Consider the following 72,089-nt stretch of genomic DNA (forward strand, 5'->3'; position numbering starts at 1 on the left):
CTGTAAACTCACACAGCACAGAAACAGGCTCTTCAGCCCACCAAATCCCTGCTGACCATCAAGCACCCAGTTACACTAATCCCATTCTATTCTCCCCACATTCCTATCAACTTCACCCACATGCCACCACTCACCTATGCACCAGGGGCAACTTACAATGGTCAAATAACCTACTGACCTGCACGCCTTTGGGATATGGGAGGAAACCAGAGCACCCAGAGGAAACCCATGAGGTCACAGGGAGAACATGCAAACTCCACACAGATAGCGCTGGAGATCAGGATTGAACCCAGGTTGTGAGGCAGCAGCTCTCCCAGGGTCTGGGGATTCTACACCTTTACACTAACTAAAATGAGATTTATATGGAAAACAGCCAGATTCTCATGTCAACTTAAATGGAAGCAATCTGCAAGAGGCAGCTCTGGGTTAAGATTATGACAAGATTTAACAGTCATCTGTCAAATATGCAATCAACTCTCAAAGCACAGACTGCTAACAAGGATAACAAGGAAGTCCAGTATCAGCATCTGACAAGTTCCTCTCACCTACTTATAACGTCATATCTGACTTTATATTCCAGCTATGATGAGCAGATCAGCAGAACTTGTCTTAAGCAAAAGGATTAACAATCCAAATGGAAAATTAAAGTAAGTGCTGTTTATCAGATGAATGACTGTGCAAACCTGGAGACAGCCATCTCCAGCAGAACAATAAATAAATCCACATATTACAATGTAAGCAAAAGCAACCAAAGTTAACCTGTAATTAATGTGAATAAATATTGAGGTGTAATCAAACTACTGAGTCCCTCTGTTCTCAATTCAACTGAGTTGACAATCAGATTTATAAAGTTAATGGATTGGCCCTTCCCATTTGAGTTGCTGGGTTACAGGATCTTATAAGGCACAGCAGGGGTCCAGTTTCTATTTGTAGAGCCCAGAGGAACATCAGCGCAGCCTGGTTGGCAACATGGATGTAACAGGGCTTGATGTTAGTTCTACCTTACCTTTATGAACAATTGGTGAAAGTGGATGCTTATTTTATCTAACGTTGCTGCAACTGAAGCGTGAAACAATGCCGTTTGTCAATTAATATTTGGAATATAAAGGAGAAACAGCCCCTGTGAGGTAATGTCTGGAACGAAGGAGCAACTTGTAGATGTGTAGAGGGCTCCCTGACTTTTAAGTGAAAAACTGATGTACCAAATGGTTCTCACAGCTTCAGAATCTTCTCAATGTTTATATAGTTCCTAACTTGTAATATATCCAAGCTATAAATGTTGACTCTTCATCACCCCCCCCCCCCCACGTCTTTTGTGGATAGTGTGATAGTGTGTGTATTTACAGGAAACAATATCATGTGTCCTGCCATAGTGGTAAAGGTTTAATTTGAATGGTTTGTTACCATTAAAGTAATTGAAATTACCATTTAAATGGTAGACCATGGTGATCCCCAGGAGTAAGTGATTGAACACTCTTCTTACATGTATATTAATAACTTGGACATGGGTGGAAAGGGTAAAATTTACAATTTGCAGATAACACAAAATCAGGGAGGTGGGGTAAACAGTGAAGCTTGATACTTAACTGCACAGGGGCACAGAGACATTAGCAGAACAGGCAAATAAATGGCAGAGAAAATTGAAAAGTGATTCATTTTGGCAGAAAAAAGTTAGACAGATGAAAAAGGCAATTTTTAAAGGGTTTACATATACATAATTCTTCCAAGGTGACAGCACTAAAGCATTGTGGCCAGGTCAAGTCACCACATTTACAGCATTTACCAGCATGCTTCCAGAGATGTGGGCTTTCAGCTGTAAAATTTAGACAGGAGAAGCTGAAGTTGTTCACTCTGGATCAGAGATAGAAAGGATAATTGGTGGTATTAAATCAAATCATAACTGGTTTAGATAGGGTAGAGAAAAGGTGTACGCATAAGTGGAGCCAGAGTCGTGGATTTAAAGAGATGGCCAAAAGCAGTGTGTAAGGAAAAACTTCTTTTGTGCCGAGTGGTTATAATTTGGAACTTATTGCACACAAGGCTGGTGCTTTTATTAATTTGTAGAACTAAAGTGAAACCAGGAATGGAACTGATGGGATTGCACGATTTGATGGGCCAAACAGCCTCCCTCACTATAACAATTCCATGATTCTATCCATGGTTCCATGCTTATCTGAACACAGCTTTCGATTTTTTTTTCTTCTGGCTTTCAATTAAATAATTTTGAAAAATGATTTAGCATTCCAGAAAACCAGGTGCCTTGTCAAGTCTATTTCAGCCAACAGAAAAATAATCATATCACAGTCAAATTGAAGATTCAATTAAAAGCTTGAATGCAGGCAATGACATCATTGATCTTGATATTTTGAAATGTCTTTGTATTTATCTTGTTTTGGCACTTATATTGAACATTAAAAATATCAGTTACAGAGAAAACACACTGAAGGTAAAATGTTTAACATTCATTTATAGGATTTAATGGGGGGGGGGAGGGGGGGGCAGCAGCAGATATGGTACCACCTGGTGGCCAGAGCCTATAATTATAGAATGGCAGAAACCTGTTAGCAGAGACTTTAATATGATAGATGCAAATATGGGAAATTATATTTGAAAATTTACAAATTATTCAATAGCAGAAAGCATATTGCTGGAGACAGGACTTACGCTTAGGCACACAATTCATAGGACACTAGTTCATCTCAATTTGAATACAGATAAACAAAAATAAATTTTAAAAAGTGCAGTTCAAGTCTCACTCCAGGTACAATCTATTACAGGCCAGCTCCAGGTAACAAACAGGTTCTATTTTTACAGATGTCCACAAGTCAGGCATTTTGCAGCCTGTATATGCTTTGTCAGAAATGTCTTTTAGGTTAGATATTAACCCAAAAACCTATTTGGCTAGAAACAAAAACACTATACAAATACCATCATTGAAATATATTTGCTTGTTCAAATTTGAGAGGAGTGGCATATTCCCAACTCTTAAAAAAAAGTTTGATAGCTTTTGATAGAGCTGAAATGATGCACATTAATCCAATTACTTATTTCAAGTAAGAATAATTAGGTCAGGGCACATAGACCTAATAATTTTGATGTGAGATGGAAATAATATAGATAAAAGTGAACTCTGGTTTAGCAACTTGGCAAAAAGCAAAACAAACTTACTTTGGAATTCAACTCATGACCTGGGGGGTGGTTAAATGAAGGTTCAGAGCCACTAAATGGAGAGGGGGTATTTTGAGTAGTGAACTTCAGCTGTTCCAGTACTTGCTAATTGATTAAAATGTTTGAACAATTTTCACAGCTGGGACACAACTCACACAACAGTGAATCTACAGATGCAAGGATTTGAGTGGAAATATTGTAAGGGTCAAAAGTAATACACATTGAGAAAATATTTTGCTTTGAAAACTTTCAGAAAGAAAATTCAGATATTTTGCAATGTCTTTGAGACCATTATATTGCAACTGTGGTTCTTTTATACCTTGAACTCCAGTCATTAATCTTATTAAGGATGCATAGCATAGATCTTGATTTGGCCCTTTGGTTATAAATTCAGATTTACTGTCAAATCTTTTGTCTCCACATCCGCCAGGTATTAGTCAAGTCTGTTGACACAGCTGGAGGCCACAGGAAGTTCACATTCCCTTACCACAGTCAATTAGCCTCAATCAGAGCAGTTTCATTCACCACCAGAGGCCTGCGTAATACTTTGAAGATGGACACCATGACTATTCATTCTATTTAGTTTAGGGACTTATTTTTACCTCCCAGCAATACTTCAGCTCTCACAGCTCTGCACAAACCTGTTGTTCACTTAGCATTGTTTGCCAACATATTTCCTTGCTTTGTCCTGAACAGTTTTTATTGCATTGACAGAACTGTTTCATTTCAACTTTTTTTCTAATGCGATAACTGAAGTCAGCTGCATACCTGCTTTGACAATTATGGCAATATATCTGCACTTTGTGTTTAAATCAAGAACATCACCATGGCAACAAGAACTATTTGTGGACTCCGTCCAAAAACAGTCAGTGTGGTGAATTGTGCAGTGACCCATAATGTGCAACCTGATTTTTTTTTGCAAGTTCATGCACAATTGGAGGATTTAGTTCCACACTAGAGTAGGGTATCATGCAGTCACCGGGTTTCAGAAGGAAAAAACTGAACTGACAGGTAAAATTGTAAATAACGGTTAAAAAAATTGCTTTATGATGTGCTGTTTTATTCACTTATATTTTTAAATCTTTCTCATTAATTAAATATCGCACTTAGCTGATCCCCAGCACAATTCCACTATATAATGCTTAGGCTATTGAACAACTCATCTGATTACTTCTGCAATATACTGCAAATGTCTTAAGCTTACTGATGCGTTATAGCGTTGAGAATAATATTCCGGGCTGGACTCCTTCCTGACCCAACAAAAAGGACAACTTTGCAAAAGCCCTCTTAATTCTTATAAAACATGAACAAATCTGGCATTTTATTTCATCCTCTATCACAAAGGTTTTCTCAGGGATAAAATTAAACCCTGACTACAAGAGAATCCAAACCCAGCCTCAGGACTTGTAATTTGATTTGACAACCAACCCACGTTTGACACAGACAGGTCCTGTTCCATTATAGATGTCCCTGAGACTGCACTTGGAATAGTGTGCACAGTTCTGCTCATCATACTATAGGAAGAATGTGCTTAAGCAGGAGAGAGTGCAGAAAGATTCACAAGGACATTGCCAGGACTTGAGTGGTCGGCTGGGACTGTTTTTCCCTGGAGCGAAAGAGGCTGAGGGGTGACCTTAGAGAGGTTTATAAAATCATGAGGGGAATAGCTAAGAGGGATCATCACAGTCTTACCCCTCCCCCCACACCTCCCCCAAAAGTAGGAGAAAAGTAGGAGAGTCTAAAGTCTAAGTAAAGAGGGCATAGGTTTAAAGTGAGAGGGGAAAGATTTAAAGGGGACCTGAGAGCCAATTTCTTTCCCCCCCCCCCAACACACACAGAGGGTAGTGGGTCTATGGAACGAACTGCCAGAGGTAGTGGAAGAGCCAGGTACATTTACAACATTTAAAAAAACATTTGGGCAGGTACTGTACATAGGTGGGAGAGGTTCAGAGGGATATGGGGCAAAATGCAGGCAGATGGGACTAACTCAGGAGGACACCCTGGTTGGTATGGAGAAGTTGAACTGAAGGGCTCGGTTCCTTGCTGTAAAACTCTCTATGATTATAAATCTATATGTCATTTGCAATTTCCATAATACGTGGATTTTCACACCGTTCTTTCAATAATCTGTTCACCACTAAATTCAATTTACTGTGGTTGAGAATCCAAGGTAAAGTATTCACTATTTAACACAAACAGCGGGATGGTAGCGTAGCGGTTAGCGTGACACTATTACAGCACCAGCGATGGGGTTGAATTCCCGTCGCTGTCCGTAAGGAGTTTGTACATTCTCCCCGTGTATGTGTGGGTTTCCTCCGGGTGCTCTGGTTTCCTCCCACATTCCAAAGACGTACGGGTAGGTTAACACGGGTGTAATTGGGCGGTGCGGACTCATTGGGCCAGAAGGGCCTGTTACCGTGCTGTAAATAAAATAAAGTTTTTACATATTCCTATTTAATCATTCCATTTAAAAAAAAATTTTTGTAGAGAATATATTTGTAAACTCAATGCAGATTAAAGATACAGATACACAATACAGAATGAGATGCTGTGCACTTTTACAGTTTTATGGATGATATCTGCACAAAATTTTGGAGACATCTGCACCATTTTCAGGAAGGTACGACTATTCCAGGCGCTTTTATGTTGATAGTGATATGGAGGGCTATGTGGAGGGAAGAGTTAGATAGATATTAGAGCAGGATAAAATATCAGCAAAACATCATGAGCCCAAGGGCCTGTACTGTGCTGTAATGTTCTATGTTTTCAAGGCAAGAACTGGTGTGCCAATGAAGTGGAACACTTCAGGCAAGCAAAGGCAGCTTCAAGTAATCCTCAGGCAGAGCCAGCAGGTGCTACCTGAAGTTCCAGTCACTTTGCGTCAGCTGTACCTTCAGAAGAGCTGTGCTGGACATGACATTACTCAGGTGGTGTTTCCAGCTCACGTCCTCTTCATCTGGATCTCTTGGCAGACTTCCTTCATCTCTGGGCCTGAACAAACAACCGCAGGAAGTTGGAGGAACCAGAATTCCAGGGAACTTGTAAAAGTGACCAGTGTGGACCTCTGTTTTTTGAGCATACTGTATTATGATGGCTGACTGTTACATAAAAAGTCTAACAGAGAAAAGCAAGGCAGTACAGCCTTAAGAGAACAGTGCCTTCACTTACTTATAATTAGTCTGTTTTAAAGACTGCAAAATAATTCAGTTGAGGTGGTTGGAAGAGGCAACCAAAAATGAGAAGAACCAAGATGAAAAGTAATCTCTCATTTGATTCACTTTAAGACCTAGGTGAATAAACCCCAGTTACTTTAGCCATTAAGCTCCTTTTCAATTTTTCAACTTTTTACATAAACTTTAAAACAAAAGAAGCAAAACAAAACATTTCAATTATGTATATAAGATTGAGAAGCACAGATAGGGTATAGTCAATCTCTTTCCCATGGTAGGCTTATCAAAAACAAAGCAACGCAGGTTTAAGGTGAGAGGTTGGAGGTTTAAAGGGTACTTGACGGGCAAGTTGATTTTTTTTCCCCTACACACAGGGTGGTTGATATCTGGAACTCACTGCCAGTGGAGGTGGTGGAGTCGGATACAATTATTACACTTAAGAGATATTTAGACAGATACTTAAATAGCAAGGCCTAGAAGGATACAGTCCTAATGCAGGCAACTGGGATGAGGGTAGGTGGGCAATAAGGTTGGTATGGATGTGGTGGGCTGAAGGACCCATTTCTGGGCTGTAAAACTCTGAGACAATGTGATTCTCTATGACACTAACAATATGGATTTCTGATATGGTAGCTGGCCCTTAGTCACCACTCAGGAACACAAACCTTTGAAGAAAAATTTGCAAGTATACCTGACCATGTAAAATTTCCCATCTTCAACACTATTCCTACAAAGAAACCATACAACTCAAAGCAAGATTACTTATTTAATGTCAGAATGTTAAACCAGCTGCAAATTAAGGCTGTTCCAGGGCTTTTTTCTCAAAAGTTACTGGAAGGAAACTTAAAAATAGGCTTGAAAACTCTACTTCCAATGATGTGAAAGGCATAGAAGGGCCCAATCTGCAATTTAACTTTCTCATGTCTGTATCTTCTTGATGTCTGGTGTCATCCACCACTTGCTGAGTGGTTTTCCTCAAACCTGGAAGATCTGCAACAATCCGTGTCATGAATCCAGATAGGATTAGCTCAAGCGAGTGACATTGTGACCAGCCACCTCATCCAAGGCGAGTACACTGAAAATGTCATTGAAAAAGCTGGGATGATACTTGCAGGCTCTGGCACAATCAGGGCTATAATTCACCTTGAGGATCTGAGGTTGCATGATTGGTTTCCCTGGAGAACAGATACAAACATTTGTCATGCAGGTTTAAAGAATCAACTTTCCAGTTACATTTTAAGAGATGTCACAAGAATTTTCAAGTTCTGGCAGAATCTATGAAACGTGCTAATTTCTCCCAATTTACTCTCTACCCCTTTGCCCTGTTCCTCCCAAAGACAAAGCCAGCACAGTCTTAGATACCTTACCTAAGTGGCAGACACGACCCTACTTTGTTCTACTTTTAATATCAGGATGTGTGGACAGTGCCTGACACGAACACAAAGGTCACACCAGCTCTCTACCATAGTCAGGCACGGGTTGGCTGGGGTTGGTCAGATGGGAGATAGGAAGTAGGGTGGTGTCAAGCAGTTGAGTGGGGTCTTAAATTCAGGCAAGTGGTGGAGGTGCGACTGAGAACAAATGCCTCTGATGAAAACTGTGGAAATGCAAACCTCAATCCAAATACTTGAGCACTAATGTTAACACTCCATTGCAGTACTGTGGGAACTGTTACCTACCGCATATACAGTGACAGAGGCTCCCATGATGGAAGTAAAACAGAAGTGCTTACAACTACAGGGGAATTCTTCTGCAATGTATTGGCTTTTATTCATCAAAGCACATTAACTGTGATAAGATTTTCTAAAGTATTGTGGGATGTCCTTAAATTGCGAGAGCTGCTAAACAAATGCAAGACCTTATTTATTAACTGCAGGTATTGATCATCCAGCAGTCCATACTGGTATTCAAGACTGATGACAATAAATAAGATATCTTTATTAGTCACATGTATATTGAAACACACAGTGAAATACATCTTTTGCAATAGTGTTCTGGGGACAGCCCGCAAGTGGCGTCAACATAGCATGCCCACAACTTCCTAACCCGTATGTCTTTGGAATGTGGGAGGAAACCAGAGCACCCGGAGGAAACCCATGCAGACATAGGGAGAACGTACAAACTCTTTACAGACAGTGACCGGAATTGAACCCGGGTCGCTGGCACCGTAAAGTGTTATGCTAACTGCTACACTGCTGTGCCTGCCTATTAAGCTGAAGGAAGCACAAGTCCTTTTCAATCAGCCCAGGCAACACAACAAGTTGGTGTTGTAACTGATGGAGTAGGTCTAGCTAAACAACCTGTGGGAAGCAAACCAGCATTCTGTTCAGGTGGACTGCATCGCAGAAGTACAGGCAGTCACATCAAGGGGTTCCTAAGTACAGCTTCTTGACAAACAACAGAAGTCTCTCTATTTTGGTTAAGTAAACCATATTCCAAGAGGGAAAAATTGTGTGTGTTTTGTATTACTGCTCATATCAAGATAGCTTGGGACTGTGGGACTGTGCTGCCTCAGAGCTCCAATAATCTGGCTTCAATCATGAAATTGAGGGCTCTGTGTGGAGCTTGCATGTGCTCTGGTTTCCTCCCACAACCCAAAGGTGTGTGGGTTGCTAGGTTGATTGAACACTGAATTATCCCCAAGGTGCAGGGGATGGTAGAATCCAGGGGGAGTTGATGGGAAATGTGGGAAGAATAAAAGTAGGATTAGTGTGTGGGTGCTAGATGGTTGTGGGGTGAAAGGCCTGTTTCCATGCTGTATGGTTCAGAGGTTTCTCTACCTGAAGGACCAAAGGATGCCTGTCCACATCCTGTTTTTGGCTGTAACAATGAAATCCTCGAAAAAGAACACTTACCGTCACCATCAGTATCCCACTTCAGCATGAGGTCAATAGCATATATCGCTCGGGAGGATGGATAATTGCAGATACCAAAGGGGGCAGGTTTAGCAGTAGCGACTTGAAATAGTTCAACAAATGATTTATATATTTCCTCCTGCAACCAAAAAGTGATAAATGAAACAAACACTACACTAAGAGGAAAAATGAAATAACTCATCTTTAGTTACTATAGCAATGAAATCTTATCAAATCTAGTGGATCTTCTATGACTTTGCTCAGATAATCAGAAACCCTTTCACTGTACAGCTCTGCAACATGCAACACAATGAGTGGAAATTTACTGAGATGGTCTGATATCACGTGCCTGCTTTGAAGATGACCTGTAACTGCACTCAAGTGCAAGCTGATGTGTGGCAAAGATTTTGAGCTCAGTGAACTGGGAAGGGGAGCATTGTATCTGCAATTAAAGGACTGGAAAATCAACAGAGGAAAGACTGAGGTGGGAATTGGGGGGGAGGGGGCAAATTGAAAAGCAATCCGCAATCAGATCGAGAATTAAAAATAAAGATTTGTTTTTGGGGGAGGGGGGGTTTGTGGTTGGGAAGGGAGTACAATTTTATAACTTGGCAAATTTAAAATCTCCATTCATCAGTTCATTGAGGAATGGGAGACCTCATAATTGTTCACTCTCAGTGACCATATTATTAATGGTCCAATTGTTAAAATGTTATATCCTTTATTATTTCACTTTAGAGTCATTGAAGCATACAGCACAGAGAAAGGCCCTTTCAACCCACCTTGTCCATACAGACCATTATGCCTATCTACATACATCCCATTTGCCATATTAGGCCTGCATCCCTCTACACCCTTCCTATCCAAGTGTCTGTCCAAATGTGACTCTGTAATTGTATCTGTCCCCAGTACTTCATCTGGCAGCTGGTTCCAGGAACGCTCTACTCTCTGCATGGAAAAACGTACTCCTCAAATCTCCTTTAAATTTTCCCCTCTCATCTTAACCCTGTGCCCTCTATCTAGTTCTAGACTCCTCCGTGCCAGGAAAATGATTCTGACAATCTATCCTATTTATGCCCCTCATGATCTTATAAACTTCTACAAGGTCACCCCTCAGCTTCCTATGTTCCAGCAAGAATAAACCCAGCCTATCCAATCTCTCCTTATAATTACATAATGCCTGGAATCCCTCCATTCCAGGCATTATTCTGGTGCATCTCCTCTGCACTCTCTATTGATTGCTACCACATTCTTCCCGTAGTGTGACAACCAGAACTCTACACAATACTCCAAATGCGGTTGAACCAGTGTTTTGTACAACTGCAATATGACATCCCAGCTCTCATACTCGATGCCTTGGCCTAAGAAGGCAAGCATAGCAAATGCCTTTATCCACTACCCTATCTACCTGTATCACCACTTTCAGGGAGATGTCAATTTGCACCTCAAGGCCTCTTTGTGTATCAATGCCCCCAAGGTCCCTGTCATTTACCTTTGTGGCCAATTAACATGCAGATGCAGCCATTTCATGAAATGCTCAGGCTAGATGGGACAGAGGTGGGTTTTAAAAGACCCAAGAGAAAATTGGGGATTATCTTTGCATTTAACATCCCATGGTAATTTGCAAGTCAATGTGTCTCCCTTCCTCACTGCAAGTTGCAGCCCATTTTGCTCATGAATAATGTGACATGTCATTAACATGTATTTTTTTAAGCAAATTCCAATCAAATGCATTATATATTCATCAAAAACTGAAGTCTACAGCAAAGGTGATATGACACTAAAGTGAGTTATTTACTTCAGTCTGCCTTGTAACAAAGTGCTTGATTCAGAGTTTGATTAAAATGCTTTTATGGCTTGTCCTCAGACTTACAGCCCTTTTTCCTCCTTGGGAAGGAGGCCAACAATCAAGGTGAATAGCAGCTTCCTGTTATTAAATTGCTCTCTGAAGGTTTCCCCATCCATGACTTGTTAACTGAATACGACAGAGTTAATCAGAAGCAAGAATAACACAGATTTGTGCACTCAGTTAGATACCTCCGGCAGCAGTGATCACAGGGAGCTGGATGTTACCCTGCCAAACTACAAATTAATCAGCCAAAGTGAGGCTATGTCCCTTCAAGGCCACATTAAGCAACTGTAATTAAGCAAATAAATTGCAATCAATTTTAATTAACCACCAATTTAATGAGGAGCGTTTGCTTCTCAAACTAATTGTGCCATCTAGATGAAATTAGTGCTAACTTTCAATGAAATATCTACCTTTTTCAATACAGTGTGTGGCAGATGTTTGATAGGTAAAAGTATCAAGAAATATGGACCAGAAGCACAGAAATGGAGTCCAGGTATAGACCTGAGGTGGCATCAAAGCCCAAAAGGCCAATGTGAACTCCTACCCTGCTCTCTATTCCTTAAGTTTGTGGAATGCTGCCTACAATCATGGATTGAAATAAATGTAGAGCAGATTGGGAGGGGGGGGGGGACAAAATCAAGATTAAACAAAAAAGAAGCAACTGGTAGTCATACAAGAAAACATGAAAGTAAGCTACAGAAGTATGATTAAAAATAAATGAGAAATCAAAGCTGATGTTTCAGTAGGAATGACTAATATTTGAACTAAGTTTCTGGAGGTTAAGAGGGGAGGGGGAGGGGGGGAGGGTGGGAGGGGGGGAGGGGGGAGTGGGGGAGGGGGGAGTGGGGGAGGGGGGAGGAGGGGAGGGGGAGGAGGGGAGGGGGAGGAGGGGAGGGGGAGGAGGGGAGGGGGGGAGGGGGGGAGGAGGGGTGGAGGGGAGGTGGGGGGGAGGGGGGGGGAGGGGGGGAGGAGGGGGGGAGGGGGGGAGGGGGGGAGGGGGGGGAGGAGGGGAGGAGGGGGGGAGGGGGGGAGGAGGGGGGAGGGGGGAGGAGGGGAGGAGGGGGGAGGGTGGGGGGAGGAGGGGGGGAGGGGGGGAGGAGGAGGGGGGAGGGTGGGAGGAGGAGGGGGGGAGGGTGGGAGGAGGAGGGGGGGAGGGTGGGAGGAGGAGGGGGGGAGGGTGGGAGGAGGAGGAGGGGGGGAGGGTGGGAGGAGGGGAGGGTGGGAGGAGGGGGGGAGGGGAGGAGGGGGGGAGGGGAGGAGGGGGGGAGGGGGGAGGAGGGGAGGAGGGGGGGAGGGGAAGGAATTCCATCTTCACAGATGGCAATGATGGGAGAGACCTCAGAATGCACAAAAGATCAGAGATGGAGAAACGGAGTTCTCAGAGGTTTGTAAACTCGAGAACAGAAAGTTATCATGAAGCAACTTAAAAGAAATGAGGAAAGAGGTATTGCAAACTATGGGAAGGAAGATGATGGCAAGTGTCTCCTGGTGTAGAGTAGAATGCAAGTTTTGGTTAAGTTGAATTTCTTGGAAGATAAACAGTCAATCAGAAGAAAACTGCTATCGTCAAATCTGCTTTAAACATGAAGAAAATCACAAGCCAGAAACACCGAAGAAAACTGCTGGGGAGAACAAACAGAAAGGTAGAAAAAGAATAAAGAGGAAGCCATTTGGTCCTTCGCATTTCAATTGGCTCTTTGAAGGAGCTGAACAATTTAGTGCCTTTGCTCACCTTTCTCCCCATTATCCTAAACAAAATTTGCTATCTTCCAATGTGTCCAATCAACTAACTTTTGGAAGTTCTATGGAGCTGAACAGCAAAGAGTGGTGGGGGAAAATGAGGAAAAAAAAGAGGGAGAAGGACTCTGAAAAAGAGATTTAGGGTGAAAGACATCAGGGAGAGTAAAAGAGAGACAAATTGAAGGGGGACTGGAAAATTCAAGAATGGTGTTAGAGAAGGGAGCGAGAGAAGGTTTGGGAATTAGGAACAGTGTGACTGGGTAAGAAACAGAGGAAGAGGAGTGCGTGAGAGGGAAAACAAAAAGCTGAGAAAGAGGACAAGGAACAAGGAAGAAAAGGAAATTAGAGAGAGAGAGAGAGAGGGAGAGAGAGAGATACTATGGGGCAAGAGTAGAAAGAGGTAAAGGGAGGGGGGTAAGCCGGGGAGGGGGGGAGAGAGAGGGCAAGCACAAGCTATTAAAAGGAATAGAAAGCAAAATGTCAATTTAGTGATCTCACATTAATTGTATTTTTGCCAATGTGGCCTCAACTTGAAAAAGGCAGAGAGCATTGATCTGGTGTGTCATACCTCCGGAGAACTTTGTCCTTAACCAATACTGCCAGCACCTTGTCTTTTTTTTCCTTTAATCATCCCTACTGCATTGCATCCCCTGTTATAGCCCCGTAACCCCATGGCAAAATGCTCCTCTAACTTGTCAGCTTTACTTGCAACATCTTACATTAACATCTTGCACGCTGACTTTGCTGCTTTGCAACATTAAATTCCTCCTCCTGCACTTTTCTTTGTGCCTTTGCTGTTTGTCACTCCCAGTTTTCCAACTCAACTCATCCTTCCCCTCTGCTGCTGCATCCAGATGCCCAATTTTCTGGCAAACTGCTCTGAAGCCTCAGCTGCAACCCATCCAGCTTCTATAGATCTCTCTTGGCTCAAACATCCTTTTGGTCTCAGAATCCAAGCTCTCCATCCAGATACAAATTGTTTCTTATCCTATCCAGATGTAACATTCCTTCTGTTGGTAATCAGCAGTTTAAATGGCTTCTACTACAACCAAAACACAATGAATTCATTTCAGAAACTGGGCACTGTGAAAAGACTCATGAAAAGCCTAATTGCTGAAACTTACTTCAATACTTGTCCATGTATACTTGGGGTATTGCTTCTCAAACATTGGAATGAACTCATTGTAGTGAACCTGTGAATAATTAACCAGCACATAGATACAACGAAGAGAAACACATAGATACCATTAAGAAAATCCCGCATTTATATATTCACTTTCACCGAATGAGGGCAATCCCACTAATTTAAAACAGCTCAAATTCTTTGGCATGATGGTAATCTTTGATTGATTTCATGTATTTTCACTGTCTAACATGTCATTTTTGGATGCAGTGTGTCGCAAGCACAGGAAATTTTAACCAACAGGTGATAACTTGCTTGTCCTTTACAAAGCTTTACAATTCCAGTGTTGACAGAGTCATTATCTGATATAAACCCCGAAAATAACAGAAGTACCACACATCACTAACAAAGAATTTAACAAGCTCAGTATAAAGCCCAATCCCAAGCCAAATGGTGTGGGTATATATTGACAAGAGAGTGCAGATGCTGCAATCTAGAACAACAAACAGAATGCTGGGAGAATATTCAAGATTTACTTTATTGTCATTTCTCTGAGTACTTACATACACAAAAAAAAACAAAATACTGTTTCTCACCAGCTCGTATCAGTGCAACAAAAAGAAGTGATAATTATCTAAAATAGTCTATAAAAACATCTCTAAAACAAAATTAAAAACCTATCAACACCACATATTCATATCTGTTAAAGTGCGTTTATGTATTAATAAGTGCTTATTCAGTTCGAGATGAAGTTCAACGTATCAGGTAACTATCAAACTGTTTCTGTATTGATGTGGGTACGTGTGTGGAGGGAGAGCTTGTCGGTGGAGGTGGAAGGGGACACAGTCCATTTATGATCCTGACTGCTTGTGGAAAAAACTGTTCAGCATCCTACTAGATCTAGAGCAGATGCTCCTATACCTCTTCCCCAACAGCAGGAGGGAAAACAGGTCGTGAGAAGGGTGATGAAAGTCCTTAATGATGGGAACTCAGCAGGTCAAACAGCATCTGTGGAGGCAAAAGGAGTAAGCTGACATTTCGGGTTGAGATTCTGCATCAGGACCAACAGGGAGCAGGAAAGCAGGACAGAGCGCAGGTGTTCCGCAAAATGATCACCTATTCTACACTTGGCTTCACCAATGCAGAGGAGGCCACATCATGAGCATCAAATGCAGTAGACTAGGTTGAAAGAGATGCGAGTGAACCTTTGCCTCACCTGTAAGGGCTGTCTAGGTCCCTGGATGGTAGTGAGGTGCAAAGAGAAGGGACAGGAGTGACACCTGCCACAGCTGCAGGGGACAGGTGGAGAGAGATGAGCAGACCAGAGAGTCCTGAAGAGCGCAGTCCCTGCAGAAAGCAGTGACGGGGGGGGGGGGGGGGGGGGGAATGATTGGCTGAAAGGCAAGGACCAAGAGAACCCTATTACTGTTCTGCCCGAGGAAAGTGGGTGGGGTCAGAGCAGACAAATGAAGAAAATATCAGCGAGGGCTCCAGCAACTATGGAAGTGGGGAAGCCACATCTCTAGAAGGAAGAGGACATTTCAGAAGCTCTAGAGCAGAAGGTCTCATCTTGAGAACAGATGCAGTGGAGACAGAGAAATTGAGAAAAAGGGATGGCATCCTTGGAGGAGGCAGGGTAGGTGGAAGTATAGTCCAGGTAGCTGTGGGAGTTGATGGATTTATAGAGATGTCAGGGTATATATTGCTGTTCCATCACTGCTGGCAGTTCAAAATCTCTCCATATCAGCACTGTGGGGCTACATTCACCACAAGGACAGCAGCAGTTAAGACACCTGATTTTCAAGGGTGATTTAACTTCGGGCAATAAATGCTAGCCTTGCCAGTGATATCCACATACCACCAATGAATGCAACCATGGGAAACACTTCAGGGAGCTATGGGTGGGAGGGGTTCTGTGAGCTGGCAGCTGTTAGCAATGGAAAGCCCATTGCTTCAACAGAAAAAGTCATCCACAAAGAGAAGACTCCAAGATTTATTATGATCAAGACTGAACAGAAATTGGAAGCATAGTTAATGAAACTCTCGCGAGAGAGAGCACCCAGTACCACAAATTACCAGTGTAACAAAAAAAATGGAGATATTGAAAGGGCTAAACTGGGAAGAGAACAAGAGCGCTCAACAACAGAAAACACAGGTATATCTGGGGACCTTTTAATCTGAATGGTGAATAGAATTCAAGGAAAGTTCGGGCAGAGGAGGAACGTGGAGTTGGCAAGGAAGAATATTGACAATTGAAGTGCTGTTCAGGGAAGAGGCAGAAGGAAAAAGCCCCGTAAACACCCAAAGCTGCCCTCATGATTCCAGCAAATCTCCGAAACTCAAAAATGGAGCTTTCGCTTGAAAACCTCCAACTTAATATGGAGCTCAGCTGTTGAATTGGATAAATGGGAACCAGTCAGAAAGTAAGTTTGAACCACAGGCTGTTAACTCATCAGGCATTAGGCTTCTAATTCCAACAATAAGCTGTATGTTTAAACATGGCATTCCTTGGTGGTTATAAAACACAGTAGCGTAGTGGTTAGTGCGACGCTATTACAGCGCAAGTGATCGGGGTTCAATTCCCGCCACTGTCTATAAGGAGTTTGTACGTTCTCCCCATGACTGCGTGGGTTTCCTCCGGGTGCCCTGGTTTCCTCCCACATTCCAAAGACATAGGGGTTATTAAGTTAAAATGGGTGTAATTGGGTGGTGCGGGCTCATTGGGTCGGAAGGGCCTGTTATAAATAAAATTTGAAATAAAGTTTTTAAAAGACCGAGGCCCAGACAAAAAAACCAATGGGGAATTACAAACATGTCATATCCCTTTATAATTCTGTGAGGTACCTTGATGGAAAGGCAGGTTGGGCCATAAAATGGAGACCCCCAGTCTGGTGTGCTTGAAATAGGCTACTAAGTCATTCGCTGGGAACCTGCATGCTTATTAGATGTGATTTAGAAAGGAGGAGTGCTATTCTTCTGTGACATACTCTGCTCAAATTAGACTGCTTTTCCTTTACCTCCTTTGGTAGCTGTTAGAAGTAGCAGTCTCTCATGGTGGTTTAAGCAGGAGTAGTCAGTGGCAGTGGGGCGAGTCAAGATTGCACACTCCCAGCTGATTTATTCAATAATCTTCCACTGGAAACAGTAATGAATTTCAAATTAAAATAAATTGGTAAATTGGTTTATTATTGTCACAAGTACTGTGGTACAGTCAAAAACTTTGTTTTGCTTGCTGTCCATACAGATCATTTCATCCCATTAGTACGTTGAGGTAGTACAAGGGAAAAGCAATAACAGAATGCAGAATAAAGTGTTACAAACAAACCCAGATTTTCTTTCGACATTGATCTTGTAGCAACATTTGAAGAAAATTAAAAATCACGGAATGTTTATGGAAAGCAGATAGGATCACATTTTAACTGAAAAGATGACAAAGATCACACTGTTCAGCTGAAGATTTGAGAAGTTTCCCTTGGATTTTTACCCTTTAACCAGTAGTTGTATTTTGTTGAAGAACCCATACAGTAACATTCAAACAATAATGTTAGTTCTAATCCCATTGTAAAATGAACAGGAGAGAGTAAGGCAGAGATGTTTAGTCTTCCTGAACCAAATTAAACTAACACTATCTGCAGACTTTCAACAGGGCAATCCTGCCATCTGCTCCCGTGAGACCCAAGGCTAAGCACATTAGTAGAATTCCTTGATAAGATAATAAACAAAGGGGGATTGACGGTTCTAGTCTCAGTCAGGATAGCTAACGACCGAGGACAATGTGTCTCCACTAAGTCTCAAGATCTATCTTTGGAATGCTAATAAACAGATAATGGCCCAGCCATGAAAAACAGATGGTGCAAGGGTCACAAGTTTGACCCGGCTGGCAAGGCAGGCTGATTGGGCAATGCAAATCGAGTGCATGTTTGTGATTGGATTAAACATTACTCCATAGACTTTGCAGTATAATGAATGTATAAAAAGGGAGTCCTCTACTGCAAAGCCTGTAGAATAATAAGGGAGACTCACTGAGCTGTCAGAAGACCACATGCGGTGTGAGGTGCTCTCAGGGCTGCTGTACGTGGCGCAGGTGTGGCCTGTTCTTCGCTCCTCTGGCTCGAAAATCACCCGTGCCGTCTTCCGGTTCATCTGGGGATCCAAGATTGAGCGGGTCCGACGGGTCACCATGCACAAGTGCCTGGACGATGGGGGTAAAGGTCTCCCCAGTGTTGCCCTCATCCTAATGACCACCTTCATCTGTGGCTGCATCAGGCTGTGTGTGGAACCCAAGTACGTGGGCACCAAGTGTCACTACGTACCGAGGTTCTACCTGTCCCTGCCGTTGCGAAGGATAGTCAGTCAGCTGGACGCTGCCGTGCTACCTGTACTTCGTGGAAGAGTTCTTCCAGACCAACACCTTTGACCACAAGTCCATCAGACAGTGGTCAGCACGGAACATCCTGCAGGCACTGCAGGAGAAAGACTCAATGGATACTGTGGGGTGGTTCCCTGAGCAGACTGTCCAGACCATCTGGCAGAATGCCTCATCGCCAGAACTCACCAACAAGCACCAAGACCTCTCTTGGCTGGCAGTGAGAGGGGCCCTCCCAGTCAGATCCTTCCTGTATGGTCAGAACCTCACTCCCAGCATGCGCTGCCCCAGGGAGGACTGCGCTGGGGACGAGACGGTCGCCCACCTCTTTGCGGGCTGTAGGTTTGCGAGGAGGGTGTGGCAAAAGATGCAAGGGTCCTTATCACGGTTCATCCCCAGCAGCTGTGTAACAGAGGATTCTCTGATCTACGGGGCTGTTCCCGGGGACACACACAGAGACGGACATCATCTGCTGCTGGAAGGTCATCAACTCGGTGAAAGATGCCCTTTGGTTGGCCCGAAACTTGTTGGTCTTCCAGCACTGCGAGATGTCCGTACGGGAATGCTGCCGACTGGCACATTCCAGGTTGTAGGAGTACGTGCTGAGGGACACACTGAAGCTGGGTACAGCCAACGCAAAGGCTTGGTGGGGAAGTTTAGGGTTCTTCTGCCACTGGAGAGGGAGGGGCAGGGTCAGGCGAGGAAGTCCCTAAATATTGTAAATACGGGACTGGGTAGCCCCCAGGGAGCCACACGTGGCATCTGTGCTGTTTTTTTCATATAAGGTAACACTAATGAATGATCTGTACAAGAATGTACATATATAATTGTATATAGTTTGTCTTTTATTATGAATAAAGTTTATTTTAGGATTAAAAAAAGACCACATGCAACCACTGACTGAATGAGGTGGAGAACTTAACAAGGACTCAGTCCACAGCTCTCTGAAAGTGGCAACACAAATAGACAGGGTGGTAAAGAAGGCATATGGCATGTTTGCCTTTATCGGTCAGGGCGTCCAGGGTATAATGTTGGCAAGTCAAGTTGCAGCTGTACAAAACTTTGGTCAGGCCACATTTAGAGTACTGTCTGCAGTTCTGGTCACATTACAGGAAGGATGCGGAGGCTTTGGAAAGGGTACCGAAGAGGTTCACTGGGATGTTGCCTGGATTAAAAAGTAGTAGCTACAAAGGAGAGGGTGGATAAACTTGGAATTGTTTTTTTCTGAAGCGTTGAAGGCTGAGAGGTGACCTGAGAGAAGTATATAAAATTATGAGAGGCAAAGATGGATTGATAGTCTTTTTCCCCAGGGTGGAAATGTCAAACACTGGAGGGCATAGATTGAAGGTGAGAAGGGGAAAGTTTAAAGGAGATGCGCAAGGCAACTTTTTCTTATTACACACAAAGTGGTAGGTGCCTGCAATGCACTGCCGGGGAGGTGGACAAGCATGATGTGTAAGAGGCATTTCGACAGGAACATGAACAGGCCAGGAATGGAAGGATACAGACCACACGCAAGCAGATGGGATTAGTTTAAATCGGCATTGTGGTCAGCATAGACATGATGGGCCGAAAGGCCTGTCCCTGTGTTGTACTGTTCTACGTTCACTCTATTAACTCTAGCTAACACACTGAAATGTGTCAACAGTATTCATACCGTCATCAATACAAATCAACATGGAATAGTTTTGGATTTGGGGGTGATAGGGTTAACGGACACAGCCCCAGCATCTTAGGAGCATCATGAAGCTCCTCACTTGGAGAGAATGAAGTTGAAAAGATGGACAAGTTTATGTATAACTTGTGGGTCAGTGTAAGAAAACAGGTTTGTGAAGAAGGGAGACGGAGAGGGAGAAGGTTTGCTTCTGCTGCCAACTCCCTCCACCATCACCCCACCCCCAAGTCAGAAACGAACAATTTCTCTGCAAGGGAAAAAAGTGGGTGACAGAAATAACAAAAGAAGTTCACTCATTTGCAGCCAGTCACCACAGATGCTATCACTAAAGAGCCACAATGCTAGCAGTGGTAACGAAATTCCAACAAGACATTTCTTTTTAATCAAGCCACAGGTTAAACGTGGATGTTTGCCTAACACAGAAAATTTTGACACAAATTATTCAATGTTATTAAAAACTTTGAAGATTATTACAAACATCCATGATCAAGTACAACTGACAGGTTTTCATGGAGACATTGCACGTACTTAGAGTTAGCATAAGGATGGATTTCCTTAAGTCAGGTCTTCTTGGGAGCCACTGTACCAATTCAGACCAAAAATCTTTTTTTAAATATATATACTTTTTTTTGTGTATATATATATATATATATATATATATATATATATATATATATATATATATAAAGTAAATAATACAAGGATGCAATTGAAGCTGGATTACTGCATTTCCGTAGAATGAGTTCTTTAACAATAGCAGATTTAATTTTACTTTGGCTTGTTGGATTTCCGTAAGTCAGGTCTTCCGGAACCAGAGGAGCCCCTGTACAAGAGACCCATTGGTCATGGTTTCTGCTTGCAATTATTACTTAGCAACCCAGCAAACACTGCAGAAGGCCTGGGGAAGATGTAAGTTAGGACATGGATACAGCTGTGATTCATCAAGAGTCTGCACATGCTGAAGGCTAAGAGGCAAATGTATGGCTGCTTTGACCAAGGTGAATACTGCATCCTGTGTCTGTGGGGCTGTACCTTAATGAGCAGACATCAAAAGGGGAGAAAGATTGCAAAAAACAGAAAACCACACAATTAACAACACTAAAAATCAAAAATAACTTTTCTTACCTGTTTAAGTTGAGTTTCATCAACATAGTTCATAACTGTAAAATGTTTCTGGTAATCATCAAGATGATCCACGGGGAAAGGCCTGGAAAATTAATAAAACATTTTGATATCTCAAAATGAATTTCTCAGTGAAGGAATTGTAAACTGTTTTGGATCATGATACTGCAATACCTATCGATGACCTCCACAAAATGAACTTTCTCAGTTTGTTCACATTAAACATTGAAACACCTTTTGCATATGTACATTTAAATCCCGTAATTTCCACTCCCCTCCCCATATACACACATTCTCAGGCCAATCAATGTGTGATTTTGTTTTGTCCTAATTGTGTTCTTTCTAGTAAAAATTGTGTTCATGTTAAGTTAATGTTTTTCTTGTGAAGACTGCTCACATGATGCTACATGCCTGTGATGCTGCCGGAAGTAAGGTTTTCCTTGCACCTGTGCAAACATGTGCTTGTGCAGATAATAAACTTAACTTTCAATTCTCACTTTCCAATGAGTCTCAGAGCTGTCTCAAAGGCATTTAGCAATTTTTCCATTATAAGCTCCATCACCAAATGTTCACTCCTGCCAACCAACATTCCCTTTTCCAGCTATCAGTTTGACAGGGTTGATTGCTTTTTATGAGAAAGGTCACAGCTTCGGTGCCATTGGTGGATCATGTGATCCCAGCTTCCACTTTAGCTCTATACTAAAAGGGTACCACAGGATTCGTGCCTTCAAGCAAAGACAGTACACAAGAACGCAGAAAGGGCAACTGCTTTGCGAAGCACCTGCATTCAATCTACAGTGGCGATCCTGAACTTTGTTTCCTGTCACTTTAGTCCATTTGTTGTTAAGTGCTCTGGGAGATCCCAAGGCACTACATAAATGCAAGTTTTCACCATCCCTGGTCACCACCAGAATTTGGCTCAATTGTCTGAGCCACTCTTCCTAGCCGATATCACAGGACTGCTGTTCCTAGTCATATCTGAAGCTCTATGGATTTTACTTTGTGATTTTATTATTGTAATTTCTTTATTGGCCTCAAATTTGAGAATTTTAAACCACTTTCCTTCCATTACGGAGAGGATTTGGTAGTGTTCCATTTAGATGCACTTTTAATTCACTCCAAGCAGAATTTCATAGAGTGATGTTGTGCTGGTAACACCTATCAGAGTTAACAAGTTCCAGTCATAGAAGAAAAGGTGAAATTTAAGAGAAAAAATACAAAGTGACAACTTGGGGACAGGGTGGTCACCTGGTTCTCACTGGTTACAGTCCAAGCCAAGGGAAATTAGTCCAGGCCCCATGATTAATCTGGGACAGCATTTCTCCCAGAGTTGGCAGTGAGCCTTAATAAATTATGCATACATACTCCAGGCTGATACCCCCATCAGAGAAACTAACTGCATCATTCACGGCAAGGTCCTATGCATTGACTGACGCACTTTAAAATGTTTATCGGGCTGGGACATGAATAAGCTCCACCTTCAAACACTGAGAAAACTGACAGTCAGCTAAGCCACACAGCCTAGACTTAACCAAGTATAACCTCCACACACAGAAGTCACAAAAGGACCATGAGGGGAATAGAACCAAGGGGCCATGTGGAAGGTTAAATGTTTCTGAGCAGAAGTATTTGTACAGATTACAAGAACTCTCTGGAGAGAGTGAATGTCTGTACCTCTTGGACACCTGGATATTCTTCTTTTACTCATTTTCTGCCACTTTACTCTCCTACCTTGATTGCTTCCTTAATTCAGGATTTCCAAAGCCAATTATTGTTCAGCAACTCATAATTAAAGAACTGTTACAGCAGAGGCAGACATTCAGCGATTCAAGCTCTTGCCAGATCTGTACAGAATAATCCAGTCAGTCCCACTCCCTTGTTCTTTCCCTGGAGCCCTGAAAATAATTTTCCCTTAATTACCCATCCAATTCCCTTCTAAATGCCATGACTAACTGTATTTTGACCACCATTACTGGGACAGAGACAGTCCCAGACCTTTTGGCAGGAAACCATTAGCCTGCTGAGCTGGCTACCATTCGAACTGCTAGCTATCAAACAGCTGCAAGTTGAAGGAAAGGTGACTTCCCATTATTTTGCCATATGATGATAACTGGAATATTAATTAAATTAAGAAAGACATACTTTACTAAAATATCTTATGCACATCGTACGTCATTAAAACATCCAAATAAATAAATCTTAAGAGCATGCACTTTAATTGAAGGTATCTTTTCCCCATTAGCTCTTCCTCAATTTTGAAAGAAAATAACCTGGTCCTTAATAACATCATTGGTTATACAGAAAGTAAATCAATTTAGAAACCTATCATTGAATTTTGTTGATTAAAAAGCAGTGAAATTAGTTTTTGTTGGCTTCACCAACTTAAACCAGTTACAGTAAGCATCCAAAAAGTAATTACATCTCCTTATACCTCTTGGAAAAGCGGAGCCAGAATACATTGTATGCATACAGCTGCAATGGTTGGACTGAACGGAGAAGAACAATGTACCGAATGTCACACTTAACCAATCCTTCTACGTCTTCTCTATCAAACAGCACTGGATTCTCAATGTACTTGCACACCACCTGCAGACAGATAATGAAGAATGCAGAATTAATACAAAACTACCTATTAGAGATTATTAAGCATGGGATATCCTTCAGGAGTAAAGGGAGTAGCACTCAGTTAATAGAAACAAGAAGCAGATCTTCATTCCAGAACAAGGATAAACACCATTGCCTTCACAGAGACTTCTTTTACCACTGCATTGAGGGATGGACATTTTGGATGTCTGGATCCCCAAAGATTAAGAAGCATCTCTTCCGTTGAGGTTGCTCCCATTGTAAATATGCAATTCTACAGAACCACTTGCCTACACCCAAAAATATTGAAGTTAACTATGTAATAATAACTATTGAAACTACATTTAATCATCTGCTGTTATCTTTGTGCTGAAAGAGTATAAAACCTCGATGTACTTTGAGTTCAGTGAGATTCTACCAACAGATTCTTCCACCAAGTCTCCTCTGCGCATCTGCTCGTTGTGATTGGTAAATGGTTTATTATTGTCACGTGCTGAGATACAGTGAAAAGATTTTGTTTGCATGCCATCCAGACAGATCATTCCATACACAGGTACATCGAGAAGTACACAAATACAAAACAGAATTAAGAATATGGTGTTACAGTTAGAAAAAGTGCGGTGCAAGTAGACAAATAAAGTGCAAGGTCCATGACTATTAGATTAAGAGATCAAGAGTTAGCATACAAGAGATCCCTTCAAGAGTGTGATAAAACTGGGATAAAAGTTGTCCTCATGGTACAAAAACTTGAGAACATGTATCTTCAGCCGATGGGAGGGGGGGGAAGAAGAGAGAATGAATAAAGATCTTTTGCATCAACAGCTCTGGCCTCCACATAGCTCATTCAATATCACAGCATTCAATTGCATCTCCTCTCACCTTCTGAAGTGGCTGCTTTATGCTGGGGCACAGTTGGACTCCTCACTGTTTTGCTCCTGGATCAATGAGCCCCTAGGATTTTGGCAACTAGTCATTAGCGACTCAACTGATAACCAGGAAGCACGTCATTGGGTGCTTTTACAAATGCATCAGCCAGGCTTAATCGCTGTTTACTATCCAACAACTTTCATTTCTGCACTTATACCATTAGCAGCATTCTAGATGCTCAAGTTTATACAGGGTCGCAGGGTGCACAGCAGCATACTGGAATAGTGGTGCAAGAGTCAAAAAAAAGAGGAGGGGGGAGGGGAAGGAGGAAACTGGGAATGTGGTGAATGACAACAGTTCAGCCTTTCCAATATTAAAAGTTAGAAGGATACAAGAAAATGCGCAAGTCTGCCACATTGTCCCTTCAGCCATTCAGTAATGTCATGGCCAATCCTTCACTAAGTACACATTTCTGCCCAATTCCCATATTCTCAAAGTCTAAAAATAAAATCGACCTCAGCCTTAAATGTGTGCAACGACTGCATCCACAGCTCTGAGGCAGAGAATTCTAAAGCTTTACAACCCCAGAGTGAAAATACTTCTCCTCCCCTCAGTCCTACATAACTGATTCTTTACCCTGAGACTGACACTCTACCTAGTAGGTACAGCCTCTCAGCATCTAGCTTGTTAAACTTCCTCAGAATTGTGTACATCTCCATGAGATCAACTCTCATTTTTCGAAACTCTATTGGTATTAATCCCAATACTAATCAATATTTCTTTACAGGACAATCCTCTCATCTAAGAAATCAGTACCCTGCACTATCTCCAAGTCTAACCACCTTTTGATGACCAATACTATGCAGTTTTCCACATAAAGCCTTGCAAAAGCTCTAATCACAAGACTTTTCTACTTTGGTCCACCAAACAGTTGCAATAAGCCATTTGCCTTCCTAATTACTTGATGAATCAACATATTTTTGTCTCTTGAACAAGCACAACATTTTGCCAGCTTTCCATCATTTAAATATTTTTTGTTATTCTTCCTAATACAATGCTAAATCCTATGTTCTTGCATGCTTCACCTACCATCTTCTTGCACACACTTAACCTGTTGACATTTCTTCACACCATCCTCACAGCTCACTTTCTAACCTAGCTTTATATCACTACTAAACTTAGAAAAAAAAAGACAACACCCAAGATATTAACGGAATTTGTTATATTATTAATACAGCTTTGGGTCCAAGACTGATCCTGTAATACGCCAGGAATAACAGTCTGCTAATCTGAATGCAATCCATTTATTCCCATTATTTGTTGTCCTTTAATCTGTCCTCTATACTTACTAATGTTACCCCAACCCCATGAGCTCTATATGACTGCCTCGTATGGCACCTTATCGTGCCTTTTGAAAATCCAGATATACTACATCCAGTGGTTCGCCCTCATCTACCCTTCTGGTTATATCCTCAGAAAAACCATTAGATTTGTTAAACACAAATTTTCCTTCATAAAACCAGATTGATTCTGCCTAATCATGCAGCGACTTTCTGCCTTGTTACAAAGTCATTAATGATGAACTCCAGCACTTTGCCAGCTAATGTCACACCGATTGGCATACAGTTCCCTAATTGTTTTCCCTTCCCTCCTTTGGTGAATAGCAATGTTACATTTTCTGCCTTCCAATCTGTTGCAGAATCTTGGGAATGTTTCCTCCAAGTCTGCAGTCACCTCTGCTGGAACCTGGGATGTAGGTCCAGGGAAATTTTCTTGACGTTTCAGTTACTGTAATCTCAGCACTCTCCCTTTAATATGATTGTTTTCCAGCCATTTCTGCTACATTTATTACAACTTCTGCATTAAAGACAAGTATAAACTATTAATTTTCTAGGAATTTATTGTTGCCTTCTAAAATTCACTCCATCCTCAGGTTTATTGCTCCTCTTGTTCCTAACCTACACCGGTAATGCTGCCCAACTGTTTCTCCGCTACATTGACAACTGCACTGGTGCTGCTTCCTGAACCCATGCAGAGCTCATCAATTCATCAACTTCTCTACCAATTTCCACCCTACCCTCAAATTCACTTGGTCCCTCGCCAACACCTCTCTCCCCTTTCTTGATCTGTCTCCGTCTTGGGAGATAGATTACCCACTGACATCTTTTACAAACCCACTGACTCCCACAGTTTCCTTGAATACATCTCTTCCCAGCCTGTCATTTGCAAGGATGCTATTCCCTTCTCTCAGTTCCTCCGCCTGATCTGTTCTCGTGGTGAGGCTTTCCATCCGAGGACATCAGAGACGTCCTCTTTGTTCAGAAAACAAAGATCCCTCCCCACTGCCATCAATGCAGCCCTCACTCCATTCCGCCCCCCCCCCCCCACTCCCCGACATAACAGGGACAGGGTTCCCCTTGTCCTCACCTACCACCCCACGAGCCTCTGCATCCAACATAGCATTTTCTGCAACTTCCACCATCTCCAAAGCGATCTCACCACAAGGCACATCTTCCCCTCTCCTCCCAGATCACTCTCTTCATCACTCCCTCGTCCACTCATCATCTCCCCAACGATTCCCTCTCCAGGCAATTATCCCTGCAACCGCGCTAGGTGTTACACTTGCCCCTATACCTCCTCCCTCACCACCATTCAGGGCCCTAAACAGTCCTTCCAGGTGAGGCATCACTTGTGAATCCACTGGTGTTATTCATTTCATCCGTTGCTCCCAGTGCAGCCACCTCTACGTTAATGAGACCCCATGCAGATTGGTGGGGGGGGGGAAGAAGAAAAAAAGTTGCTTCATCAAGCACCTTCACTCCGTCTGCCATAACAGCCAGGATCTCCTGGTGGTCACTTCCCAGTCCCACACCGACATGTCTGTCCACAGCCTCCTCTACCGCCCACTCGAGGAGGAACAGCACCTCATATTCCACCTGACAGCACGAACATAGATTTCTCCAACTTCCGATAATCACTCCCCTTAGTCCCCCTTTTTGTTTTCTCTTTCCCACTGGCCCCTTCCCTTTTCCCTCCTCTGCCCTCTCGATCTGCCCATCACCCACACACTCCTCCCTCCGGTTCCCCTCCTCACCTCCTTCCCTTTATTCCATGGTCCACTGTCCTCTCCTATCAGGTTCCATCTTCTTCAGCCCTTTGTCACTTCCACCTGTCACCTCCCAGTTTCTTGCATCATTCCCACTCCCCCTGGTTACCTATCTTCCCCCCCCTCACCTGGATCCACCTATCACCCGCCAGCTCTTGCTCCAAGCCCTCCCACCACCCTCTTATCTTGACTTCTCCCCACCTTCTTTCCAGTCCTGATGAAGGGTCTCAGCCCGAAATGTCAACTGTCCATTTCCCTCCATCGATGCTGCCTGACCTGCTGAGTTCCTCCAGCATCGTGCATTGCTCCAGATTTCTAGCATCTGCAGTCTTTCTTCTGTCTCCTTATTGCTCCTCTTGTACAATCTTTAACTTCCTTAACTATGACCAGCTAGGTCATTTTTTTTCATGCTGTTCTCGTGATCCAGGATTAAATGTCAAACAAGCAGCAGTAAGGATACGCAGGCACAGTAGTTTAGCAGTTAGCGGGACGCTATTACAGCACCAGCGACCCCGATTCAATTCCCAGTTTGTACGTTCTCCCCGTGTCTGTGTGGGTTTCCTCCGGGTGCTCCAGTTTCCTCCCACATTCCAAAGACGTACAGGTTAGGAAGTTGTGGGCATGCTATGTTGGCGCCGGAAGCATGGCGACACTTGCGGGCTGCCCCCAGAACACTCTACGCAAAAGATGCATTTCACTGTGTGTTTCGATGTACATGTGACTAATAACGATAGCTTATCTTAAAAACAGCCTGACTGCGCTGGTACTGTTCCGCTTGAAATAAGCACATACCAGGGGACAAAAAATTACGATCCAATACAGTGCCTAAGGCACTGCATCACCCCCTGCCCAGCAACTCATCCCAGGGTGTCCTGCAAATAACCTCATAGTTCCATATTTCATCAGGTCAAGTCTAACCCACCTTGGGCGTACTTTCCCTTTGGCGAATGATGTAGTTGAGGTTGTTCGTTATGTGTGTGTCTAGACCTCGAGCAAGGTTCCAGGGTTTGCAGATCCAGTGATTGTCCTCGCCTCTGAGAAGCAAAATAAAGTAGATGGAATAGATAAAGATTATCACTTACAATGTATGATGCCTAGTTTTATTACAAATACTTCAACAATTTCACATGCAACCTACAATAAAGTGACTGATATCAGTTGTGCTTGTTGAGGGGGAAACAATATCCTTCTTGATAGTGCACGAACCTACTCTTACTCTGAAATCTTCAGCATGCTCGCAGCTAAAACGAAACAACCCAAACCCCTGATGAACTGAAAGCTGTGCATTTTTTGTGTGTGTGTATATGAACAGGTTAACATAATCTGATCTGAACAATTAAGAGATGGTTTGCCTTTCACAGAGTGCCTTGACTGGGGGTGGTGGGGGAACTATCCATTTTGATACAACATAAATTTTCTTGAAAGTAAAGCACAAGGAGAAGTACTTTTGCCTGCTGCACACTTCAACACCTGTACAATTTTAGCTCCTCTTTGTTCTGGCCAATGATTCAGTTTCAGATTTGAAGTGCAATATAAATTAGTTCCATATTCTATTTCTAAAGATTTTCTCTAAGAATGCAATAGGACTAAGACTGAGATTCAGCCAACAACAAGACCTTTCAACAATTATTTCCACAATTTCTCCCGTCTTTTACTTTTCATTTACTTTTGGAAAAGTTGACATCCCTTGTGATACCCTGTTCAAAGTTATTTTTTTCAACTAAGAACAGTAAACATTATCAGTTATCAGGTCAGTGCAGCATGGTAATTAGAATAAGGCTTGACCTTATCCTTTTAGTTGTGTGTGCCAACAACATGAATCACAATACTGAGGATAGATTGGATGCCCTTCTTACCATTTTCTGCTCCTCGGCATTGAGGCCAATTGTCAGTCAGATACCAATGTCAATTATTTCAGTGTAAACCAAGGATGAACGAGTCCAAACTGCAGACTCCAAATGCATATTGCAATCCCCAGCAGTTGAGAGGACCTAAAAAGATCTGCACTGCCATGGGCCAACATGCAGTGAATCATTCTATCACGCACAGAAGTTTCTGGCAGATTTGATGCACATTTTGTGCACGGAGTTATTTAATCTCAATTTAGTCAGCAGCAGGGCTTACAATAATTGCTGACATGCTCCTGGGTTGGGGACAAAGGTAATTCCCTTCGGCAACTGACCATTTGATAAATATAAAGAAGAGCATATTTACCCTGCTTTAAAAATACACAACTACGATCAAAATGGAAGATGTCTATTTTTGTCAAGTTATGAAATAAATTGTCTTCTAGGACTTAGAATAAAAAGTTAATGAAACCCACCAGAATGAGCAACTCATCAGGATTGAGAGTCGCACTGATACTGCAGTACAATACAGCAATGCCCAACTATCTGGTGACGATAACCAGGGAAGACTAGGACAGAACGCCTGATAAAAGCACAGCATACAGAGATGAACGCGAGGTAGCCCTACCAAATAAGGTGAAAGGCTGCGTCTTAAAGCAACAATAAGCAGAGCTCTTGCTCCTCAGAGCAACGTTTCTGAATTATGTTAGACTATCCATGGTCATTGCATGCAGAAACAAATAGGATAGACAAACAAAGTATGGCCGTGGGCTGCACACAATAAAATAGATGTTGCAGAACCCCTGGAATAAGGGAGTTTTTGGCACAGTTTCAATCAGTGCTTGGAAAAAAAAGATAAAGACCATGACTGCAGAGACCACCACTTAGTCTGGAGCCAGGAAGAGGAGGCTGGCTGGTTATCTCCAGGCCTGCCAGTCTGAAGGGAAGACCAACTGATTAGTAAGTTACACAGATATCAAAGGCAGCCAGTGTGGTATTGTAGTATGGATATCAGTATTTAGTAAAAAAGGTTAAAACGCAATTTGTTCTTTCCACATTGCCCGAGTATCACTCATAATTCTGGGATCATGAATTTAAGGTAACAGGTGAAAGAGAAATCCCTACAGTCCCTTCAAGAATACAAATAACAAAATAGCAGCAGGGTCAGAGGTGAATATAGAGGCTATGCAGGTAACCATGACCAACTAGAATTAAAAGCTCTCCGAAATGGAACCACGCTATAAAACTGAGAGCAAAATTATTTTTCTTTTAAGTGCAACATTGCCTACATTCAGGCAGTAAATAAATTGAAGCTTCAAGCAACAGCTATAAATTCTCAGTCACACATGGTTGTTGAAAGTTCAATAAAACATAATCTTGGGCATTGCCTACCTGTCTTGACGCTGTTGGTAACAGCTCACAAACTGAGGTAGCTCAGTGCTAAGGTTATAGGTAAGTGGCAACCACTTTGGACCATCCACACTTCCAGCTCGCCTAGCCAAGGCAGCCAAGCAATCCTTCATTGTCAGTAGGTTTTCACATGGAAACTGATTGACCATAACGTGGGGCCTCTTCTCACTCAGAGCCCTGCAAATGTTTCAAGCAAAATGTACAGAGCATGTGAAAGTTGTCAATTGAACCACACAGTTTACATTATAAATAAGTTCTAATGTTGCTGTCAGAATATGGACCATTTCCTCACAGTAGAAGTTACAAGATCACTGGGAAATAAAAAGCACAAGAACATAACAAAATAGGAGTAAGAGTACCCCACCAGGCCTCTTAAGCTTTCCCCTGCCAGTCAATATGATGACGACTAATCTGTGCTGGTCTCGACTCCTTTACTGTACCGGTTCTCCATAACTCTCAATGTTTCAAAATCTTTAGGTGCTAAGTAATTACACAAGAAATAAGAGGAGGCCATCCAACATTTCCAACCTGATCTTCTACCACAATGTGCTATCCCTATTTTCCTCGATTGCTCTAGTATCCAGATCTCAGGTTTGAATGCACTCAGCCTCCACTACTCTCCCGGATAGAGAACTCCAAAGATTTTACACCCACAAAAGTTTCGCAATTCGGTTCTAGGTGGAATTCACAATGATTTTCCACCCATGATAAATTGATTCAATGAGGCATGCGTAATAGTCATCTTCTTATATACTCTGCACCTTTTAAGTACTCTGCACTTTTTAAGTACTGTGCAAACCCTGATCCACAATTTTCTGCCAACTTCTCTCCTTTAGTCAGGAGAGTCAAGGAAGGTGCAGAAAAATGGATTGAGAGAGATCAACCTTGTTCTTGTAAAATGAGGGGCCAAATGGTATACTCCTACTTGCTATGCTCTTATCATGTTAATACTGTGGTGCTCTTCCACGTACCTCATTCAGTCAAGGTTGCTTCTCCATGTAAGAATCCCACTCTTACACCATCAAAATCTTGTAATAATTTAAACCATACCGGTATTGTAATCTTCCTTTCCCTGTAAGATTTGAAGCTGTACTCACTTTTGTCACGAGTAACTTTGGCAACGCCCGCACAGGGTAGTCTCCAGTCCACCTTGTGAGGCAAAACTTTAACATCAAATCTCATCTCAGCTGGATAAAATGAGAGCTTGCAGTCACATTTTCTGTGCTCCATCTGTTTGTTGAACCCAAAGGCCAGGTTATTAATGGGATTTCTACCAGACAAGGCAAGGAACAGCCCTGTTAATGCAAAGACCCCCCATTGGAGCAAAATGCACTCATTCACCTTTCTGATGCCAAAACATCATAAACTGAACTAGTGCCAATGCCATCAGCTCACCCTTCATTAAATTCACAAGGAGCCCTAACCATAATTAAGCCATTTTTGAGACAGGCAGGAGATAATAATATTTCCTTGCCCATATTTAACCTGATGCCATGAAACTGTATGAGATCCCGAGGCAATGCTGAGCACTCCCAGGGCTACTCCAGTTGCCATCACTTGCTAGACAACTCCCCTCATCTACTCAATCACCCATCAGATGACCCCTTCCCCAATTCCAATACATTTTTCTGGTACTCTCAGACAGGTCAAGAAAGAACAAAATGTGTGGAGACTCATCTCATCAGCCCAGGTTGGATTCAACCTAGAATCAAGGGTTGCCATGACAAAGACACATCTATTCACTGCCCAACATAGCTGCTTTTACCAATCTGTTCTTTAATAACTTGTTCAACTTTCACAGTATGCATTTTTATGCAATTAAAGCTGAATTTTGATGTCATTAATTTACCCTGGAAATTCTCTTTGCTGTGAATGTGTCACTGACCTGTAGTCTTTGATATGATGGTACAAGTATAGAATATCGGCCTCCTTTTCATCTTCTGTAAAAACAAAGCGTGGGGCATTCAGATTTTCCAACACTTGTTTAATATCTGTATAAATCCTAGATGAAAAATATTGATGTTAAAACACAAAGCGTAATTTTTGAGCTTCCACAAAAAGAATGCCAAATTAAAATAAAAGAAACATACATGAGGCAATGCAGCTTCAAGAGAGCCGAACACACCTGGACTACAGTCTTTTACTCCTACAACCACATTCTTAGTGAACACAAAAACAGGAATAAGCCATTTAGTCCCTCAAACCTGTTACAATATTCTACACAATGAAATACTCTTTGCCTACAACAGACTCCCAAGATGGAATATGAGGTGTTGTTCCTCCAACCTGCATCTGGCCTCAACGTGGCAGTAGAAGAGGCCGTGGATAGACATGTCAGTATGGGAGTGGGAGTCTCTAACCTGATGGCCTTAACATCAATTTCTCTAACTTCCGGTAACCCCCTCCCCCACCACACTCCTGTCTTTCCTTATTCCCATGGCTCCCTTCCCCCACCTTGATGACCTGCCCATCTCCTCTCCTCCCCTCCCCCATCCCTTATTCCATGGTCCACTGCCCTCTACTACCAGATTCCTCCTTTTTCAGCCCTTGGCCTCTTCTACCCATCACCTCTCAGCTTATTACATCTTCTCCCACTACCTTCCCCCTCTCACCTGAACTCACCTATCCCCTGCCTGCGTGTGCTCCTTCCCCTCCTCCCACCTTCTTATTCTGGCTTCTGCCCTTGTCCTTTCCAGTCCTGATGAAGGGTCTCGGCCCAAAACGTCGACTGTTTATTTCCCTCCATGGATGCTGCCTGACCTGCTGAGTTCCTCCAACATTTTTTGCGTATTGCTCTATGAAGTAGTTTGTGGCTTAAAAAGAACTTTAAAACTGAACTCTGAGAAAACCAAATAATACAGGTTGAAACTCTCTAGTCCGGCACACTTGGACCTGATGGAGACCGGACCTCAGAAAATTCAAACCAGAAATTACCCCCGATCATCTTCCTCTGAAGAGAAGAACTGTTTTTTTTAAGTATAGACACTTTCCGGGTCATGCAAGGATTCCAAGAACTGTTGGAATAGCTGTCAGCTGAGATCACAAAAATTGCACTGATAGGTTAATTAGCTACAAATTAATACAGATCTTAGTTAATTAGATATGTAATACAGATTCAAAACATGCCAAAGAGGGAGTCATGCCAGGGAGTTGCCAGATCACAGAATGCCAGACTAGAGTGTTTCAAAATGCTGCATTTATGAGAAAATTCAGAGAAGCAAAAGGCTCTTGGAACTAACTGCTGTTTCCAATTGATGACTGGAGCTAAGTGAACACATCTGTCAAGGACACTGAATAAATGGGCAGAGTGTAAGCTGAAGAGATAAATAAAAGGGAGCTGTCCAAGGGAAGAAAGACAAGTCCTTTTTATCAAGTACCTCTATTATACTGATAGATGTCTAACTCAGCAATTAGATCAAACCGTACACATTGAACTGCAGGGCTATCATTACCTACAGAGATAGGAGAAAATTGAAAGGCACAAGAAGATTTAAACGTACTTAAAAATTTTATCCTTCTGATAAACTGGTGGTTCTATCGGAAGAGGAAGAATTTCTTTATTGTCAGCTAAAACAGCCTGAAATTCAGAAATTGAATCTTATTAATATTTTGAAACAATAAATAAAGTGTATTCTTATAACCGCTTCATCAATAACTTTCCTTCAATCATAGGAGGTCAGAAGTGGGGAAGTTGGCTGATGATTGGACAAATGTTTAATTCCATTCTCCTCAACAAATGAAGAAGTCCATGCCTGCATGTTACACAAGCTGGACAACACTTAGGCACAGGCTGATAAGTGGTAGGGAATATTTATGCCCGAAAAGTGCCAGACAATAACTGGATCCCAGCAAGACAGGGTCTCATCACCTGTCTTTGACAAGCACAGGCTTTACCATCAATATTCTGGGATCACCACCAACCCAGAAAAGCAAGTGAACCAGCATATAAATACTGTGGCTACTAGAGCAGATTAAACATCGGGTATCCCGAGGCGTGTGACTCACTTCTGACACCCCAAAGCCTTTCCACAATCTGCGAAGCATGTCCAGAATGCGATGAAATACTCTTTGCCTAGATAATTGCAGCTCCAACCATGCTCAAGCTCGACACCGCCCAGGACAAAGCAGCCCACCCACCTAAACTTTCATTCCTCCATCTCTGGCACACAGTGACTGCAGTGTGTACCATCATCAAAATGCAGGACAGTACTTCAACAACACCTTCGTATTGGTATTGGTTTATTGTTGTCACTTGTACCGAGGTACAGTGAAAAACTTGTCTTGCATACCGATCGTACAGGTCAATTCATTACAGTGCAGTTACATTGAGGTAGTACAGCTAAAAATAGTAACAGTACAGAGTAAAGTGTCACAGCTACAGAGAAAGTGCCCAAATCTGTAACCTCTACCACCAAGGAGAAGGGTTTCAGGGAATGGCAACACCAGCACCTTGAAGACATTTACCATGCCAATTTGGAAATACCGTCTCTGGGTGTCAACCCTGGACCTCCTGACCAAAAACCTTTCTGAGAATCCCTTCACCAGAAGGACTGCAGTAGTTTGAAATGTTGGCTCACTAGTACAACTTAAAGTCACTTAGAAATGGGAGTAAATGCAGGGAACAGGGTTTTACTGTGATTAAATAGCTTTCAAAAGAGCAGAGCCAAGACTGGTCAACTGGACAAGCCACCAGACTGAAACCAACATCCATCAAACCTATTCCAGCAAAGAGTCAACAGCTTCAGATAAAGGAGCAGCAATGTGGCTGAGAGAGAAGGTAAAACCCCATGACATAAGAAATACTGAGGATTACTAATAGCTAAAAATCAATACGTAAAACATTAAATTAACAGCCATTTTACTCAGTATGGCAAAATACAAAACACTAATTTGAATTCTCTCTCTATTTCACAGTATCCAACTCTACCAGTTCAAGTCCTTACTTTAAAGTAGTCTTCTGGCGGTTCGCTGATGCTTGCATCAACCTCCCTCAAGTCAGCTGGTTGCCAAGGCAACAGCCTGCATTTCCGGATCAGAGGGTTTCGCTCACCATGTGCATGATCCCACGTGACCTCTTCTGCACAAAACATTCAAAGTCTCAAAAGTGGTACCCACCTGTAGCACATGCCGCACGTTACACATCACAATTTATTTCAAATTGGTTCTTCATACCATTTATATTTTAAAATAGCCTTTTCGTATCTGAATGCTGGACAGAAGGTGGTATACAGCCAACATCCTGCACATCAATCCAATAATAATAAACAAAACAACATCTATGATAGTGCTTTGATCCCTGGATGGTTGGAAAAAGAGGAAAAAGAACAGATATTACATCTTCCTTGGTTGTGTGAGAAAATGCCATGAACAGGAGAATGATTGTTGAAGACTGAAGAATGGACCCTTTGGAATGCTGAAAGTGGAAGACAAGATGTGTCTGATGGTGCAATTTCGTTGTAGGTGGTGGAAATCGCAAAGGATGATCTGCTGAATGCAAAGGCAGGCGAGTTGGAAAATGAGGACAAAAGGAACTCTATACTTGCTCTGTCCAGGAGAGGGTGTGGGAGCAGAGGTACAGGAAATGGATGAGATGTGGTCAAGAGTTCTGTCACCTACAGTAGATGGGAAGCTATGCTGCAAGAAAGAGGAAGACATCTCAAAAACACCTCAATGGAAAGTCCCATCACCAAAGCAGATGGCATCTCAGAGCTACCCCAGACCTGGTAGTTTTGTAGTTTCTGGCAAAACCCTATTTCACAACACTACGTACATCACACACACATTTTTAAAAAGTCCTGTCGCTCAATTTCTGGGGCATTACAGACGCCACAACCAGAAAATACAAAATAAAATGAAAGCAGGAAGAGGAAAACATTATTCATGAATTTATTCAGGCAATGAATCAATCGGGAACCATGTCCAACCAGGGCAGGTGAGCCCTTCAGTGAACTGTTTTGTTAAAGAGCTCCTGCATCAAAATCCAGTACACCAGCTTTACAGCAAATATTTGCCAAAGGTTTTAAAGTAATTAGCAACATACTGCAAACCTGGTGGGTAATAGAGAAAAAAATCTTAAACTTAGAAATATGGTTATATAGCTCAGTAGCTTAGTGGTAATTCACTAAAGAGACGTGAAGCCTTGATCTGTAGACACAAGTTCAAACCCAGTACCTGCGCAAATTAAAAAGCACCATTTTGAATTCAATACATAAAGAAATACAACCAATATTCTTCCTCAGTGCAGAGCTGGTTTGAAGGGCTATATGGTCTACTTCTGCTTCTTTGTTTTCTGTTCGTGACTATAACAGCAGATGATGCAGGGTCTGTTAAATTAATATAATCTGCAACCAGGTGCCTAAATCCACCACTATTAGCAGCAAAATACATTTAAATAATTTTAAGAAATAACCATCAAGATTTCTATTTACCACCATGATCGAGATTCCGCAGTGGCCACAACAAGGAGAAGGCCATCTGTCCCAGTCCATAAAAGAATGGAACGATTTGAAACGTTGGTTCGTCAGAGTGCTGGATCTGAGACCCAAGCTCATCCATGACATACCACATTGGTACTTGTTCTTCCGCTGACTGTGGATGTACAGAAGAAATAAAATGAGTTTGCATGCAAGTTCTCCAATTACTACACAAGCCAGAATGACGACAATCCCCTCACCACTGAAGGAAACTTATAACATCTCATAACTGCATTACCAGTGTGAGAAGTCACCCTTTAGCAAAGAAATTGCCTCACTGACCTAAAAGATTATTCCTGTTAGAATTAAAAGTTGCAGAGTGGAAAAATAATATTTGACCTTTGTGCCAAAGTGGATTGCAAATGACATCAGTAACAGAGAAGATAATGCAACAAAGGTGTTGCACTGCCATTTAACATTCAAATCCCTCACAAAGTCAAGGTAAAATTAAATCTACTATTGTTAAAGATCTCATTCTATGGAAAGTCAATAATGCAGCTTCAATCACAGCATTGTACAATTTATTTTAAAAAATAATATTGGTATCAATTTACATTTTAAAATGACATCTTTCTTACCCCCTGGGATAGCTTATATGTGTGGCTGAAAGCCCACAACTCAGCCAACACATTGTCAATGATATCATCATCTGGGACTTCTCCGTGGAATTCCACCCCAGCAAGATTGGCCATCCGGTGCAGCAAGCCAGGGATTTCCCAAAGCTGCTGACGAGCTTGATCCACTCGGTAGGTCCAGGCATGATCAATTAAGAAAATACTGTAGTGCAGGAAATAATTATTCGAAATACCACCCATCAAAAAGTTTTACTGTAAACCATCAAGCACAGTTACATGGCAGTAAAATACATTATCACCATGTAAAGAAAAACTACAGTCGTCTAAAATGTAGGTCACAGAGCATGTCAATTTGTCATCTTCACAAGTTGACCACTGTTTAGGACAAAGAAGCAAAATTTAAGATTGTTAATCAAAGGTTAGCCAAAAGGAAAGATGAAAGCTTTTGCTTAAAGGGGGACTGAAATCTGGGACAGCGGCAAGACAACATGAATGTATTACAGAGTGGTACATGGGTTAACAGAGAGAAGGTACCTGAAAGGGCATGGCTGGTTAATGGGAAGAGAGGATAGAAAACAGGAAAGCTCAAGTGAAGCCTTAAATCAGAACAAAAATAAGCCCAGGTTCACAGAAGCTGCCAAAACACATGTTACTGGATGAAGGGAATTTTGGCTTGTACACCAATAGCAGATGAGAGGCAACAAAGTAATGCTCCGAGGGCAGGAAAGAGAAATGCAGAACAGACCCAACTAAAAGGCTGATGTTCAAAAGGCTTTGCGCTGGGATAAAGTTGACTTACTGACAGCATAAAGATAGCTTGCAGTCGCCATTAACCGATGTTGAAGTTAGAAAGGATGGATGGATGAATCAAAGGGATCAGTGTGGACAAAGCACAACTAAAAGACAATGGGAAGCTAATAAAATCAGACAGTTGAAGAAATGATTCAACCCAATTTAATAAATGGACAGAGTTAGATTGGACTAAAACCTAAATAAAAACACAGCAAACTTCCCATAGTAAAACACTGAGTGCACTCAGAAGGCCTGATTCACATTACAGCCCAAGAGGGCAAAAAAACTAAACGTTTCTTACCTATCTGGGTTTGCTGCCTGAAGCCCCTCTTCTTTGGTGATGATGACTTTGTAAACAGGGGGTGTCCCTGGGTTAAGTGACATCTTTTCCTCTGGATCATCTTCATCAACCTCATCATCTTCTACTTGCATGATCCCAAATACTTCACCAGCATCAAATACCTGAAAGCAATGCATAGCACATCAACTTGTATTACAGCAAGACTGGCCAAAGGGTGGAAGGAGTGTATGATTTCAAGGGAAAAGGGCAATATTGCTAAACTTTACAGAAAAGTAGAGGAGATTGATTCTCAGTTTCCACTTTTGTTGCGACTCAGCATCACTAACACATATCACATGGCGTCTGTGGGACCTCGCACAAATCAGCCGTCACATTTCAATAGTGATGTTTTAAAACTATTTAATTAACTGTAAAATGCTTTGCGATGTTTAAATTGTGAAAGCCACGATATAAATGCAAGTCCTTTCCATCTTTACTAAGCTTAATGAACTGATGCAGCCACTGTTTTGTTTGTCCACAACAAATTCAAAGTTAATTAGCGGCTCTACATTTAAGCGAAGAGAGCATGCTTCAAAGTTTTCTCATTTTCACTGCTCAAGACGATATCTTTCCAGCAGTATCAAAGTAGTTTAAAATTCCTTCCAATCAAATGTAAAGTAATACCCACATGCCAAACAATAATACTGCATTTTTGTCCCAGAGTGAAACCCCATTAGAAAAACAGGTCATTATTCTAACATGCCAATGTTTACCCAGTGGATATGTAGTTGATCACATTTGTTGAGCCATTCCCATACCCCTTGGGCTTTTTTTTTTACACCCATTCAATCTCATCTTGAACTCTGGAAATTTCTCCCTTAAACGTGAACCCTAGAAGTAACCTCAGATCCTCAAAGGTCTGTCTAAAAAAGTTGCTCCTGTTCCAAAACCCCTTAGTCTATTTGGCCCTACCCCTTTGACCCTCAACTACCCAACGTCTAATCCCAGCCTTCTACCACAGTGTCCAGTTATCCCATCAATTCTTATCCGTCTCATGGCTACCTGGAAACAAATTCATGCACCGATCAATCTGGGCAATTATTTTCATTCATACAGTAAATAAATTGTATGAGATATTTCCATTAGATATATAGAACAACGGAAGAGACACAATAGAGACTGAGATGCTGGAATCTGGAGCAAATAAGGAGCTGCTGGAGGAACTCTGCGGGTCAGGCAGCATCCATGGAGGGAAATGGACAGTCCATGTTTCAGGCTGAGACCCTTCACCTGCAGCAGCAGAATTTTGTGAATAGATTTTAAAAGTCAATGTTTACTAGTTTTATCATTCCCACCAATATAGTCATGGAGGATTTATAAATGAGAACTGGGACTTCCAGCTACAGACAAGTCAGCGAGGCAGTCAGTGGAGTCAGCAAGAATCAGTAGGAAGGCCAGTTAAGGATTAGAGGTCAGCACAGTGAATTAAAAGTTTGGGTGTGGTGATTCTCAAGGAACCAAGTCTGGAAGTAACAAAATCGTGAGTAAAAACACAATTGGAAGATGAAGATGCAAAGGCAAAGTGTGCCTTCCAACAGTTGGAATTGCTCCATGATCACTATGGTCAGATGCAAGCAAGGCTCAAGTGTCAGCTCTCACTTCATTCAGAAGCTTTGGGGTTGAAGCCTCAGACAAGGATTCTACATTGACAAGTTATTACAATACTGGGGACGTGCCACAATCGTGAAAGTTCCATTCTTCTGACGAGATGTTAAACAACAATTGTTGGCACTTGGTAAATTCAAGTTGAACTGATCCAAAATTCTGCTGTCCATATCTTAACTTACACCATTCAATCATTACCTTGCGTGTATGACCCCACTGGCTCCTGCTCAGAAATACAAATAAATTGTCATCATTGTTTTCAAATCCCTCCATGGACAATTTCTGCACTACTCCAATTCTACCATTTTACATATCCTAATTTTAAATTGCTCCATCCCTGGAAGTTGTACCTTCACGTTTGTGTTCCCTAAGTTCTCAAATAATGCCCTCTTCCTTCCCACCTATTCCAAAACCTCTCTCCCCTCCTCAGAACCTGCTTGTTTGATCAACCATCATCAGAACTAGAAGAATCCAGAGAGATACTTTATTATTTTCAGATAATTTAATGTACTGGAACAGGTTATTCAGCCCAACATCATCCTACTCCATATGCAATATCCTCACTTTCCCTTTTTCCCCTCATTGCTTATCCAGTTTCCTTCTGAAGGTGACCCATTCTCTTCAATTACTTTCTATGGTAGCAAGGTCTACATTCCACCCACTCTCTAAGTAAAGAAATTTCCTTTTCAATTAGTGATGATCTGATATTTATTACCTCCGATTCTGCTCTTATCCAACAGTGGAAGCATCTTTTCCAAATCTCCCTAACAAAGCCTTTTATAATATTAACCAAAAACAAACTGCTGGAGGAACTCAGCAGGCCAAGCAGCATCCGTGGAGGCAAAGGGATGGTCGACATTTCAGGTCAAGACCATGCCTGAGGACTAAACTTTAGTAATCCCATAGGCTTCCATGAGATGCTGTCTCAATCCTTTCTTGGATACAAACTTAATTCTGGGTTCATTCTCGTAAACACATTTTGTACCTTCTGTGGTGTCAGTATATTCTTTTAAATAGATCAGAATGGTTCATATTCTCCAAGTGTGGGGCGTATGTGTGTTTGGTGCAAAAAAAAATGACCGGTGACGGAAATCTGAAAACACTGAATGCTGGAAATACTCAGCAGTTCAGGCAGTATTTGTAGAGAGAGAAACAGTCAATATTTCAGGTTAATGAGCCTTCTGACGGAATCAGCCTGAAACAGTAACTCAGTTTCTCTTGCTATAGATGCTACCAGACCTGCTAAATATATCCGGCATTGCCTGTTTCTCTGCTTTCTAATTCGATCCCTCTAGATCAAATCATTTTATTAACCAGTAGTATGTCTGGAGATGTTTCTCGAGGGGCAATGAAATAATGTTTGTTTTCATTCTATTCGGGTAGGCACAGGAGCTAGCTTCCAGCCTTCATTTATCCCCCAGATACAACAAAAATAGATTAAACTGTCATTTATTTAATGACATTAATTACCTACCAAACAACACACTACAAAAATAAGTGCCTACTTTCTATTCCCCACATTGGAACAAGCTGCACGTTAGATGTGTGGCATGAACACCAGTTATCTTCAAGGGTGGCATTCTGAAAGAAAACCTAATCTGTGAAAACCCGGGCTAATTCTCACCTCCGATTCCCTTTAGCAAGAGACTAGACATTCCTGACCTGTTTGTAGAGGCTGCAATATCAAAGTAAAAATGCACTCTCCTGGCCCACGCCTTGCTTGCCTGAGGAAACATTTTAACAATTTGATAGAATTGAAAGAAAAATAAAATTCCAGCCGGGCAGTTGGCAGCAGCATTCCCTTGCACGCCCCGGAAGAGTTTGCAACACATGCCCAGATCCCCACCTACAACCCAGTCCCTGCCCCTGCCCCAGCTCCAGCTCCAGACCCAGTCCCTGCCCCAGCTCCAGACCCAGTCCCTGCCCCAGCTCCAGACCCAGTCCCTGCCCCAGCTCCAGACCCAGTCCCTGCCCCAGCTCCAGACCCAGTCCCTGCCCCAGCTCCAGACCCAGTCCCTGCCCCAGCTCCAGACCCAGTCCCTGCCCCAGCTCCAGACCCAGTCCCTGCCCCAGCTCCAGACCCAGTCCCTGCCCCAGCTCCAGACCCAGTCCCTGCCCCAGCTCCAGACCCAGCCCCTGCCCCAGACCCAGTCCCTGCCCCTGCCCCAGACCCCGTCCCTGCCCCTGCCCCAGACCCCGTCCCTGCCCCTGCTCCAGACCCAGTCCCTGCCCCTGCTCCAGACCCAGTCCCTGCCCCTGCTCCAGACCCAGTCCCTGCCCCTGCTCCAGACCCAGACCCAGTCCCTGCCCCTGCTCCAGACCCAGTCCCTGCCCCTGCTCCAGACCCAGTCCCTGCCCCAGACCCAGTCCCTGCCCCAGACCCAGTCCCTGCCCCTGCCCCTGCCCCAGACCCAGTCCCTGCCCCTGCCCCAGACCCAGTCCCTGCCCCTGCCCCAGACCCAGTCCCTGCCCCTGCTCCAGACCCAGTCCCTGCCCCTGCTCCAGACCCAGTCCCTGCCCCTGCTCCAGACCCAGTCCCTGCCCCTGCTCCAGACCCAGTCCCTGCCCCTGCTCCAGACCCAGTCCCTGCCCCTGCTCCAGACCCAGTCCCTGCCCCTGACCCAGTCCCAGTCCCTGCCCCTGCTCCTGCTCCAGACCCAGTCCCAGTCCCTGCCCGACCCAGTCCCTGCCCCAGACCCAGTCCCTGCCCCTGCTCCAGACCCAGTCCCTGCTCCAGACCCAGTCCCTGCCCCTGCTCCAGACCCAGTCCCTGCCCCTGCTCCAGACCCAGTCCCTGCCCCTGCTCCAGACCCAGTCCCTGCCCCTGCTCCAGACCCAGTCCCTGCCCCTGCTCCAGACCCAGTCCCTGCCCCTGCTCCAGACCCAGTCCCTGCCCCTGCTCCAGACCCAGTCCCTGCTCCAGACCCAGTCCCTGCCCCTGCTCCAGACCCAGTCCCTGCCCCTGCTCCAGACCCAGTCCCAGCCCCTGCCCCTGCCCCAGACCCAGTCCCTGCCCCTGCCCCAGACCCAGTCCCTGCCCCTGCTCCAGACCCCGTCCCTGCCCCTGCTCCAGACCCCGTCCCTGCCCCTGCTCCAGACCCCGTCCCTGCCCCTGCTCCAGACCCAGTCCCTGCCCCTGCTCCAGACCCAGTCCCTGCCCCTGCTCCAGACCCAGTCCCTGCCCCTGCCCCAGACCCTGCCCCTGCCCCAGACCCAGTCCCTGCCCCTGCCCCAGACCCAGTCCCTGCCCCTGCTCCAGACCCAGTCCCTGCCCCTGCTCCAGACCCAGTCCCTGCCCCTGCTCCAGACCCAGTCCCTGCCCCTGCTCCAGACCCAGTCCCTGCCCCTGCTCCAGACCCAGTCCCTGCCCCTGCTCCAGACCCAGTCCCTGCCCCTGCTCCAGACCCAGTCCCTGCCCCTGCTCCAGACCCAGTCCCTGCCCCTGCTCCAGACCCAGTCCCTGCCCCTGCTCCAGACCCAGTCCCTGCCCCTGCTCCAGACCCAGTCCCTGCCCCTGACCCAGTCCCAGTCCCTGCCCCTGCTCCTGCTCCAGACCCAGTCCCTGCCCGACCCAGTCCCTGCCCCTGCCCCAGACCCAGTCCCTGCCCCTGCCCCAGACCCAGTCCCTGCCCCTGCCCCAGACCCAGTCCCTGCCCCTGCTCCAGACCCAGTCCCTGCCCCTGCTCCAGACCCAGTCCCTGCCCCTGACCCAGTCCCTGCCCCTGCTCCTGCTCCAGACCCAGTCCCTGCCCGACCCAGTCCCTGCCCCTGCCCCAGACCCAGTCCCTGCCCCTGCCCCAGACCCAGTCCCTGCCCCTGCTCCAGACCCAGTCCCTGCCCCTGCTCCAGACCCAGTCCCTGCCCCTGACCCAGACCCAGACCCAGTCCCTGCCCCTGCTCCAGACCCAGTCCCTGCCCCTGACCCAGACCCTGCTCCAGACCCAGTCCCAGTCCCAGTCCCTGCCCCTGCTCCAGACCCAGTCCCTGCCCCGACCCTGCCCCAGCGGCCACAACCTCCTGCGCCAGTTTAAGGTGCAAGCTCTTCCAGTAAAGCGGAGGCACTCCCGAGGCTCGCAACGCGCCGCCGTGAAAGTCTATGAAGAGCTGGAAATCCTCCTCCAGGCCCACAGCCGACTCCATCTTTGCCACACGTGAACAGGGAGAGCGCCGAGGCCACGCCCCCCGTGCGCGCCGCCGCTTAAAGGTAACGTTTAGGCGTCGATGCGCGCCGCCGCTTAAAGGCGATGTCGAGGCGCCGCCAGCAGGACTCTAATATATATCACCCGACAAAAATAGTTTCCTCATCATCTGAGGCAAAGTCGTCATCGTTCCAAAACGGCAATAAAAAAAATTGCTTCACAGTGTTAGTTTAAAAGAAAAGGGGATTTAAAATGTAATTAATGAACTTGAATACTAAATGAAAGAAGCAAAGCTGGAGGAAGAGCAATTATCTTGGATCTGGGCACTTTGCAGTCACCAGACTCTGAATTTACTTCAACATTTTCAGACAACCAGTCTTTGCTGTTTGTGTAGAAACTCAACAGTTCCAATGGAAGGTCATTCACATGTTACTCTGACTCACTTCACACATACAACCTGGTCAACAGAGTGTGTCCAACATTCCATTTTATTTCAAATTTCCGGGAACACCATTCATCATCCAGCCATCTTTTATTTTCTCTCTGTATTATCCTCATTCATCTGCATTTATTTACAATCCTCAAACAGATTAGCTCCTTTTCTTAGATAGCCTCAAAGCAATTGTTTCATCTGGACACTCTTCATCTCCGTCCTAACACAGACATTTCCTTTGTTTTCTCCATCTCTGAAAGTTGATTTCAAACATAGTCAGTTCCAATGAAAGGCCGTTGACTGAAACATGAAGTATTTCCCACTCTGCAGATAGTGTCCATCCTGCTGAGTGTCCCCAGCAATTTTTTTGTTTTTATTTCAGATTTCCAGCACCTCCAGCTTTTTGCTCTTCAATCATAAAGTTCTGAACATCTCAGATAAAACGATGATTGCTTTTTTGCAGCTTTTTTCCAGATGATTGCTGATTGCAGAGGGTGTTATGACTAGCTGCATTTCCAGTATATTCTGCTCACCATCCTTATCAATGAACTAACCAGCAGGACACTGTGATGAATAAGTCCATCTATTGCATTCTGACTTTATGTTGCTCTGAAGAGGAATCTTGACAAGAAGAAACAAAAAGACAGCTGCCGTATTTGTTGATCCTTATTGATAGTGAGGAATTTGGTGGGTCAGAAAAGACAACATAAATCTAATATTATACGAGATGAGTAGATGTAGATATATTAGAGGAGTAGATGAGGAAAAACATGTTTACACAGCAAGTTATTTTAATTTGAATACACCATTAACAAAAGGACCATGAAAGCACATTCCATGGCAATATTCAAAACAAAAACTCAATAGATCTTTAAAAAGAACAAGCAAGAATAGATAGTTCTTTCAAGGTGTCTGCTGAATGGCCTTCTTCATTAATATAAAATTTGATGAACCCTATAGATACAGAGAATGCCTGGCATAAAGTGAGGCCATTAAGCCCATTGAATAGGTTCCAGTTCTTTCAAAGAGCAATCCAGTTAAATTGAGATTTAGAAAAACTGGGTCTGTCATGAATCCTTAATTCATTCAAAAAAATTATGCACATGCTAGTAAAGCGCTTGTAAACAGCACACACATCCTGTCCATGAACTTTAGTTCTTGTTTTCCTGCTTATGGTCAATTTTTGCTCCACATTTAGGATTGTAAATCATATGTCACATTCTCATCACTATTCACATTCCCACATCCGCAAGCTTGGAAATGTTACATCTCGCGCCCCCCCCCCCCCCCCCCCGGTCCAAATCAGCCAAATAAGAAACAAAATAATGTAGCTACTGGAAATATGAAACAAAAACAAGAAGTGCTGGAGCCACTCAGCAGGCAGGAGCACTTGAGGAGAACAGAGTTAACATTTCAAGTCAATGATCTTTCATCAGAATTTTGTTCAGATTTTCTAACGTTTTTATTGGTTACAAAAACACTGTGGAGTTTGATAAAGAAAGACGATTTGACGGAGGTAGGAACTCATGGATGAAGCCTTCAGGACCACATGCACCCAGAGTTGTGGCCTTCAACTTCACACTGCAGGATTAAAGGAAGATAAGTGCTGCACTACCCACTGTCTGTCACCGGAGGGCGCTGCAGGCAGTCTTTTGGATCACAACTCCCACCGCAGTTTGCCTGATTTTACTCTTGATATTTGCTTTATTCTTACGAGCTGTTTCCAACTAAAGGATGTATGGACCACACTTATGTCTCTCTGCATTCTGCTTCACTTTCCATTGAAGGCAAGTTTGAGTACATCTCCCCGGCATTGGTCATACTGAATCAGCAGATTCTAACACAGACTGATGTGCTCCTTAGGTTGTCGAGCTTTCTTCCACAGTCTCCCCCACACCTGGGTGTTACTGGAGAAGGAGCGCATTGTCCTCAAGCATGACTTTCCGTAACTGGTGGGTGTTGCAAACATTTGGGATGCATTATCAATATGAGTAATTACAAAGTTACCTGCACTTTATTGAGTCCCATTAACATTTGGTTAACTTATTTATTTGTTTTGATGCTTTAAAGGGAGAGCACATGTTTGAAATAAAGATTGAAAATACCGGAAATATGCTGAAAGCCAGGCTGATCTGTGGGGAGAGAAGTGGTATTGGCATCCAAAGTCAATGTTTTTTCATCAGGACTGTTCATCAACCTGATACATTATTTCTCTCTGCACATATGGTACCTAACCTGCTGAGGATTTCTGCATTTATTTCAGATTTTCAGCATTTTTTGTTTGCTTTTTGAGTACTTCTGTTTAGTTTACATATTAGTTACTTTAGAAAAGACTAACATGGTGTAGGATGATTTCTCCTGGGGTCTCACACTAACTAAAGAGCAAAAAAATGTAAACCCTCCACAAAACTGTTAAGCTGTTGGCCAACAGGGATGCCAAGAAGAGTGTGGAGAATGAGTAGCGCTTTTTTTTTGGATTCACGCGTGAATTCATCGGAGTCATTTATTGCATCTGCTGCTCCCGGTGCGGTCTCCTCTGCATTGGTGAGACCCGACGCAGACTGGGGGACATCGCTTCATCGAGCACCTTCGCTTCATCCACCGCAACAGAGAGGTCCTCCTGGTAGCCAGCCACTTTAATTCCACTTCCCATTCCCACAGTGACCTGTCTGTCCATGGCCAGAAGCAGGTTGGAGGAGCAACACCTCATATTCCGTCTTGGTAGTCTCCAACCTGACGGTATCAAAATTGATTTCTCTAACTTCCAGTAACCTCTCCTCTCTGTTTTCTTTCCTCCCCTTTGTTTTCCCTCATTCCCTCTTTCTCTTTCCCCTCCCCTGCCCTCACAACTTGCCCACCGCCATCTCTTTATTCCATGGTCTTCTGTCCTCTCCTAACAGATTCCTTCTTCTTCATCCCTTTGCCTCTTCTACCTGTCACCTCCCAGCTTCTCACATCACTCCCTTTCATTCCTCTCCCCCACCCACCTACCTTCCCCCCTCACCTGGACTCACCTATCACCTGCCACCCTGTGCTCCTTCCCCTCCCCTCTTAATCTGGCTTCTGCCCTCTTCCTTTCCATTCTTGGCCCGAAACGTCGACTGTCCATTTCCCTCCATAGATGCTGCCTGACCTGCTGAGTTCCTCCCGCATCTTATGTTCGTTGCTCCAGATTTCCAGCATCTGCAGTCTCTATCGTGTCCAGCTTTTTGTTTTGTGCTGTTTCATTCTGTACTTTGCATCCTCATGACATACATTCTGCAAGTTTATCCTGTCAATGGATCATTTCAAGGAACAACAGATGAACTGCAAGATCAAACTATTTTCTGCTTATTATAATTGACTGAAAAGCAAGAGAAAGCGAGTGAGCATTAATTTTTCTCGGTTATGCGGTACCCTCAAATACTCAGAATGACAGATTATACCAGGTGACCTACAAACCCCTAGCGTCAGTCCAAGCCATTGTGTGAAACAAATGGATACCACACCCATCATGTCCAGTGGTAATAAGCACAGGCTTCCGTTTGTTAGTGGCAAGTGTGTAGGAAACTGTTGTTATTCTTTCATCCTGTGTCCATCCTGTCTCCCTGTGTTCTTCTAGGGTGAAGGGAAATTCTTGGATACAACAAGTATTCACTGCTGCCATGGCTGCTAATTGCATTGAGAAGAACTACAACGAAAGACCTGGAGACAGTGATTCCTGAGAACAGATTAACTCAGAAGCTCAAGTTCTAAGACTGAGCTGCAAGTTCCCAGCAATGGAGCATCTGTAGTGGCAGACAGTAACTAGGAGAACAGAATAATCGGAGAACCTTTCATTAACATCTGATCATGTTACCGCTTTGCTACATCTGGAAGAACCAATATGCTCCTCATAATTCACACATAAAACACTCCAGAATACGCCATTCAATATTAATGCCAGAAATTATGGGGTTGAAAGCTCAAAAATGTTCTTTTATACTTCCACTGTAAGTTGCAATGCAAACAAAAGGCATCATAAATAATGGTAGTACATCTCTTTCTACAAATGCTAACTAACCTATTAAATATCTCCAACATTTTCTTTTTTTCTGTTCAGTATTTGTTTTACTTATGAATATCATAAATATTTTAAAGCAACAGAAATTATTCATAACCGAAAAGACCCAAATCCAGTGCCCTGTCCAGCCATTCATTCTTCTGCTTGTTCCATGCCTTCAGTTTTCCATGTGAAGTGAAGCTTTACATCCTGTAGCTGTGCACTCAGAATGCCTGCCTACCTCTCCAGAACTCTGATTGTAAATTAAAAACACACAACAACTATTTGGTAATATACTGCTGAACATAAAGATCTGCTCTGAATCATTCTCCGGGATTCTTCTCAGCCAAGCCTTTGACTGGTTTGTGGAATGTCAATTTATGAAGAATATGAACCACTTTTATTTTAAATTACATTGTTTTTGTTAAAACAAAACACTGGATGTGCTTCAAAATAATTTTCCTGAAACTTTTCCATTTGTGGAAATTTTCAGTTTAAAGGCTGGGGTTTAGAGCATCCAGTCCTGACGTACACCGAGCACTAAAAACTGTGAAATGAGATAAGTTTTCAAATCTTGTAGAGCACAAGTGCATGATTGTTGTGATAAGCTGCTACCCTTCACAATCTGTCCAGCAACTGAATTAGGAATCCAAATTGATTTGAGGTTCATATATCTCAACAGGCACAAACCTCTGTTGAAAAAGCACCTCAAGAACTTTTCTAAAATAGAAAAATACTATTTCTGCTTCCCCAATAGAAATCTTTCTTGGAATCCTTGGATTCAGGTGTTCTTTCTGCCACAGAACCAAAACAGCTTTTTGTCAAAGTTGTTAATGACATCCAAACACAATTGTAATTGAACAAGTTCTTCTCCTAACCTGTCTGTAGCCTGAGAGACAGTTAGTCACACAGTAAATGAGCAAAAGTTTCTCCCAGATGAATGTTGGCCAGACCAAAGCCGTTGTGTTCAATGCTAATCATAAAACCTGTGCCCCTGCTACCGATTCTGTCCCTCTCCTTGTAGCTTTCTGAAATGGAACCTGACTGCTTGTTACCATCGTGTAATTTGAGTTTTGGGCTAAGTATCCACACCGTCACCAATACCTCTATCTCTGCTCCCATTACCTCACCAATTTCCATTCTGACTCAGCTCATTTGCTGCTGAAACCTTCATCCTTACTTTCATTAACAATGGTGCTGACTTTTCCATTACATTCCTGGACAATTTTCACCCCCCAGCCCCCGTCTCCCCCCACCCCACCTCCTGGCTAACCCCATGTCATAAAATGCACCAGATTCCCCTCACTCACACCCTGTGCTTTCTGACCTTCATTAGTTTACAGTTAAGTCAAATCTCAATAATAAAATTGCTATCCTAATTTTACAGATCCATCCATGGCCTCACTACTTCTCCAATTCTGGCCTCTGGTTCATGACTGAATGTAATTATTCCACCAACATTGGCATTGAAGCTTTCAACTGAATTCCCTCCTGAATTCTCTCCTTCTCATGACATCTCTTTCTTCCATTAAAATGCTCCCTGATGCCCACCTGAAGCTTGGTCACCTTGCCTGCTATCTTCTTCTGTGGATCGAAGTCAAAAGAACTCCGCATTCTGAAAGCAAGAAATAGCAGATGCTGGAAATCTGAAATAAAATCAAAATATGTTGGAAATACTCAGCTGGTCAGGCAGCAGTGTGGAGACAGAAACAGAGGTGATATTGATGACGATTCACCTGATGGAAGATCATTGATCTGAAATGTTAACCCTATTTTTCTCTCCACCTATATTTTAGATATTAGGTATTTATTTCAGATATTTATTTATTAGTCACATGTACATCGAAACACACAGTGAAATGTGTCTTTTTGCATTACTGAGAATGTTCTGGGGGCAGCCCGCAAATGTCACCACTCTTCTGGCACCAACACAGCGTGCCCACAATTCCTACCCTGTACGTCTTTGGAATGTGGGAGGAAACCGGAGCACCCGGAGGAAACCCATGCAGACACGGGGCCGGAATTGAACCCAGGTCACCGGTGCTGTAATAGCATTACGCTAACCGCTACGCTATATTGCCTGATTTGGTGAGAATTTCCAGCATTTCTGCTTTTTGTTTAGGAACTCCAGGATGCTTTGTTTCAATAAATGTACTACATTACTACAAATCATTGTTTCTGTTATACTGGACCAGATTAAAACATGTTCTCAGTCAGTATACTACCAAGTTTCTGCCTGTCTCTAAAACGTTGTCACTGGTTGGATCGTGGGTAGAGTGACATGGTTGGAGTTTGTGTGAGTGAGGGAGGGTTGGTAAAAGGTGAATATGTTTCAAGATTTAAGGGAATTAGCAAAAGAAACAGAGGAGATTTATTTTCAGCAGTAACTTTCAAAATAGTGCAATGAAAACATTAACGTTTGCAAGGGCATTGGGATAGAGTGGGAAATGTAGACTAATTGGAGAACTATTTGCCATGGATGTTCTCCGTTTGTACTGTCAGATGTTTTTGCCTGGATGTTGTGGTCTGAAATACAAACAAAGTTCTCAAAAAATAAAATGTGTAATTTTTTTGTTTTAAAATCTGTGGTTAAGTAGTCATATAAGGGGATTATAGCCATATAGAATTCATTTATCAAGCAGTTGTGCAGCAGTAATTATGTCATAGTACAATGCTATATACTTACATTTCCATAAGAGCATAAGATCCTAAACAATGGCAGCAGAATCACTTGCCCAGTTCAGTTCACAAAACCCATGCGATATGATTATTTACACTTTAACAAATAGTCAGATAGAAATTGTTAAGAATTGTTCTGCAAACTCTGAAAAGGACTGCATTGAGGAAACTGGGCTTGGATTCCAGCTACTTGAAAAATAAACAAACTAGTATAGTTATGCTGTCTGGAGTAACATGGATTGCAACATGGGCGGCACGGTAGCGTAGCGGTTAGCGCGATGCTATTACAGCGCCAGCGATCGGGGTTCGATTCCCGTCACTGACTGTAAGGAATTTGTACGTTCTCCCTGTGTCTGCGTGGGTTTCCTCTGGGTGCTCCGGTTTCCTCCCACATTCCAAAGACGTAGGGGTAGGTTAATTTGGGTTTAAAATGGGCGGCGCGGACTCGTTGGGCCGGAAGGGCCTGTTACCACGCTGTAAATAAAATTCTAAAAAATTTTTTTAAGAACTCATAACTTTTCCCTTTTCTAACATCTTTAGGTAATTTAAACCTTGCACTTAAAGGTGTATACACTCTTACCGAAAGCAACCACCTCTTTAACATTCCAGATTTGACAAATCAGTTTTATAAAAAATATTTTGGCTGTTACATTGGCAAATACAAGTCCACACTCCCTAGAATACAAAGTGAAATGTCCCAGGTTCACTTTCTAGCAATCGTATTCCTAGGCATACATCTTCCCTTGAACCATATTGGGAGAAGGACAAAGTCTTATAGCTTTCTGTTTCACATCTAATTCTTTTCATTTGAGAAAGTTGGGGAGGCAGTGATGGTGGTGGTGGTGGTGGGGGGAGGGGTGGGGAGGTGGGTTGAACTGTAATACAGAGACAGAGTCAGATATTTACTGATGTTCTAGGTATTGGGAGTTTGTCAACCTTCATTCGTGACCTAACCTGATAGGAGAAGACTGTGGTTATACTCCATTCACTGCAGCATAAGAAACCAAAGCCAACCTTGTTGTACTTATGTCCCCTGTACTGGGACACAATTGGTGGCTTGGAATATGGAGAAGTGCAACTTTTACACTGCTTTTATAAACATTTTTGATTTGCTCCCTCAATATTATCATTCCGCAACTAGGGAAGAATGATGAATGTTTCGAAGGTGCTACTTACTTTCTAAAATTTAAAGTTAATTGATTTCTATTAACTATGAAAAGTAGCAGTCTATACAAATAGGCTAACTCAATGGATGCTTTACCTGCCAAGACTACCAGCGCTTGCAGTTACAAATTGTGAAAACCAAGGCATTAGACTAAGTTCTCAAGCTGATTTTTCTCCTCAGTGATTCTGCAGTTTTTAATGCTGATGTGATGCAAAAATTGTCAGTTCACTGCAGCAGAGTTGTCTTGTAATTCTGCAAAGTGACGGTTAATTTCAATAAGAAGAGACACCTGTATTTTCCTCTGGAGGATGCCTTCAAAGTGGGCGATGTTGTATGAATTTGAAAGTTTGCTGTTCTCATTCAGCTGAGTTCAATTTGTCATAAATCTCTTTTGGTTCCCGACACCCAGTTTCTTTAAGTTCTAAAGGTTCGCTCAGATCTATAGTTGTACTGTTTGTTTATTTTGTTTTTTGTCATTATGAAAATTTGTTAATTATCTGGAGTATCAAATCCATGATTCTTTAAACAAATTAAAAAATATATACTTATACATAGAAGCTACAGAATTAACCAAAGTTCTTATTCAATTATAATGAAGCTTAAATCCTTAAAAAGACATTTACATATGAACCATTCGATGCACACATCACCCAAATTGATTGAGCCACAATAGATGCCAGAATCCTGAACAAAAGAGCTTCCATTATCCGAAATTCCTTTGAAGGTGCGCAGCATTTTCTTAAGGATAGAATGTGCACTAGTCATTACTCGGCTTCAGCTGAAACGCCAGACATATGTCTGGTCACCTTGACTACAGCTTATGCAACAGATGTGCAAATAAGGTGAAATAGTTGTCAAGTGACAGGTTAGGCACATACTTGCTCAAAAAAAAGAGAACATTATCGTGCTATCAAAGATTGCTTTATAAAATAGTTTCCAGCCCATTTTTGTGCATTGACATTTTGTTAAGTTTCCCTTGAGGAATCACCGGAACGTTTTGCCATGTGGCCTCAGCCACACATGACAGTGCATGCAACTGCAAAATGTCCAAGATACGAACTTCAGTTACATCTTAGACATGGTGCAATGGACCAGACCCTCAGTGCGCGTATTTAAAACACTGCTTTGAAATGGTAATTTTACTCAAAAATCATAATAGCTCAATCTCAATGGATGCTGCACGTTACTTATGTATTCGGCAAGGGATTATCAGAATCTATTGTTATCTACAGTTTATGGTTAAGGTAAGGAATCTTAAAAAGATGCTAATGCATGGTTTTGGATGGAAAGCAGGCACGGTAGTGCAGTAGTGTAGGGTAGGCATGGTAGTGTAGCGGTTGGCGTAACGCTTTACGGCACCAGAGACCCAGGTCCAAATCCGGCCACTGTCTGTAAGGAGTTTGTACGTTCTCCCCGTGTCTGCGTGGGTTTCCTCTGGGTGCTCCGGTTTCCTCCCACATTCCAAAGACGTACAGGTTAGGAAGTTGTGGGCATGCTATGTTGGTGCTGGAAGCGTGGCGACACTTGCGGGCTGCCCCCCAAAATCACTACGCAAAAGATGTATTTCACTGTGTGTTTCGATCTACATGTGACTAATAAAGAGATCTAAATCTAAATTAAAAACTGAAAAACCAGATTAATGATAGATGGAGACTCTTCAGGTTGTTGACTGGATCGAGAATGATTTATATCCCTTACCACTTCAAACACTTAAAAAAATAATTAATACACAGTTTGGGCGTGGCCATTATTAGAAAAAAAGTTCTGAATATGCAGATGATACCAAAATAAGTACAGAAATAGCTAACGGAAACATTGCAGCCAGACTCAGAAAGATAGTTCAGGAAACTTTTCAAATGGCTAAATGTTGTGGGTCAATATCACAAGTATAACTTAATCTGGGTTAAAAGGAACATGAGTCAACGTGATATATGGTGCAGTATATGGAGAGATTTAGGAAATATAATGGATAAATTTATGAATCCATCTGTAGGAACTGGAGCAGCAATTTCAGTCTCTTCAACCATACAATAAGCTCCTGGCAGATCAGTAGACTGTTCAACCATTACAGTCAAGCCTACCTGTCCTCATCCAACACCAAAAATACTTCCATCTTTTGGATTACATTATTGTTTTGTTTACCTACTCAGGTGGTTGTCATGACAGTATTTGAAAAAGTGCTTGACAATTTGCTTTGTGTTTTATCTGTTAACCAACACTACTTTTAGGAATAATTAGGTCGATTATCACAATGCTCCTTGTGAGATCTTCCTGTGTGCTAATCGACCGCTGTGTTTGTCTACATTATGACATGGACTACCTTCAGAATTACCTCATTGGCTTTGAAATGAGACAGGACATACCAGTATATGAAATATCCTACATAAATATAGGTTGTTTTCTTTTCATTCCATCAAATCCCATACACCACCAATTGTACTGAGGTTGATAAATTGAGATCAGAAGTGACTGCTCTCCCCTATTCAAAAGTTACTCGTTTTCTCCCACCTCAGTCAAAATCATGTAAGTCAGACTCACTAGAGACAGAATCTGGTATACTCCTTGTTCCTTAGGCTCAATTATCTACCAAATATATTTATGGAAAAAATGGTAGGAAAGTTTTTATTGTTGCCTTTAAACTGGTACAGGGGTAGATTCCCAGCAGGTTAGGCCCTTGGTGCTTGGGCCATACATGGTGTTGACAGTGCGGAAGAATCTGCGCCTGTCATGGTTATCAATGAGATGCTGAACCTCCTGCACTCTTTCCACAAACCATTTGTTCTTCAGGTAATGTCAGCATCCTGTGCCAAGCCAACGTTCCCAGCACTGAAACGTTACTTACAATCTGCCAGCTCCATCAAGAAAGCCACTTTGTTCAGGTGCCTGACACCAGATCCCAAAGCAGGCACTCCATTCCATTATGGCAAAAGTTAATCAGATGGCAGAGGAAAAGATTCAAGGATGTTCTCAAAGCCTCCATGAGAAATTATAACATCCCCACTGATTCCTGGAAAATCCTGGCCCATGACTGCTCAAGATGGAGAAGGAGCATTCAAGGTGGCATTGAATACCTCAAGTCTATCCACTGGGAGCATGCAGAACCCTGCATAAAGGGAGAAAGGTGTGCACCACCTCCAGAAGCTTTCCACCCACCTGTCCTGTCCAGCACCTCCTGCTCCAACTGAGGTGGAGTCCATGGGTCACACATTAACCTCATCAGCCATCTCAGGACTCAAATGGAAATTGGTTTATTATTTCACCGAGGTAAAAACCTGTTTTGCATACCGTTCATACAGGTCAATTCATTACTCAGTTCGTTGAGGTAGTACAAGGCTAAGCGATGACAGAATGCGGAATAAAGTGTTACAATTACAGAGAAAGTGCAGTGCAGGTAGACAATAAGGTGCAAGGACATAACAAGGTAGATTGTGAGGTCAAGAGTCCATTTTATCGTACTAGGGAACGATTCAATAGTCTTATAACAGCGGGATAGGAGCTGTCCTTCAGCGGGATAGTACGTGCTTTCAGGCTTTTGTATCTTCTGCCCGATGGGAGAGGAGAGAAGAGAGAATGTCCAGGGTGGGTGGGGTTTTTGATTATGCTGGCTGCTACATCAAGGCAGCGAGAGGTATAGACAAGAGTCCATGGAGGGGAGGCTGGTTTCCATGAGGTACTGGGCTGTGTCCACAACTCTCTGCAGTTTCTTGTGGTCATGGGCAGAGCAGTTGCCAGACCAAACCACGGTGCATCCGAATAGGATGCTTCCTATGGTGCATTGATAAAAATTGGTGAGGGTCAAAGGGGACATGCCAAATTTCTTTAGCCATTATGAGGGAAGCAAGTCATTATGTTTATAAGGACGGAAAAGGACAGAGTAGGCACGATGAAAGTTCTGAATTTTAAATTGTGAAGAAGGTTAATAGAGTTTGATTTTCTTAAGAAAAAGAGTTCAGTGCAGGCAAATGGTTCATCATGTAAAGCGGGACAGTTTAATAATTACAAAACTACAAGTGGGAATGAAGGTGTGCACGAACTATTTCAGGGAAGTGGGAAGAGTGTTGTGGAATAAATTAATGAGGAGGCCATTTAAAAGGATCATATAACTAAAGAGCTGAATAAGTGCACTTCTGAATCCCAAATGAACTGGGGAATTGGAGAGAATGCGTGTAAATGAAGCTGATCACTGCAAAAGAGGCCTCGTTGGTCTAATAACCTTATGCTGATATCAGAAATTCTATTATTCTAACATCAGGGAGCACATCTCTGTTCATGAATCTTGATGTGGAACCAATCTAAATATATTATACCAGTGGATGGATCATGTCACACCACTCAAAAGCAGGGAAAAAAATCTTCAGTGCAAAATTTTTTAAAAGATTAATTTAGTCGAGTGACTGGGGCATTCTGCAGTTGAAGAAACATATAAAATGATGATGTATATTTAACCAAGCTGAACCTGAAATTTTAAAGAGATCAAATAATGAATTATGAGTAGTAGAAACACAGATCAGCAGAAGGGAACCACTTACTAAAGGCTTGGGTTTTGTAAGTTTTACCAACAGTGGACGTGGATGGTGACAGCCAAAAACACAAAGCATCAGCACTTCAGTGTACCACATACTGCTGTGGTGGAACCCTATCCAGCAATTATATTGCAGCATGATGAATGACTGTAATATATAAACACGCACATATAAATGCGTGATGAATGAGTAGTTGTTTCCAATAGTTGCTTTTCAGACTGGAGGGAATTATACAGCTCTGTTCACCGGGGTTGTTAGTAGCTCTTTTTGATATGTATTAATGACAAAGATTTAGGTATACTGGGCACTATTTCAGCATCCAGCTGAGATTAAATTCCTTTCAATACCTGAAATATTTCAGTATCTCAGGTGTCCTGCTCAGGTAACATGGATTGACTGTCAATGCAACAATACCAATAACAAAATGTCACAGACTCTTCAACTTTAAGGCCACAGGAAGAATCATTTGTTCTGTAATGCTGTAGTAAAGGAGCGGGCAGTTGTGGATGCCAGCGACAATATTTCCAAATTCACGTCTTCCAGAGGAAGGGGCATTCATCAACACATATAAAGGCAGTCATATACCTATACCTTCCTATAGCTATGCCCTAGGTTAGATTTACCATTGAACCTACGGCATACCTACATAGGAAAGCTACCATTTCATCCAACTATATAACCATCATTGGAAGAAAAATGCAAAGGTTTATGATTAGTTGTTGAGTGAGTTTTTAGTAGTTTGAAGAAGTAACAGAGAAGATTGATAAGGGTAGTGTGCATGATGCTTATATGATCTTTCAGAAGTACCACATGATATAGAGACACAAGAGACTGCAGGTGTTGGAATCTGGAGCAGCAAACAATCTGCTGGAGGAACTCAGCAGGTTAAGGTAAAGGAATTGCTGATGTTTCAGTTGCATTAGGACTGAGAGTGGAGAGGGGAAATAATTTATTTTTTTGTTTGTTACCACGTGATTCTATTAGAGCAACAGAGTACAAAATAAGGAAGTTACACTAGAACTATATTATGCCGAGGAAGGAATACTTTGTTCACCTCTGGACACTGTGCATCAAAAGGATGTCACAGTTTTGGACAGAGGGCAGAAGACTTACTTGAATCATCCCATGGTTATGTGGAATGTCTGGAGAAGCTGGCGTTACTCTCCTTCAAGCAGAAAAGATTACAAAGGAATTTGAAGGAAGTATTCAAACTAATAATAATATGTCCAGATAAAGTGAAATTGTTTTCAGTGGCAGGATGTTTAGCATCCTGGATTTAAGGAGACTGGTGATGGAGTCAAAAGTAACATGAAGAAACATGTTTTTGTTTTAATAGCAGCAAGTGGTTGAGATTTGAAATACACTGCCTGTAAAGGAAATGACAGAAACTCAGAGAAAAGCACTGCAGAGTTATAAATCCCATAAATACTTAATTACTCGATTGCATTACTTAAGTAGTTCTATCAAAGAACTGGTAGATTTACAAGTGACTGAATGGCCTGCTTCTGTGCCGTATCTTCCTCTGATCCAACTTCTACGTTTGATCATCATATTTTTGAGGATACAGGAGGTCATTATGGAAGCACGATGCTCTTTGATGGCTCTGCTGCTCAAATTATTTTACATGGACTCATAGAGAGATACGTCATGGAAACAGTCCCTCCAGCCCACTGAATCCACACTGATCATCAGTCACACACTTACACTAATCTTTTTTTGCTCCACATTATCAACTCCACCCATTGTTTCCACCTGTGCACTCAGGATAATTTACAGTGGCCAATTAACTCCCAAATCACATGTCTTCAGAGGAAATCCATGCAATTACAGAGAAAATGTGCAAACTCCATGCAGACAGCTCCTGCAGTCAGGAATGAACCTGGGTCTCTGGCACTATGAGGCAGCAGCTCAATTCATTGTCCCACCCCTTTGCAGAAAACACTGAAACCACATTGGGCAAACTGAGGCTCCCAATGATCAAATGCACGTTGTTCTAAATTAACAAGTACTTAATTGGAGTGCCAATGCAGGCTTCATGCTCATTTCTGGAAAGGGTCTTGAACCCATAGTCTTCCAAGTCAGAATACCAAACGGTCAAACCTTTACTCCTTGATGCATGCCACTAAAAATGAGTACTTTGTCCCAATGCACACGAGCATCAGAGCATAAAATCTCCCCACAATCATTGCCTATAATTATTTTCCTCATAAGTAACATCTCCATCGCCCAGGAGTGCATCTTGGCATTTTGACCTTAAAGCTTTCAACCCAGGGGCATAAACCTAAAGGAACGCCACGGATAATGGTTTGAATTGGCGAGCACACCACTGCAGATCTCACCGGAATTACCGGATGATCTCTTGCTTTAATATCCCTGCATGGATTATCTCCTCTTCTTGCACTCCACGTCTCCTGGCCCTGTTGGTGGCTACACGTTCACTAACCCACCCTCCAAAATTCGTCCTCCATTTCCTCACATCTGCCACCAACCCCACCTCCTTTCATGATTCTTATCTTTGATCATACTTTTAGTTTACTTTCTGAACATCTCTACTCTTCGTGTTCAGTGTGCGCTGCAACTCTTTGTCCTTTAACGTAAGACATACCAGTCCCCTTTTTCACGTGACGAGTGCTATCTACTTAGGGCTGACCCTGTATTTATCTGTCTCTGTGCCGTTCAACATTCCCAGAACGTTAAGCCAAGTGAGAGAGGCTTTTCTTTTATTTGCAGCTGTCCTTGTGGCGTTTTTGCCAACACTGGGCTATACAGTTTGATTTTTCTACTTTTTAAAAATATATACGTAGTACATTAGTTGTATCAGAAGCGTTAAAGATGGTATTTTACAGCACATGATTCTGATTTATTGATCCTGCGGCTGACAAAATCCCAGAGGTCACTTGCATAAATCTTATATAGTTCACGATTTCCAGAAAAAAAGACAAAACTGTATCTCCGCCAATATTCTGCATTTAGAGGAATTTAGCCTTCAGATGACTTGATTTCCGATTTTGCGAAGAAACTTAAACGCTTTTGACAACCCAAGGTGAAACACATTCAGGAAACACCAGACTTGAAAATTGTTTCCTGGAAATGAAATTACCTTTTCTCGATGACAAAAAGATGCAACGGAGGATGGTTGTGTGGTGTTGGGATGCTTGGAAGATAGATCTGACCTTTATTTTTTTACGATTGGACGGAGACTGAAGTAACCCTGGTTTCATTTCTGAATCATGAGAATGGCTATTTTCCTGTTTAAAAGCTTAAAGAGCCATTAAGATGGACAAATCGCTAGTTAAACAGCTGGAAATGTAAATAACAATTTAAACAGTTCGCTACCCTTCATTCAAAACGCGGATTGCACTGATCTTCTCGGGAGAGGGGAATAAAACCCCCTCTGCCTTGTTTTATTATACCGTCATTGGTAAGGGGATTGTATGGGGCCTTTCTCAACACCATGGGCTTGATGAATGGAGCTTGGTGCGTCTGAGGCCTCCCGCCGCCTTCCATTTAGTAAATCCACACTTTTTTTTAAAGTGAGCAGACGTTTCTGTGATTTTCACGCCTTTCTCCCCTGGAGAACTCTTCAATCGCGCCATTCTTCCTTTGTATTGAAGTAATGAAGTGCTCTGAATGCGCCGATCACGATGGAACCCATTAGCGTCGCGATACCCAGCCCTGACACAAAGCTTTAGTTCAATACAGATGTATTTATATAATGTGTGTGTAGGCGGAAGGATTATAACATTAAGTTATTAAAAGTTTTTATTATTGATATTGTGGAATAGTTGTCACGGTTAAAGGAAACATGAACGGCATTCTATATTCACAAAACATAAGTCGTCACTGAAACGAAATGTCAACCAGGGGTTGAATGATTCTTTCAAACAATCCGACAAGATCCGTTTTCTGCGAAGTGATACCAGTCAGACGAATGCATCTCCAGCCACCTTTTAATTTGACACACATCCTTTTATTTTTTTTTGTTATTTTAGCAGAACAGCAGCTAAACGTCCATTGCCACTCCCACTCACGGAGAATTAAAAATAAAACACTATTTAGTAGATTTTTGTACAAGATACCTTTGTAACTTCCCGATTCCAGAAGCCCGCTGCTGGATCGAAGAATTAACAATCATAAAATTACATTTTAATACGACAATGTGCCCACGGCAACATCTGTTCGGCTTATAAAATTATGATGGTTTCATTGTGATAAGGTTCTAACAATATGACTGGTAGAATTCCACCAGCAGATTAAAACATCTTTCTTTCCTCCGCTGAATGTTTTTTCTAAACGTCTCTGTATTTCTGCAAGCTTTGATCGATCGCGCATGTAATGTTTTTGTGCTGCTCCCACCTGTAACTCAATTGAACCCCGCTTTGGTCATCGGCAGGTGGCGCCCGGCTTCAACAGTTCCAAGGGACACTGCCTGGTCGCAGCGTGGGAAAAGCAATGTTAGTAATGGTTCATTCATTCAGCGCGCATTATTCACTCGGTTTACACACATTCTCGTTGTATTGTGTACACGTCGTGCAATTAAAATTAGTACGTTATTACTTTTACGCCCGTTGCTATGTATGTTTCAATTGACGTTTAATAAGTAGCGGTATATTGATGCGTTCTGCATACCGGAATACTATTTTTTAATATCTTTATTGCACATGATTAGGGTCGAATAAAATGCTGTACTAAAAGTGACTACGTTTGTTAGGAAAGCACGACGGTTTACACATTAAAGCGATTTTTAAAAATTCACACCTGTATTTATCTTCACTGCTGATTTTTGAACTGTCTCGCTTTAAGGCTTTAGAGCTGTAGTCATTTACAACACTAATGAAAGCATTAAGATGTGTACAAACGGAGACCAAAATCAATCAGGTTGGATGGTGAAAGGTATAGCGGAAGCAAAAGATGTTTTGTGTATATGGATGCAATTATAGCAGCAGAAGTTTTGTCTCTTGTGTACGACACGCTCCAAGGGAAACCTGCAAGACTTGTTAAAATAAACTGAGCTGGCGGCTCCTTCTGATCTCTGCAAGGGCTTGAACTGAAACAAATGTCCTGATGCAATTTTCCATTTCAGGAGAATAAACAAACTGGAGTTCCACCTGCATGTGGAAACCGCCTCGGTTAAATGGATAATGGCTCTTTAATTACAAAGAATAGGACAATATTTACATTTGCGATTTCACTTTCTAATGAACTCGTTAATTGGCCAGGAGAACAATTGCATTCAACACGAGATAACAAGAACACTTTCAACTTTTTTTTAAAAAGTGTAGACACAGAGCTCCCTTTCATACCCTCAATTAGTATTGCCTTGAATAGTTAAAAAGCACACGGCTGCAAGTAGACTTATTAGTAATTAAGTGCTTGCATTTTTTTCAATAGTTGCACCGTTTACCTTTGACTTCATCAGCAGCTCCCCCCCCCCCCCCCCCCCCCCCCAACACCCTCTGTTCAATGGAGCTGTTCAAGATTGGTTTACAGTGGTAACCCAATCCAATATAATCCAGAAAATCTGGAGAACTGGTGTATCCTCATTTCCGCACCTCAAGTCTTGCTTCCTCCCACCACTAATCGGATCAGCTAAAGAATTTCTCTTGCTACTTTCCTCATCTGTAAACTGCCCCCAACATCCAGAAATTGGTTGTACATGAAGGTACACACCCAGCTCCACTGAAAATTATCTGACTTGATCCCTATCAAACCTGTCAGCAGATTACTTGCTCAGTCTGATTTTCGGCTAGGTTTAGATAATGAGAGCTTTCCACCAGTTAGCCACGGTTTAACCGAACCATATGTGGCTCCCGTCACAAATTCGATATCCTCACTGCCAATTGCAATCCGCCCTGGCCACTGTCTCACGGGGAATTTGATTACTTGCAACCTCTGCATATTACTGGCTCCTACAAAACTTGCCAGCATAGAAGGCCAGTTGACTTCACCTCTGTTGACACCGTCCATCTAAATACCCCAGACTGGACAACTCCCAGCTTCCATTCATTACTCTGTAACCTTAATCTTCCCCCAGATTCTTTTTTTTCTATTCCTGGTCTTCCATCACTTCTGTCCTTGTGTCCCGCGTTAGGTTCTTGGTCCTAGAGATGCTGGAATCTAGATGAAAAACACTGCTGAGTTCCTCCTGGTTCTTGGTCCTCCAATGCATCTGAGTTAAAATTCCCATGTTTGCTGAAGTGACTTGTACCCAGCCTTCCCACCTTTTTCGTCCTGTCTCTGCCTTGTGCATCTCTTCACCCCAGAACCGGCCATTCCGCCTGTAACCAACTAGCCTCTAAAATCCTTCCAAACTAGCAGCACGCTATCGTTCTCCAACTGTTTGGCCAACTTTTGGTCGCTCTCTAATATGTGTTTCTTTGTCTTGCCGTATACTTTTGTTGGATTTATCTCTGCAAAATATAAAATAAACTTTCTTTTTCAGGTAAATACCTTTGATAAGTACCTTTGATAAGTCTCAATCCAAACCTTATTCCAGAGGAATTTGTGACAGATGCCTGTAACGTGAACTGGGATCGAAGTTAGTAACCTTCACTACTCGAGAAAACGTTGACGACCTGGGACCTAAAGAAATATAAAAGTAATTTTTGGAACATAAAGTAGTCACAATGATAAGTGTGTTTCCGGTGGAATTATAAACGTTGCCTAATAGCATGCTGATTTAATGATACTTCTATATTTTGGGAATTTGATGTTCAGAGTTGTTCGTTCAAAACACAGTTTTTTCAACGTATTTATCAGAATATCCAAAAGTTGTAGGACGTGAACCTACAACAAATAGTTAAATATGTCCACGCAGTGCACGCAAAATTAATGTCTTTAACTCGGGACCAAGCACATTGATCTAATTGTTACCTCGGGGGAAATTAGTAGCTTTCATCTCTCCTGTGTGTTTTGTGCGATTCCCCCTCCCTCGCAGCTCAGGGAATTCAATGCTGCAAATAAGTCAGTAACTTTGATGATACCCTTCCATCTCTTCTTATTGATCTGCTTTCAGAAGCTTTAATTGACTCAAGTTATTGGATACTTAACTCTGAAACCATCACTGGATTAGTGATGAATGTGGCATTGGAAATGACTGGCGATTGGTTTACCACCGTCCGTTTAAATAGACCACTCAACATGCCCGTGAAACCTATGTCAAGGTAACTATCTGTAATCTATTTGTTTCAAGTTAAACCATACTCCTTTGTTCTGACCTCCGGGACAAAATCACACGACTTCCCCTTTAGTTGTCAAGGAGATGGACACTGACGCTTGTCGACTCCAATTGGCAGAGTTCTAGAAATTCCTCGCCAACGGATTGTAATCCCGGCAGTCGCCAAGATAATGGGGGAGATGAGGCAAAGGGGAGATTTTACGCAAATCCGCTGCCAGCCGGTAGAATAGGGACAAGTGTCATCTCAGTAGTCCAGTTTCGGGAGCACTAAGACATTGCAGCAGTACAAAGAGACCGTTGCAATGACCCACCACTCCGCAGGACAAACAGGCAAGCTCCCTGTAGTTTTGCTCTGGAGGGATGAGAACGGTGCAAAGCTCACCATTCAGAACCGAACTCGCGCCTTTGCAAGTGCGCTCCTGCTGCGAGGAAAGCCTCACCCCACCGATCTCGGCCGGTCATGCAGAAACAAAGCTCGCACTTTTTTTTTTGCAGACGCGCATCGCAACCTTTAGCTCCGGGCACACGCAGATGGGATGGGGGGGGGGGGTGGTGAAGGGAGGGGTGGAGCCGCTGTCATCAATTGGGGGGGGAGGCTGGACCCTGCGCGTGCCGGGGAGACCACGTTCCATTATCGAATCCTGGCCCGGCCGCCCGCGCGCCGGGCTCCCCGCAGCCAGTCCCGCCGCGCGCGCGCCCGGACGCCCGGCGCGCCCGCGTCGGATTCCCCCCCCCCCCCCCCCCCGCGCCACACCATTGGTCAGGCGTGCACCCGCGCTGGAGCGCGGCGGGAATGTCCGGCTCGCGCCCGCGCCGGTGCCCTGACGTTCTCGCATGAAAATGAGGCTGTCAGCTCGTCAATTTCTCAGTCCAAACGCGTCTTATCAAAGAAACACCGAGGATCGAATCATATCATTATGGGGACTGTTTGTTTTTCATGGCACTTTTGTTTGTTTTTCGTCCTGTTAAATACTTGTCGGTCCTTGGGAACTAGTGGGCTTGTAGGTAAGAGTTCCGAAATTTGAACATTCTGTTACCATTTAATGCAAATTGTTAAAGGGGGAATTTCATTCTGTTTATTTTTACTGAGGGTGAGTGAGTGTTTGTCAGTTGTAGTAATGTGAAAAATATTATGTTGCCAACCAACCAATGGTAGGAATCTTCTTTTACATCGATGGGTTTTGAAGCACTTCAACAGATTTCAGTTGCGTCTTTCCATAATGTTCAAATCTGCAGCTAATCCTTATGTGCAAGAAAATATTTGCAACTTTCTGAAGTCATTAACACTCCATCAGCGCGATACTTTATTGCTAGTCAAGGAACAGAATACAGTACCTGGGGGGAAAAGGAACAAAGGAGTAAGCATTTTCTTTCGGTTCTTTTAATTGTGGCCGTTTTGTATTTTAATGCTAATGTGGGTCTGCTTTCAAGTTTTAACAGCTCCAATGTCATTTAATGCTTATTTAATATAATGGCTCTTCCCCTCCTAATTCGAATTCCGAGTTTTTTGGATACCAAGGATTCAGGGCTTTAATAAAGTTTGTGATGTTTGATCATTGTTTAACTTTTGCATAGTGAAATTATTCTGAAAGTCCGGATGGAATGGCTATCCTAATATTCTTGCTGCTTTTGATAGACCATGACAGATACGTGTATTCGGAGATGTTATTAATTATAAATAAGTTGTTTGGTCTTTGTGTTTGTACACTATATATACTTTCAAGGTTGCAGTAGTTAAAGAGTTAAAATGGCACGAAATTCTAGAGTATTCTGCATGTTTGTATCCCGGCAAATATCCCCTGAAGAGAAAGGGATATTTTACTTATTGGTTAACACACAGGAGTGACCCCCTCCAGTCCTAATGAAAAGCCCCCTTTGGACTCATTTGCAGTTTAATTCCGAGGGCGTCGGCGGTGCCAAGGAACCCAGCTGTCAAGTTCGGGGAAACCATATGAGAGGAGTACTTGATAATGAGTCAAAATATGACAAGGCACTTTTTCTTTTCCGCTTCACTGCAAACGTCTGCTGTTGGAGTGCAGTTTCGGATTGCCGAGTTCATTTAGCTGAAACTCAGTTTAGACTTGACTGAGCCGGCTGATTCAATTGATTCCTTTTTTAAAAAAAATCGGTGGTTTCCGTAAAGGGGGAGGGGGCGACTAACAGTCTATGAATAAAGGAGGTCGTACTCATTAAAGACTCCCGTAACGTTTAAACGCTCATTAAATTGTCATTATTGTCATGGCAATTGCAATCTATTAAATCCGGCATCAATGAACCCTTCACACAGACTATCTTATTACATTACTACAGATGCAGTAATAATTCGCCCGGTAGTTTATGGCTACGTTTGTAATGCCTGCCCAATTTTCGTATTTGCCCTCGAAGGCTATACTGACTGAAGAGCTAAAGACAATAGTCGTCCCCGGCGCAGATGGATAATGAATCTGCGAATAAATCGATTACCAGTCAAAATCTAGGAACTGCAGCCGCTTTATTGACAGTAATCCATCAATCAATAGCGCTGGGTACCTGAAGGCGGGCGCTATAATGATGCGACACTTCTCAGCAGATTGGCAATTCAAATCGGACTGCAAAATCGCTGCACTTTAAATTATTTATTATTTTTAATTAACTTGCAAAACGCAAATCGCCAGTTTCCAAAGAAAATGCTTGCAAAGTTGAATGGCATATTGGATTCAGCCGTAAATAACAGAATTGCCTTGAAGGTAGTATTTTGTATTTAACGCAAAATGAGCCATAATCATTATTATTGAAGCAAATTTGAAGAAGTTAAAATATTTTAACTGAATAGACCTATGTTAATAACAGTCAGCAAATTCTATTTTTTTTGACAGCACTGCTGGAGTATGCATATAAACAGATGAATTAAAAAATGCTCCTTTGCTAATATCATTGCCCTAGGGGTCGCAACGTTTTGAGCCAATATATCCGTTCGGATAAAGACTATATATCCGTGATGGACGTTATATGTTATGCAGGCTATGGAGGTTTGGCTTCATTTATTAACGAGAGATGAAAGAAAAGCTGTGCCTGCCAACTATAAGGCAGATTTAAACAATAATCATAATTTAACGCAACATTGCCTCTTAATTACCCCAATTTACTTATGAAGTTCAACATCCAGTATGCTAAGACCACGGAAGAGGGCAGTTTTGCAGAAAGACTAGTCCTTTTTTTTTAACTTTTATACAGCCCTCCCGGCGTTCTTTTTATGAGACGGGGAGGTTTGTATTTATAAGACATTGCTCTGTAGTTCGGCACGTTTGTTGTTCTTGCCCCGTCAGTGTTTGGCCTTCAGCAACCGTAAAATAACATTGCACTGTCACACTGATTACTCGCAAGCTGCACATTTGTTCCGCCCATTCGTTTGTAATATTGGCCCCATGGGAATACCACTCGACTGGAGACGGTGAAGCTGATCTTCGACGCACTGGCGGATATAAACTACTTTTAACCAATAGCTTCACATCATTAATTGAACTTGTGCAAATCGGAGCATATCACACTTTGTTAGAAATAATTCAAAAAGAGCAGCAGGATTCGGCAGTCCAAAGACCTAAATCAGATCCTTGCCGAATGGACGAGCTTCCTAGATAATAGTTATCTTAGTTGCATTAATTATAGTTTTTGTTAGATGTCACGGACGCTTTTACTGAAGTTTAGGTTCTAGTTCCAGTCTTGATCTACAGGGGCACTCGTGTCTCGGATCTGTATGGCTCCGTTTTATATATAAAATGCATGAATTTTGGGTAGTTTCGTACCAAGCATTACAGAATGCAAGTTTAGTTCTGTGTGAATTGTTAATCTTTTCCCATATGGTTTATCTGAGCACTAATTCACAAAGTGATAAGATTCGCTCCACTGTACAAAGTGAACGTGATCAGGGACGCGATTATAGTTTAAATGCCTTTGGCTGAGGATCTGATTTATGTAATAGAAATAAACATGTAAACTCAGGGTGGGAATTTTTGCATATTTACTGAAGCTGTGCTGGAAAATTCTGTGTTAAACGGATATTTTTTTCAGGTAAATAGAGAGAAGTATGCAGGTAAAGTAGTTGTGAGAGGGGGTTCGTGGGGCAGAAGTGCCGCCGCAGACCAGTCTCGGTGTGAATATTTAATTTGTCTCTCAGCTTTAGTCATTTCCTGCGTTATATTGAAATCGGTTTAGTTATGACAAAGCAAGAGTCCAAAGTCAGTTTGCAAACCGTGCAGACATCTGCAACTTCCTTCCAACATTCAGAATTCAGTGGAGTTCTGCAGAAAGATGGATGAGACATGTCCACTAGGGCAAGGGTTCGCAGTGGGCGTGCCCAGCAGTCAGATACCAAGATGGACAAGTTCCCTTTTGTGCCATCATTTTATCTTGTTCTTGAAAATTGTGCCTATTGATGAATTACGTCCGTGTCACGCTTCAGTGGTGGATTATTTGAGTTTTGATGCTTAAATGTTTCTAATCTGTTTCCAGATCTAGATGAGTGTGCTGTCGGGACGGACGACTGTCACATCGACGCAATCTGCCAAAATACGCCCAAATCCTACAAATGTATCTGCAAACCTGGTTATAAAGGAGACGGGAAACAATGTGAAGGTAAATTGAACGCTGATATCTGCTGATGTACTTAATTGCAAAATAACATATTTTAAAATTGTGATTATATAAACAAGTTATCCTTACCTGCAAGGACATGGTAAGAATCTCGCTTTTCCTCCCATGCGCGCAAATACAAGCATTGTGGAATGACTTTGAAACCTTAACTCGAATGTTGACAATTTAATTTTTTAACTATTTAATTTTTAAAGTCGCTTTCTCTTTAAAGCATGTTGGGTGTCAAAAGCAACCTCTTCTCTCCCCACCACCACCACCGTCTCAAAAACCCTCTTCCCCGCCTCCGTAGAAAAAGCACCCTCTTTCCCCCACCCCAGCTGATTCTTCATCTGGGGCAGACTGTGCATGTACCAGGGCATGTCAGGGTGTTTTCCTGGAGGTACTTAATTGCAGGAGGACAGGAAACTGAAATAAATGCCAGATATATTTCCAGAGACTTCTTGAAGGAAGAACCAGACAGTCAGGAATAAGGCCAAATAATTTTTAAAGTTTTGATGAGTGGGGGAAAATAGAGGCGGAAAGAGAGTGAGACGCAGTCCAGATGAAGGGTCTCGACCCGAAGTATCGACTGTCCACTTCCCTTCGTAGATGCCGCCCGACCCACTGAGTTCCTCCAGCATTTTATGTTAGAACATGGAACATAGAAAAACTACAGCACAATTCAGGCCCTTTGGCCCACAAAGTTGTGGCGAAAAGGTGGTGAGGGGTATACTGTATGTGGTGTTCCTTTACCTGTTTCTGGTCGCATTGAATCAAGTCTGTAGAAGGCAAATATTTATAACATTTCTAAACCCTTTAGATGTGGTTGATTGGATAATAGAAGTAGACCAGCTAAACAATTCTGTCCTATTGGATATCAAAGGAGAGGTGTTTGGGGATAATGGTTCTTGGGGACGGCTGCAGAGAAAAGGTGAAAGTGGCATAAAGCACAATTGTAACAGATGATATAATTTGTCACTCGGGGTATTTTAGGATCGTGGGAGAGGTGGAAAATTAATTGGAGTTTATAAGAAGTGTGATAAGGAATCTGTTGGGTAACAATATGTCCACCAACTGGAGACGGAAGAAAAGATGTAGATGGAATGATAGTTTGCATTGATGGAGGGACTCTGGGTAACTTACATTTTTGAAAGACTTTGTATTTGAGAATGAAAAAATACCAGTGCCAGCTGGCTTCTTAATGAGCAAAATGCAGAGGCACTGCGAGCAGCTAGCAAAACTTTAGCAACCAGAGGTGAATCAATCAATGATGCCTCCTGCTTTGAGAGAATACTCAAATACTCATTATTCTTCAAGGACTTATTTTTGCCTGTACTGATTTCTTCTAGTAGCCCAACTTGCTTCTGTCTGACCAGGATAGTACCTATTTGGACCATATACTAATAGCAGCAAGTAAGTTTAAATGACAGAAGTTGACTATCTTTTCTCCTATCATTAGTCTGGTAGAAGGAAAGTATATTAATTGAGATCTGGATGTACAGGATCCCAGTAGTTTCTGTGGATGGGAATGTTGATTGGCGAAGTGCCTCACCCATCTGAAAGGCGGCCAACGGCGTATGGCTGAGCCTTTGGCTGGGAGTTTTCTTCGTCCCGGTCATCTGAATATTGGTGACTGGTACATCACAGGAGGCCAGATATACCAGCTTGCTGGATTGTGGATGTTCTTGGCTGGATTGTGGCCTGGGAAATGGTGGGAAAATGTTTGCCTTTGGTCTGGAAATTATAGCCTGTGGACTTAGCCACGTGCTTCTGTTCTGCTCTAGTTACATTTTGCGAGCCATCAGCAAAGTTGGAAACCCATTTTATATGGGGATGACTTGTATCCAACTATTTCAGTTCTTACTTGATTAAATGTAGCTTGCCACTTGTGCCTGTTAAGTAAGGAAAATTGAGTTGTAAACACCCGTCTCATTATGTAATAATAACTTATTAAGTATTGAATGAATCCAAAACATTTTGTCAGGTTTTCATCCTTCCTAACAAAGGCTCTTTCTACAGATCAATTTTAATATGGAAAATAACTGTAAAATGACATCTGTCTATGCCCTACTGTGAAATCTAGAAGTTGGCAGCATAATTTTCTCCATTGGTTATGGTTTGGCTAATTGCCTAACAGACCTGATAAAAGCCTTTAATAAAATGAAGGGTTAATAAGGTAAGTATAGAGATATTTCCAAGTGTGTGGAGTCCAAAGGTAGGGGGAAATTTTTATAAGATTGCCACTCATTAACCAATAAAGAATTCTGGAGAAACTTCACACAGGGATAAGAATTTAGAACTCAAAACCACAAGGTACAAACAAGCAAAAAGCTTATTTAAGAGAAGGTTATCCATGCACGAGAGGGAGAAAATAATTAAAGAATAATAAGAGTGAAATGAACATGGAAGAGGCTCAGACAGGGCATAAATATCATTATCAATCTCTGTACCATTAAATTCTATTTTTTTAAAAAAGTGACTCTTGTGCTGTCTGTGTGGAGCATCCTAGGGTTTGGTAGAGTTGAAACCTTGCACCATATTTACCTGGTGTGAAATAACAGTCACAGTCCCTGTCTTTTTAATTCTTCATGTAAAATTAATCCAAAAGGAAGAAGAGCACAATCATTGCCACCGCCAGCTTGTCCTGCAGTTTAGGCTCTGGGTAAGTAAAGCTT

General features: G+C 42.6%; 2 protein-coding genes across 3 annotated transcripts in view; one reads left to right on the forward strand and one right to left on the reverse strand.

Annotated features, from left to right (window-relative positions):
- Nucleotides 1–5,688: 5,688 nt before the first annotated feature.
- ttll12 (tubulin tyrosine ligase-like family, member 12) lies at nucleotides 5,689–44,822 on the reverse strand. Its single transcript, XM_052030291.1, has 14 exons — nucleotides 44,684–44,822; nucleotides 39,026–39,186; nucleotides 37,936–38,134; nucleotides 37,313–37,472; nucleotides 35,828–35,961; nucleotides 34,385–34,461; nucleotides 32,770–32,886; nucleotides 30,867–31,061; nucleotides 28,550–28,661; nucleotides 23,503–23,657; nucleotides 21,075–21,156; nucleotides 13,910–13,978; nucleotides 9,194–9,332; nucleotides 5,689–7,513 (listed from the first exon to the last, which is right to left on the reverse strand). Exons 1-14 carry the CDS (start codon nucleotides 44,807–44,809, stop codon nucleotides 7,362–7,364), a joined length of 1,878 nt encoding a protein of 625 aa, XP_051886251.1. The 5' UTR covers nucleotides 44,810–44,822; the 3' UTR covers nucleotides 5,689–7,361.
- A 20,813-nt stretch (nucleotides 44,823–65,635) lies between these two features.
- Nucleotides 65,636–72,089, forward strand: part of scube1 (signal peptide, CUB domain, EGF-like 1) — a 266,620-nt gene continuing 260,166 nt past the window's right edge. For both annotated transcript variants that reach the window (XM_052029992.1, XM_052029991.1), the window contains exons 1-2: nucleotides 65,636–65,811; nucleotides 69,295–69,417. In XM_052029992.1, the coding sequence (XP_051885952.1) occupies nucleotides 65,724–65,811; nucleotides 69,295–69,417 (211 nt within the window). In that variant the 5' untranslated portion in view covers nucleotides 65,636–65,723. The remainder of the gene's footprint in view (nucleotides 65,812–69,294; nucleotides 69,418–72,089) is intronic.

This window comes from Pristis pectinata, chromosome 15 (assembly GCF_009764475.1).
Source record: "Pristis pectinata isolate sPriPec2 chromosome 15, sPriPec2.1.pri, whole genome shotgun sequence".
Lineage (NCBI taxonomy): Eukaryota > Metazoa > Chordata > Chondrichthyes > Rhinopristiformes > Pristidae > Pristis > Pristis pectinata.

Coding starts and splice junctions, on each gene's coding strand:
- ttll12 (XM_052030291.1), bottom strand. CDS start 44,809: ATGGAGTCGGCTGTGGGCCTGGAGGAGGATTTCCAGCTCTTCATAGAC. Junction 32,887..34,384: donor CAGAAGGATAAAATTTTTAA/GTACGTTTAAAT, acceptor TTTTTCATCTAG/GATTTATACAGATATTAAAC. Junction 21,157..23,502: donor TGGCTCCGCTTTTCCAAGAG/GTATAAGGAGAT, acceptor TTAATTTTCCAG/GCCTTTCCCCGTGGATCATC.